Here is a 72,089-nt window from a genome sequence, read left to right on the forward strand (position 1 = left end):
ATCTCCTGTCTGTCGGGGAAAGCGCTCGAGTGGGCCAACGCTGAATGGGGAAGTATAGACGCGGCATCGCTGCGCTATGAAGATTTCACCCGCCGTTTCCAGGTGGTATTTGATCATCCACCGGAGGGGAGAGTGGCGGGGGAACGGTTGTTCCAACTCAGACAGGGGAAGAGGAGTGCACAGGACTTCGCACTGGACTTCAGGACCTTGGCAGCCAGCGCGGGATGGAATGAGAGGGCCCTGATCGACCATTACCGATGCAGCCTACGGGAGGACATTCGTCGGGAGCTGGCCTGCAGGGACACCACCCTTAACCTGGACCAGCTGGTGGATTTATCGATACGACTGGATAACCTGTTGGCCACCCGCGGACGTCCGGATCAGGGACATCGAGGGGGCACCGGCGTACTCGGTCCGTTCCATCCTGGACTCGAGGCGTCGGGTGGGGGGCCTGCAGTATCTCGTGGAGTGGGAGGGGTACGGTCCGGAGGAACGGTGCTGGGTTCCTAGGAGGGACATCCTCGATCCCTCCCTGTTGAGGGATTTCCACCGTCGTCATCCGACTCGCCCTGCTCCGCGTCCTCCTGGCCGTCCCCGAGGCCGGTGTCGGCGCGGGGGGGGGAGGGGATACTGTCACGAATTCAGCCGAGGCTGCTCCTCCTCCTTGCTCGGGCAGGCTTCGGCGTTCGTCGTCACCGGAGTACTAGCTGCCACCGATCTATGTTTCTGTGTTCTACTTGGTTCCAATGTACGTTAATTTGTTTCCCTATGTTACCCTCTGGTTCTCTCATGGTGTTGTGCGTGATTGTTTGTTGTCTTGTTGTCATTTGCTTTATGAGTCTGTATTTTCTTCCCTGCGTGGAGAATATGTTTATTAACTTGTGATAAGTAAAGTACGTCGTTGACCAAGTTCTGTGTCCTGCGCCTGACTCCGTCCTACCGCTACACACTGACGCATGACATTTAAAATGATAAACTTGGATTAGCAAACACAACGTGCCATTGGAACACAGGACTGATGGTTGCTGATAATGGGCCTCTGTACGCCTATGTAGATATTCCATTAAAAATCAGCAGTTTCCAGCTACAATAGCCATTTACAACATTAACAATGTCTACACTGTATTTCTAATCAATTTGATGTTATTTTAATGGACAAAAAAATTGCTTTTCTTTCGAAAACAAGGACATTTCTAAGTGACCCCAAACTTTTGAACGGTAGTGTATACAGTGAGGGAAAAAAGTATTTGATCCCCTGCTGATTTTGTACATTTGCCCACTGACAAAGAAATGATCAGTCTATAATTTTTATTTGAACAGTGAGAGACAGAATTTAAAAAAAATAAAAAATATATAAATTGATTTGCATTTTAATGAGGGAAATAAGTATTTGACCCCCTCTCAATCAGAAAGATTTCTGGCTCCCAGGTGTCTTTTATACAGATAACGAGCTGAGATCAGGAGCACACTCTTAAAGGGAGTGCTCCTAATCTCAGCTTGTTACCTGTATAAAAGACACCTGTCCACAGAAGCAATCAATCAATCAGATTCCAAACTCTCCACCATGGCCAAGATCAAAGAGCTCTCCAAGAATGTCAGGGACAAGATTGTAGACCTACACAAGGCTGGAATGGGCTACAAGACCATCGCCAAACAGCTTTGTGAGAAGGTGACAACAGTTGGTGTGTTTATTCGCAAATGGAAGAAACACAAAATAACTGGAAATCTCCCTCGGCCTGGGGCTCCATGCAAAATCTCACCTCGTGGAGTTGCAATGATCATGAGAACGGTGAGGAATTAGCCCAGAACTACACGGGAGGATCTTGTCAATGATCTCAAGGCAGCTGGGACCATAGTCACCAAGAAAACAATTGGTAACACACTACGCCGTGAAGAACTGAAATCCTGCAGCGCCCGCAAGGTCCCCCTGCTCAAGAAAGCACATATACAGGGCCGTCTGAAGTTTGCCAATGAACATCTGAATGATTCAGAGGAGAACTGGGTGAAAGTGTTGTGGTCAGATGAGACCAAAATGGAGCTCTTTGGCATCAATTCAACTCGCCGTGTTTGGAGGAGGAGGAATGCTGCCTATGACCCCAAGAACACCATCCCCACCGTCAAACGTGGAGGTGGAAACATTATGCTTTGGGGGTGTTTTTCTGCTAAGGAGACAGGACAACTTCACCGCATCAAAGGGACGATGGATGGGGCCATGTACCGTCAAATATTGGGTGAGAACCTCCTTCCCTCAGCCAGGGCGTTGAAAATGGGTCGTGGATGGGTATTCCAGCATGACAATGACCCAAAACACATGGCCAAGGCAACAAAGTCCCTCCTGAGATGTGCGCAAACCTGGTGGCCAACTACAAGAAACATCTGACCTCTGTGATTGCCAACAAGGGTTTTGCCACCAAGTACTAAGTCATGTTTTGCAGAGGGGTCAAATACTTATTTCCCTCATTAAAATTTTAATCAATTTATAACATTTTTGACATGCGTTTTTCTGGATTTTTTTGTTGTTATTCTGTCTCTCACTGTTCAAATAAACCTACCATTATAATTATAGACTGATCATGTCTTTGTCAGTGGGCAAACGTACAAAATCAGCAGGGGATCAAATACTTTTTTCCCTCACTGTATATATTTGCGCTAAAAAAATAACATATGGGGGATTGGAAGTGATGCAGACAATTACATTGATGGAAGATACAATCTATCTGCAATATTAAAGCTGATCTACCCCCCACATAAATAATAAAATATAAATAGAAGACTTGAGGCTGTAATCGCTGCCAAAGGTGTTTCAACAAAGTACTGAGTAAGGGGTCTGAATACTTATGTAAATGTGATATATCCGTTTTTTCTTTTTACTAAATTATAAAAACCTGTTTTTGCTTTGTCATTATGGGGTAATGTGTGTAGATTGATGAAGGATTAAAAAGTATAGATATTTTAGAATAAGGCTGTAATGTGGAAAAAGTCAAGGGGTCTGAATACTTTCCGAATGCACTGTGTCCACACATTTCCTTAAAGTATAATTTTTAGAGACTACTAATGTTACTGTCCCCACTACAACAACAAAATACTTCAATACATGTAATTTTGTGTTGAAATATTTAATTGAAATACTGTAATCGTGGTCCCGTGTGGTTAACTTGGTAGAGCATGGTGCTTGCAACACAAGGGTTTTAGGTTTGATTTCCATGGAGGACCAGTATGAAAATGTATGCACTCACTACTGTAAGTGATGTTTGCTAAATGACTAAAATGTAAAATGTCTGTAGAATTTTATTCATTCCTTTGGAGGACTGCTCCTACTGGGGAGTGTCAATACGGCCGAGTGGTGCTTTCAAAGCCTCTCAATGGCCAATACATAGCATCAGCAACCCAGGGTTTATATACATTATTGTTTGCAACCTGTGTGAGCTTGACCTGGATCTGTGTTGTTGAACAGATAAAAAGATGGTGGTCAAATCCCAAGTAGGCTACATGAAAGTAAAAAACAAAATACTAACAAAAACGTTTCTGATAGAATGACATTGAAAATAAACAGGGGCCTGAAAGCCCCACAATAAAGTAGCAAACTTTATAAATTGTTGTGATATATTATCAATGTACACTAGTTGTTACTTGGAGAATAGGCTACTGGGGGACAAGATTATGAATGCTTTTACAGAGAAGACACAAACAACTCTATAATAATAAACACACACACACCATGTTCATCCTGCCATAATAACTCCTTGGTCTGTTCTTGCTGCAATGGCAATTCCTCTAGAAAGGTGGCTGTGTCTTGCCATTCAACTGTCCATTGATGAGTGCATTTATTATCAAACTTAGCTTTATGTTCATAGTATGCTGTCTTTCCAAATGTCTGTGGCAGTGGCCACACTCTTCCATTGGCCAAGTCCTGGGTTTGAGATCATCTGCCTTGCGCTTTGACATGATAGTGAGTCTAAATCTATTTTTACAGTGAATCGTCAACAAATAATATGTTAGGCATAGATATTCTATGTAGAATTACGATAGTCTTTTGGATCTGTACACCTAGAGCTAAACATGGTGGATAAATGAAGACGTCTTACTCAGGCCGTTTACCATTGAGAAAATGGTCACAGTTCCGGGCTACTTAAGGGGTGGCTCGCCCATAGACACCAATGCGATAGCAGCTGGGTCTGGTCTATTCGTCCCAGCCATCTTTCGGGTGTCCTGATCTGGCCCCTAATACCATCATGGTCACCTAATCATCCCCAGGTCATCCCCAGGTCTTTCGGGTGTCCTGATCTGGCCCCTAATAACATCATGGTCACCTAATCATCCCCAGCTTCCAATTGGCTCATTCATTCCCCCTCCTCTCCCCTGTAAATATTCCCCAGGTCGTTGCTGTAAATGAGAACGTGTTCGCAGTCAACTTACCTGGTAAAATAAAACTAAAAAAAAAAAAAGACCTGGAAAAAAATTGTTAGTGAGATTTCTCGCTCTCTTACGTCTATGCTGGAGCGACACACTTGTATCACAGAGTTTCTGTTTTGATGGAACAGGAAGTGTAGTTTCATGAAACAACAGATTATCCATTATATTGACCAGATACTCAAGTGGCCGCTCTAACAATAGAAGGAAATGTCTTAAAAATTTGAAGAAGAAAAGTCAGGTGAGACCATTCTAGCCAATGAGAAGGCAGAGACATGCGTGAACAACAGGCACAACTCTGATATGAAGTGTTTTTTCTCAAAGTTGCCGGGATGTCACGTGTCATACTTACCAGTACACTCGTAAAAACCTAAGCACTATGGAACTTCTATTAGATCAAATAAGACACACGTAGCAAATAAGCCATTAAATTTTTCTGTTGACCAAATTCGACACTCTCTCATTGACCTCCATACAAAAACGTACCTTAAAGGTACCTTTATTAAAATTAAAACCCTGCATATTACTTATAAGTAAGTAGATGCATTCATTTGACACTTCTCAATATAACAACTTGCCACGTACTGTACCTATATACTGCAGCCAATTTAACATACAGTTGAAGTCAGAAGTTAACATACACCTTAGCCAAATACATTTAAACTCAGTTTTTGACAATCCCTGAAATTCCATGTCTTAGGTCAGTTAGGATCACCACTTTATTTTAAGAATGTGAAATGTCAGAATAATAGTAGAGAGAATGATTTATTTCAGCTTTTATTTCTTTCATCACAATCCCAGTGGGTCAGAAGTTTACATACAGTGAGAGAAAAAAGTATTTGATCCCCTGCTGATTTTGTACGTTTGCCCACTGACAAAGAAATGATCAGTCTATAATTTTAATGGTAGGTTTATTTGAACAGTGAGAGACAGAATAACAACAAAAAAAATCTGAAAAACGCATGTCAAAAATGTTATAAATTGATTTCCATTTTAATGAGGGAAATAAGTATTTGACCCCCTCTCAATCAGAAAGATTTCTGTCTCCCAGGTGTCTTTTATACAGGTAACTAGCTGAGATTAGGCGCACACTCTTAAAGGGAGTGCTCCTAATCTCAGTTTGTTACCTGTATAAAAGACACCTGTCCACAGAAGCAATAAATCAATCAGATTCCAAACTCTCCACCATGGCCAAGACCAAAGAGCTCTCCAAGGATGTCAGGGACAAGATTGTAGACCTACACAAGGCTGGAATGGGCTACAAGACCATCGCCCAGCAGCTTGGCGATTATTCGCAAATGGAAGAAACACAAAATAACTGTCAATCTCCCTCGGCCTGGGGCTCCATGCAAGATCTCACCTCGTGGAGTTGCAATGATCATGAGAACAGTGAGGAATCAGCCCAGAACTACACGGGAGGATCTTGTCAATGATCTCAAGGCAGCTGGGACCATAGTCACCAAGAAAAAATTTGGTAACACACTACGCCGTGAAGGACTGAAATCCTGCATCGCCCGCAAGGTCCCCCTGCTCAAGAAAGCACATATACAGGGCCGTCTGAAGTTTGCCAATGAACATCTGAATGAAACATTATGCTTTTGGGGGTGTTTTTCTGCTAAGGGGACAGGACAACTTCACCGTATCAAAGAATGGGGCCATGTACTGTCAAATCTTGGGTGAGAACCTCCTTCCCTCAGCCAGGGCATTGAAAATGGGTCGTGGATGGGTATTCCAGCATGACAATGACCCAAAACACACGGCCAAGGCAACAAAGGAGTGGCTCAAGAAGAAGCACATTAAGGTCCTGGAGTGGCCTAGCCAGTCTCCAGACCTTAATCCAATAGAAAATCTGTGGAGGGAGCTGAAGGTTCGAGTTGCCAAACGTCAGCCTCGAAACCTTAATAACTTATAGAAGATCTGCAAAGAGGAGTGGGACAAAATCCCTCCTGAGATGTGTGCAAACCTGGTAGCCAACTACAAGAAACGTCTGACCTCTGTGATTGCCAACAAGGGTTTTGCCACCAAGTACTAAGTCATGTTTTGCAGAGGGGTCAAATACTTATTTCCCTCATTAAAAAGCAAATCAATTTATAACATTTTTGACATTCGTTTTTCTGGATTTTGTTGTTGTTATTCTGTCTCTCACTGTTCAAATAAACCTACCATTAAAATGATAGACTGATAATGTCTTTGTCAGGGGGCAAACGTACAAAATCAGCAGGGGATCAAATACTTTTTTTCTTCACTGTACACTCAATTAGTATTTGGTAGCGTTGACTTTAAATTGTTTAAGTTGGGTCAAACTTTTCGGGTAGCCTTCCACAAGCTTCCCACAATAAGTTGGGTGAATTTTGGCCCATTCTTCCTGACAGAGCTGGTGTAACTGAGTCAGGTTTGTAGGCCTCCTTGCTCGCACATGCTTTTTCTGTTGTACTCACACATTTTCAATAGCATTGAGGTCAGGGCTTTGTGATGGCCACTCCAATACCTTGACTTTGTTGTCCTTAAGCCATTTTTCCACAACTTTGGAAATATGTTTGGGGTCATTGTCCATTTGGAAGACCAATTTGCAACCAAGCTTTAACTTCCTGACTGATGTCTTGAGATGTTGCTTCAATATATCCACATAATTTTCCTTCCTCATGTTGCCATCTATTTTGTGAAGTGCACCAGTCCCTCCTGCAGCAAAGCACCCCCACAGCATGATGCTGCCACCCCCGTGCTTCACGGTTGGGAGGGTGTTCTTCGGCTTGCAAGCTTCCCCCTTTTTCCTCCAAACATAACGATGGTCATTATTGCCAAACAGTTCTATTTTTGTTTCATCAGACCAGAGGACATTTCTCCAAAATGTACGATCTTTGTCCCCATATGCAGTTGCAAACCTTAGTTATGGCGGTTTTGGAGAAGTGGCTTCTTCCTTGCTGAGCGGCCTTTCAGGTTATGTCGATATAGGACTAGTTTTACTGTGAATATAGATACTTTTGTACCTGTTTCCTCCAGCATCTTTACAAGGTCCTTTGCTGTTGTTCTGGGATTGATTTGCACTTTTCGCACCAAAGTACGTTCATCTCTAGGAGACAGAACGCGTCTCCTTCCTGAGCGGTATGACGGCTGCGTGGTCCCATGGTGTTTATACTTGCGTACTATTGTTTGTACAGATGAACGTAGTACCTTCAGGCGTTTGAAAATTGCTCCCAAGGATGAACCAGACTTGTGGAGGTCTACAAATTTTTTTCCTGAGGTCTTTGCTGATTTCTTTAGATTTTCCCATGTTGTCAAGCAAAGAGGCACTGAGTTTGAAGGTAGGCCTTGAAATATATCCACAGGTACACCTCTAATTGACTCAAATTATGTCAATTAGCCTATCAGAAGCTTCTAAAGCCATGACATCATTTTCTGGAATTTTCCAAGATGTTTAAAGGCACAGTCAACTTAGTGTATGTAAACTTCTGACCCACTGGAATTGTGATACAGTGAATTATAAGTGAAATAATCTGTCTGTAAGCAATTGTTGGAAAAATTACTTGTGTCATGCAGTGGAGTGGTTGAAAAACAACTCCAACATAAGTGTATGTAAACTTCCGACTTCAACTGTAATTAACCTTTGGTTTTTAGATGTAAGAACGTTTTTTTTTTACCTTCTCACCTTAGTTACATTGTAATTTCTTGGTTGTAGTGCCTTTCACCTTTCTAAATCCAGTTTTGAAAAATGCAAAATGACCTACAATCCTTGATTAAAGGTCCGACTGGATTACCAAATTCTTATCAGAATCCGGATAGGGTAAGGTTATTATCCCTCCGGCTAGGGATACGGATATGGATGGCCAAATTCTTATCCCTCTCCGGAGGATCAAAATCCCATTTCTCAGTTTTGAAAAACCCAATTCTAACATTTAATCCTATCCGATTGGGGTTATCTGATTAGATAACTTTTGAAAAAACGGCCCCTGGTTACAATACATACTGTATTTCAGATACTGTATTTCAGATACTTTCAAATACTTAGAAATATTTGTGATTTAGCTTGATTTAGTTTGGAGTATGCTCTTTTTTTCGGACAATTCCATTGGTAATTACTGTAAATCTAGAGCAGCTCAAGTATTTGACCCAGGTCTGGCCCCAAGAAACATCAAAAAGTTGAATAATCTGATAGATGTTTAGTATTGACCCTGAGTCTTTACTGAAAATGAGAGTGAGGTGGACCACATAAAGACTTTCAGAGATCAATCTCAGAGTGCTTATGGATGCTTAATAATATCACAAGCATCTGAAGAGAGACTACCTGACCAGACAGCATAGCACACACACAAGCACGCACGCACACACACATACACACACACATACACACACACACACACACACACACACACACACACACACACACACACACACACACACACACACGCAAACCACACATATACACCATGGACCACCGGGCCAATCAATTCAATTTGATCAATATCTTTGCATCTTTTGTTCGAGCATTCATTGCGTCTAGCTGATGAAAAGCAGAGGCCTGTTACAGCTACAAAGGGAGCTGCAGATGTGGAGCGTGTGTGAGTGAAAGACCTTGTCTTTCAAACAGTCCATGAAGAATATAATCACACACACACAGCCAATAAGAAACTCCCACTGGGTACACACTGCTAGAATCAACGTTGTTTTTCACGTAATTTCAATGAAATGACATGGAACCAACTTGGAATAGACGTTGAATTGACGCATGTGCCCAGTGGGCTGTCTCTGGAACAGCAATGAAATAATCAATCAATAGGAGAATTGTGTAACACTGTTCCCTTACCATGAGACCTCAAAATGTGTTCCAAACTGGAGACATTGTGGTCATTTATTGGCCTGCTCGTTGTAACCGTTTAGTTTGTCAGACAGACTATGTGAGAAAAGGATCAACTGAAATGTGTCATGGATGGTGGATAACATAAACGATTATGCTAACAGTTCTAATTTATGTTAATAGATGTGTAATTGCTATGTATACATAAAATACAAAGCTACTCTAACGTTACATTCCTGGTCATGTCTCTGTAAAGCGATCATAGTGAAAAGTGGTTAGTAGGTGCTCTGACAGTATCTGTGTTTCTGATGTCAAAGAGGCAGACTCCATTTAGAAACCACAAAACAAACTAAACTGGTGTGACACGGTCTGGATGGACTGAATCTGATTAGGGAGAAAAAGCGGTTGATTTGAGAGGGCTGGTTTCCACAGGAGATGACGATTATGATCCACACACACGTTCATCGGTCACCAGATCTGAACAAAAGAAAAGATTCAACCCATTTCCTGTCAACCATGTTAACCATTCTAGCTGTGTGTGTGTGTGTCTATCTGCCTATCAGCTCTGCGTTCACTGATCCAGATACAATAACATCATTATCATTAGCACACTAACACACTATAATAAGTCTCTGACGCATCACCAAGCCCACACAGACTCTCTAACCCACAAAGAAATCATAGCTTTGCACATATCATGGCATCATAATTATCATAAGGTGCCATATTACATTTAAACCAAGTACTTTTCTTCATATCTAAGCATACCTCTTGAGCTGTCTGTATCTTCCTGACTGATGGTTCACATCAAAAAAAATCTGGGTAAAAGATTGAAAGGAATGTGACTCTTATTTAGTACATTTAGTAATTGCTTGTTTTTCTCAAGTCTAGCAACCTTGCCATCAGGCATGCCAGCTAAGATAGTTAGCTACTCTAAATTGATTGATAGCCTGAAATGGCTTGGTAGCTATGTATAGTTGTTATGAGGTTGGGAGATTGGGAACCTATCTAGCTGGCTAGCTAAAGTCAACTTCATAAAAATACTAGGTGGCTAGTATTACAGAGAAACAACAAAACACTTTTGTTTTCTTTATTCATCAAGAAGTACTCAATAGGCTACATAGCTTGATCAAATTAATTTACAAACATAGCTCCTGTGAGTCCTGGCCATCACCAACAGCTAAATTCAAATCAAACTCTGTGTGTGTGTCACTCTACAGTCTCTCTGTCAAGACTTCCTCCGAAGCTGCCTCCTCTCCTAGTTCGGGCAGGCTTCGGCGTTCGTCGTCACCGGTCTTCTAGCCACCGCCGCGCCTCATCTCATCATTCCATTTGTTTTGTCTTGTTTATTACACACACCTGGTTTCAATTCCCCTCATCAGTACCTGTATAAGTGTTCCCTCTGCCCCCTTATCTTTTTGTGTGATTGTTTATTGTGGAGGTTAGTTTAGCTCGGTGGAGCTCTTGTATTTTGTATCGCCGGGATATTCACCCGTGTGCCTTGTTGTTTCCAGAGCGCTGTATATTTCCGCACTGGAGTGTTTGACGCATTGCTGCGTACCGCTGCGTCAACGGAATAAATCTGTTATTCTGTGATTTACCTTCCTGCACCTGATTCCAGGATGCTAGCCAGCTTGGGAGAAGCAATGGATCTTCGACCACCCGCCCGAAGGATGAGAGGTGGGCGAGCATCTGGTCCAACTGAGGCAGGGGACGAGGACCGCGCAGGACTTCGTCCTGGAGTTTCAGACCCTAGCGGCTGGGTCCGGGTGGAAAGAGCGGGCCCTGATCGACGGATTCCGGTGCAGCCTGAGAGAGGACGTCCGAAGGGAGCTAGCCTGCCGGGATTCCATGTTAACCTTCGACTAGCTGGTGGACATGGCCATCCGGTTGGACAACCTGCTGGCTGATAGAGGACGTCCTGGGAGTGGCCTGCCCGTTTCAGCCCCCCCCCCCCCCAACTCAGATTCCGTTCCGATGGAGCTGGGTGGGGCAGCGATCCGAGAGAACTGAGGAGGACAGCTTCAGTGTCACTCTTGTGGCAGAAGAGGACATTATACTGCACTCTGTCATCAGGGTTCTTCTGGGTCTGGAGGCGGCAGGCAGGGCACTCTTGCATCACCCCAGGTAGCGCAAACCCACACTCGGTCAGAGCCCTCTGCTGCACACTGCACCATAGACGTCACCTTCCCTGACTACCCCGTAGTTTCCCAGTGTAAGGCGCTGGTCAATTCAGGCGCAGCTGGGAACTTTATGGACAAGTCGTTAGCTCTAAGTCTAGGTATTCCATTGGTTCCCCTATCCACTCCACTGCCCATCAAAGCATTTGACAGTCGACCACTAGGGTCAGGATTCGTTAGGTTAAGTTACAGCCCCAGTCACGATGGTTACCCAAAGGACCCATAGAGAGCACGTCACATTGTTTATTATTTTGTCCCCCGATTTCCCTGTTGTGTTGAGTCTTCCCTGGTTAGCACTACACAACCCCACCTTTCATGGCCGCAGAGGGTTCTCACGGGGTGGTTGCGAGAGTGTCAGGGTAGGTGCCTAGCTGTTTCGGTTGGTGCAACCACGGTGGAAAGTCCAGACACTTCCTCCACCGTGTGCATTCCCCCCAAATACCTCGATTTGGTGCATGCGTTTTCCAAAACACAGGCGACCAAATTACCACCTCATCGGGGTGGGGGGGGGGGGATTGTGCGATAAACCTACGAGTAGACGCTGTGCCTCCCAGGAGTCATGTATATCCCCTGTCGCAAGCTGAAATGGAGGCGATGGAGACATACATCTCCGAGTCCCTGCGCCAGGGGTTCATACGTCCCTCCACTTCGCCCGCCTCCTCAAGTTTCTTTTTTATGAAGAAGAAAGACGGAGGTCTGCGCCGTGCATTGTTTACCGAGCATTGAACAAAGGGACAATACGTTATAGTTATCCTCTGCCCCTTATCCCATCTGTGATCGAGTCAATGCATGGGGCGCGCTTTTTCACAGAATTAGATCTCCGGAGTGCGTTTAACTTAGTGCGTGTCCGAGAGGGTGACGAATGGAAGACAGCATTCAGCACAACCACGGGGCATTACGAATACATGGTGATGCCGCACGGTTTGATGAATGCTCCATCCGTTTGTGTCGGAGGTTTATCCGGGGCTTTGGCAAGGTCGCAGCTCCCATCACATCTCTGTGGAAGGGTGGGCTCCGCTGGTCTGCTGAGGCTGACAGGGCCTTCAGTAACCTGAGGGTTCTGTTAACCTCAGCCCTGGTATTGGCCCATACCAATCTATAACTACCGTTCGTAGTGGAGGTGGATGCGTCCGAGGTAGGGATAGGCGCTGTTCTGTCTCAATGTTTGGGCATGCCACCCAAGCGCCGCCCCTGTGCCTTCTTCTCCAAGAAGTCTAGTCAGTGTGCCCCTTCCGCAAAATAAAGCTGACAGATCTTTTCATAAATAATTATGATAAAAAATGTGGGCTTAGAAACAAACTTTAGTCATTAATTTAACATCTGAAAAATAAATAAAACATGGGGATGATGCCTTTGGTACCGACCTCTTCCTCTCATTGGAAGATAACAAAAACAGACAATTTCAAAGCTGAAGAAGATATTACACTAAAATCATTAGGATCATTACACTAAAATCATTAGGATCATTTCACCATTGCTGGTGGATGTTTGTTTGTTTGTTTGTGGGTGGATGGGGTGTTTATATGTGTTTGTGATGTTCGTTAGTGGATGCACCAATAATGAGGATGGGCCAGAGTAGTAGAATGCTTTGTGGAGCTGTGGATGCATGGATAATCTCTATAACCTGTTTTATCTCTTCTTCTCTCTTCTCTCCCTATGCTCCTCTGTTCTGTCTTTCTCTTCCTCTGTTCCCCTGTTCTCTTTCTCTCTTCCCCCTCTCTCACTCTGTTATCTCACCCCCTGATTCCTCTCCTCTCTGTGTCTGTGTAGCTGCAGGCAGGACAGGAACCATGCAGGCCTGGTCATTAAGGTCCCCTAGGCTGTAGCCCTGCATATCTGGAGCTCTGGAAGCCTGCAGCTCTGGATCCCTGCTCTGGGATGAGAGGAACTGCAGGTCCATTGAAACATCTCACGTTGATTGTATTTCAGATTACTATTTTTAGAAAATAACAAAGTTTACACACTTTGTTTGGGCAACATTTGTGCGTCTGTATATGTGTATGACTGTTTTTATGTTGTGTTTTGTGTGGACTGCAGGAAGTGTAGTTCTTGCCAATATGGATGTCAAATAAATTATTCATAGCTTTTTACTGTCAGTGTTTAAACCAAAAGCTTTTTCTGAGCATTCATGAGAAAGTTCTGGAGTCACAGCGTTATCTGGTATTATGTCATGTTTGTGTGTGTGTGTGTTACAGGCTATGTCTGTAACAGGGACAGAACATTCCAGGGGCCAAGTGAGTAAGAAGCTGGTGTCGTGACGTGACTTACTTTAATGTATAACTGTTATTTATCGAATCACCTAACTATGTTTAATTGTCACTTGATTAAATGATTCATGTAACAATTAACTCATTAGGAATTTGGGGCACCACGGAAGAAGTTGTTTAACGAGTTACCATCTCCCGAATTAAACTCTTAGAAGATATATGTTATATATATCGATAACAGTCACTTATTAAAAAATGACCTCTTATCAGTCTCATTCTGAACGTCGCATAATCCTTAAACCTGCAAGAACCCTAACCTTATTGATGAATCAGCAATACACAAATTGGCTTAATTATTTTTTGTACTAACTAACTAAATAATAACACAATACAAACACACATAGGTTATTGATTACTAACGTAATACAATGAAAACAGGTCCCTAGTGGACTGGACTAACATTAGCATGAATGCTTGGGTAGTGGAGGGGTCAGAATGGAAGGGAGGGAGAGATTCAAACTATCGTGGTTACTTTGGAGACTATGCTCACAGTAATCATAATACTTATGCACCCTAATAACGCTCATTCGGATTAGAAATGCAACATGTATTTATGTGTTTCTGTCCTCGATAGTTGAGTTGATGATGTAGGACTCTGGTTTGCCCGTAGTGGTGGTTAGAATTGATACTTCAGATATACCAGCGGTTGTCTGAGAGGGATTGTCCTCACCACTCGTGTCTTTAGTGAAAGTTCTCTAGACGACTATACATGCCAGCTGCAGACTGAAATGATAAGGAATAGTGCATTGTCTTCTTCTTCACCTTGTGTAGAGGTTGAGAGTTTGAGTTTCTCCATTTCAAACGTGTGGACTAACGTCTCACATTTTCTTGTCTTTCTAGTCTAACAATTTTGTAACGTGTAGCTTCAGCTTCATGCTTCTTGGTCTTTTAGAGTATCTACTATTTTAAGCCGTGGGGCTTAATGGTCTGGTAGAATTTCAACCATTTGCAACGTTTAGCTCACGCTTCACGTCTGCTGGTCTGAGGTGAATTTCACCACAAGGTTTTTTATGCACTCGGGGTAAAAGGGACGTTCCATCATGTTTGTGCTCATCTGGGCATGGCCACTGACTGAGAACAAATCAATATTTAAAACAATCATCTCATCTAGAATGCTAAAATCACATTGTTATCTTCACAAAAGTATTATTATTATACTTAATCATTCGTTTTATACAACAATTAGATGCAAACCTCATAACTGGGAAGTGTACCCCCCCAGAGATACAGTTATGTTGTTCCACCGTCTTTAATGACATCACAACATAGTAACGAATTTGATATGATTGTTCTTTTAGTCCCCACCAACCATTTCCCACATTCTTTTAAGTAGGAATATTGTTTCATTATCCACTTTTGGATGTTGGAGTCTTGGCGGGAAGACTTCCTTTGTTAACAAAGGGGTCCTTTCTCCCAATACTTCATGGCAAGGAAGAGAAAGTCTGCACGGTATTTACGACCGGTCATAAAACTGGCCCCCAGGAAAGGGGGTGTTCAAACCTTTACCTGGCCGGTATCTTTGATCCTCAGCCCATGATGGCAAGTCATGACACTGGTCAATTCCACTGTAACAGAGACTCAGATTTTTCACTTCCAAATGTTACCAAACAAAAACCATTAATTTAAAAGTTTAACAAACCATACAACATTATGCACAATGACAAAACAAATGTTTTCACTGACAACAATTTACAACAGAATTCCAATTTGACTTTGTAAAAATATATTTTGGTTATTGAACTACAGTAAGTGAAGTAGATTTACATACGGTAACATAATTACAGTAACATAATTACTTCATGGGTGTCTGATCTGTACTTTACAGAAATGTATAATTATGGATATGAATATCATTCTCTTCATGGTAATGTATCCTGAATGGGTACAAAAAGGTACAAATATGCAATATCCTCCTTTGCATATTTGGATATTATTCTACAAATGGACTATTATTCTAATGAGCTCCGCTCCCAAACAAGACCATATTTGCCTGATCCAGACCAGGATTTCCATTAGGAAAATGTGGCTCCGGACAACATGACTGGGAAGATTTTAATTTACTGGCCATTTGAGAAATGTACCGGACCTACAGTGGGGTAAAAAAGTATTTAGTCAGCCACCAATTGTGCAAGTTCTCCCACTTAAAAAGATGAGAGAGGCCTGTAATTTTCATCATAGGTACACGTCAACTATGACAGACAAATTGAGGAAAAAAAATCCAGGAAATCACATTGTAGGATTTTTAATGAATTTATTTGCAAATTATGGTGGAAAATAAGTATTTGGTCACCTACAAACAAGCAAGATTTCTGGCTCTCACAGACCTGTAACTTCTTCTTTAAGAGGCTCCTCTGTCCTCCACTCGTTACCTGTATTAATGGCACCTGTTTGAACTTGTTATCAGTATAAAAGACACCTGTCCACAACCTCAAACAGTCACACTCCAAACTCCACTATGGCCAAGACCAAAGAGCTGTCAAAGGACACCAGAAACAAAATTGTAGACCTGCACCAGGCTGGGAAGACTGAATCTGCAATAGGTAAGCAGCTTGGTTTGAAGAAATCAACTGTGGGAGCAATTATTAGGAAATGGAAGACATACAAGACCACTGATAATCTCCCTCGATCTGGTGCTCCACGCAAGATCTCACCCCGTGGGGTCAAAATGATCACAAGAACGGTGAGCAAAAATCCCAGAACCACACGGGGGGACCTAGTGAATGACCTGCAGAGAGCTGGGACCAAAGTAAAAAAGCCTACCATCAGTAACACACTTCGCCGCCAGGGACTCAAATCCTGCAGTGCCAGACGTGTCCCCCTGCTTAAGCCAGTACATGTCCAGGCCCGTCTGAAGTTTGCTAGAGTGCATTTGGATGATCCAGAAGAGGATTGGGAGAATGTCATATGGTCAGATGAAACCAAAATAGAACTTTTTGGTAAAAACTCAACTCGTTGTGTTTGGAGGACAAAGAATGCTGAGTTGCATCCAAAGAACACCATACCTACTGTGAAGCATGGGGGTGGAAACATCATGCTTTGGGGCTGTTTTTCTGCAAAGGGACCAGGACGACTGATCCGTGTAAAGGAAAGAATGAATGTGAGATTTTGAGTGAAAACCTCCTTCCATCAGCAAGGGCATTGAAGATGAAACGTGGCTGGGTCTTTCAGCATGACAATGATCCCAAACACACCGCCCGGGCAACGAAGGAGTGGCTTCGTAAGAAGCATTTCAAGGTCCTGGAGTGGCCTAGCCAGTCTCCAGATCTCAACCCCATAGAAAATCTTTGGAGGGAGTTGAAAGTCCGTGTTGCCCAGCGACAGCCCCAAAACATCACTGCTCTAGAGGAGATCTGCATGGAGGAATGGGCCAAAATACCAGCAACAGTGTGTGAAAACCTTGTGAAGACTTACAGAAAACGTTTGACCTGTGTCATTGCCAACAAAGGGTATATAACAAAGTATTGAGAAACTTTTGTTATTGACCAAATACTTATTTTCCACCATAATTTGCAAATAAATTCATTAAAAATCCTACAATGTGATTTTCTGGATTTTTTTTCCTCATTTTGTGTGTCATAGTTGACGTGTACCTATGATGAAAATTACAGGCCTCTCTCATCTTTTTAAGTGGGAGAATTTGCACAATTGTTGGCTGACTAAATACTTTTTTCCCCCACTGTAATGCATTGGGTGCATTACCATTAGGGTGTCCACCCACGGTGCTCAGAGTGACAGCAAGCTATGGTAATGCATCTTAACAGAACATGCAACTCATGTAATGAAGCAGCCAAAAAAACGTCATTTTCAAACATTTGCCAAAATGCAATTCGTGGGAAAACACCATTCTAAACAGCTCACCTGATAGCGGTCCCAAATGTGACAGAGATGGAAATCTCTGTTACAAACTTAGAAAGAGGGGGATTCTAAAGATGCAACAACTAGGATGGGTTGCTAATTTGACTAGGATTGTGCCTTTGGCTTCTGGACAATGAAAGAAAGTTGATATGAAAACCAATAGAACAGGAGAGAAATTGCATAGCATCGGGTCCAATAAGGAAGTAAATGGAAATCAAATTGCCAAAATTATATAATTACTTCTGTCTATACAAAAAATTATAATAATTCAAAATACTTCACCAGAAAGCATGACTTAGCCACTGAGGAATCAAGGATCATTAGCTTCTTTAAATACATGGCTATGGATTGTTTCAAATCACAAGCTCGTAGGTCTATGCCTATTTGGGAAGACCGCAATTTGGGCAGCGTGTGTGGCAATAGGCCTAGCTGATTATGGAGTTGCGCCTGTCAGTGAAAAGTGTAAGGACGGGTGTGAGGTGTGACCCAGGTGCGGTGCAGGATAGACTGTAGGCAGTAGGCAGAGATGGTGAAACAAGGATCTTTACTGGTGGTCCCGAAGCCAGGATAGGTGGAGCAAATAAGTCTCAAAAAACAGGCTGACAGCCAAAATACGAAATAGTAACTACGACTGAAATAATAAAGAAAAGAGTGAGAACACTTCTCGAGTACCTGTACATACTTCTCAGATCAGACACTGATTAGTACAGCTGAGCATAGAGAAACTAGCAGAGAAAACTGAGCAAGGGAACACAGGGAAGTGAGGGCATAAATACACAGGTGAACACGTAGACACAGGTGACACCAATAGGATGATGATTAGTCCAGACTGTGAGTAAGGAGGTGCCTAAGGTTGTTGGAGGAGGACACCATGTGGATCGCTCCAGAACTGCGATTCCCTCCTAACGGGTGAGGTAGATGGGCGGATGTGACCCTCGACTAGTGCCTCATCGATATACTCCCTCATGGCCAGTGTCTCCGTTCTGGACAGGGAAAACAATTGCCCCCGTGTGGGAATGGCGCCCAGCAGGAGATCGGTAGCGCAGTCGTATTGCCTGTAAGGAGTTAGGTCCTTGGCACACCTCTTACTAAACACCTCCCCAAGATCCCAATACTCCCGGGGAACACCTGCCAGGTCTGGGCCGGTGACGGAGTCTGTAGCCGCCATCCTCCTGGTGGCAACCGCCACTAGGGCGGTAGGCGGTTCGGAGTGCGGGAAATGGGGAAGAGGTGAGGACTGGTAGGTGGTCTGGGACGGTGGTTTGGGCTGATGAGTGGTCGGTGGAGACCGGAACAGTACAGGAGCGGATCCCCTCTCCAGGTTGAGCCGCCCCGTGGACCAGTCTATCCAGGGTTTGTGGGCGACCAGCCAGGGGTGACCGAGGACAAGGGGACACTCCGGAGAGTCCACAATGAAAAACTGGATATCCTCCCATAGCCCCCCTGCCACCCGGGTGATGAAGCCCGACCCCAACGGCCGGCCGTCCATCCCATGACCGGAACCGTCTCGGAGAGGGAGAGTAACGGAACGCTCCACCCTTCGGCCAGCCTCGCATCCATCAGGTTTCCCGTGGCCCCAGAATCCACCAGTGCATGCGCCCGATGCGTAGCGCGGGCCCACTGAACCATGACGGGGAGAAAAGTCTGGGAGTCTCTGGAGTTGGAGTTTTGGTTCCGGCTCGTTGGCACCCCTCCCGATACTAGCAAGCCCTCCCGTTTCCCGGCTTCTCCAGGCATGAGTCACAGTGGCAACTTCCCTGGCGCAGACGCCTTTGCATCTCCATTCTGGACAAGCGCGCCGCACTCAGCTGCATAGCCTCCTCCTGAGGCATCTCCTCCCTGAATTGGCTGAAAGCCTCCGGGCTAATAAGGGGACGCGGAGGCGCGCCTTACCTCATCCCTCTCTCGTGCGCCCTCTCACGACGCGATTGTCTACCAGCACCGAGAGGTCGACGAGGCCGTCCAGTCGCTCAGACAGCTCCCTGAAGGAGAGTTCGTCCTTCATCCCCTCCGATAGCCCCTGCACATAAAGGACGATCAGGGCGGCCTCCTCCCATCCTGCCTCACGAGCCCGGATCCGGAACTCCATGGAGCCGGGTGAATTGGTAGGAGTTGGAGCATGCCGGAGTTTGGCTCTCCCACTCCGCATTAGCCCAGGAAAGGGCCTGACCCGTAAACAGAGTGATGATGTAGGCCCCCCGGCCCTGCTCCGTCGGGAAGGAGGAGGGTTGTAGGCTGAATACCAGGGAACACTGGGTGTGGAATTCCCTGCAGCCCTCTGGACATCCATCATACCTCTCTGGAGGTGGTAGGCGGGGTTCCCGCGATGTCGCAGGCGAGACTGGAGGCACCGCTGCCTCAGCTTCCACTCCGCTGGCTGCAGAGGCTGGTCGGGTGTCCACCCGGCTCTGCACGGCGATCGTCAGCTGGCGGAGCTTCTCGGTGATCTGCTGCAGGCTGCGGTCGTGTTGGTTCAGCATAGCTCCCTGTGTTGCCAATGCGCTCCGATACTGTGCTGCCTCCACTGGGTCCATATTGGCTAAGATTTCTGTAAGGGTTGGTGTGAGGTGTGACCCTGGTGCGGTGCAGGATAGACAGTAGGCAGTAGGCAGAGATGGTGAAACAAGGATCTTTACTGGTGGTCCCGAAGCCAGGATACAAAACAACGGACTTAACACGATAAAAGAAAGTTGGAGCAAATAAGTCTCCAAAAACAGGCTGACAGCCAAAATATGAAATAGTAACTACGACTGAAACAAATAAAGAAACTGGGAGAACACTTCTCGTGTACATGTACATACTGAGCAAGGGAACACAGGAAAGTGAGGGCATAAATACACAGGTGAACAAGTGCGCATTCATTGTTTCATTGTGTGAATTGTTTGCCCTTTGGTAAAAAATGTTTATCAATTCCCCATTTCATATGTCACCAGTAGTAAATGTACCGTTAATTTGGTCCCCATCATTTGATTACATTTATTTATATGAATGCATTACAGTAATTTACCGTTCTCATTCTCGGAGTGGAAACGTTGTTCACAAACTGCTACACTTATGAGAAACAGGTGATTAGTCAATTTTTTCATTGTGTTTTGTTTGGAGTGCTCCATGTGAGCAATGAGCATACGTTTGGTTTCTCTGTCCTGATAATGTTGAGGGAGTGTATGCGCCTGAGTACGCATAGAAGTACCTGGCCTGCTTGCCAGAAATGTAGGAAAGTGTTGTTTTTTTTAAACTTCCACTGCGAATGATATGTTAAAACTATAGTTCCTCACAGTACAGCAATCTCCCCCTCAATAATCACCAATCCGCAGTGTTGTTGTGACTTTGACTATGGATATTCAAAATAATTTATTGATTAATTACTGGAATAATTAATTTATCTAATTTATCGTAATTAATTTAGTTATCCTATCCAAATTAATCACGTAGGGGCACCATTAAGGGTTTTGAAATAAAGAGGCATATCACGGCTCAGGCTAAGACCCAGATGCAGACACAGGAGCCGGATAGTATGAGTCTCAGAGTTTATTACAGTACAAGGGGCAGGCAATTGGTAGGTCAAGGCAGGCAAAGAGTCGTAATCCAAATCAGAGTCAGGCAGGTACAAGACGGCAGGCAGGATCAGGGTCAGGACAGGCAGAAAGGTCAGAACTGGGAAGACTAGAAAAAAAAAACTAGAGCACAGGAAACACGGGAACACGCTAGTAGGACTTGACGGGACAAGACGAACTGGCAACAGACAAACAGAAAACGCAGGTATAAATACACCTGAGGTAATGGGAGACACCTGGTGGGAGTTGGAGACAATCACAAGACAGTTGAAACAGATCAGGGTGTGACACCTGGCGTTCTACCCTGGGACATACCTGGTTGACCGGGGTGTCGACGGCGGAAGTCCGTGATGAGGGCTGGGTCCAGGATATACCTGGCGGGGACCCAACACCTCTCCTCCGATGAGACGGGGGAGAGGGGTGGGGCTGGAAACATGAGACAGAAAGGACAGCCCCCACTCTGACGTCCGAGGCGTCGACCTCCACCACGAAGGTCCAACTTGGTGAAGATGACCGCCTCCTAGAGAGGCTCGAAAGCCCAGGAGATGAGTGGTAGTGGGTAACGTTTATTAACCATAATGTCATTAAGACCCCGGTAGTTGATACATGGACGCTTGGTCTTGTCCTTCTTCTCCACAAAGAAGAACTCCAGGAGAAACCTAAGCAACGTTGACTTGCACCATCCTATTCAAACAGAAGAATCACTTGAGAGGATCCCGTATCTCTGCTGAGGCACGACGAACTACTGAGTTGTATCACTCCCAAAAGGCACCCTGTGCCTTAACAAGCGTTGTCTCTTTGGACTGAACGAATTGAGAACTGAACTGAGAAAGAACGATGAGCCTATGCATGAGCCCCGATGAGGGAGTTGCTTCTTTCGACCATAAACTCCAACACCAGGACAGGGAACCCTAGACCTTTCTTTGTCTACCACTCCGTCATAATGATAACTCAACTGAACCAGACGACACTCAGATTCATGTAAATACCTTGTTGCATTGAATATCCATTTTGTGTGATGCTTTGTCTGTGTAATAGTGGTGGCAGTAACTGATTATTGTAAGGATGTTATTCTTCGTTACATATCATGATTAATACTGTCACTGCATTGTCTACATTCGGATGCGATTGGATAGCATAGCCACTGGTGACTCTTGGTGGATGAGCCTAGAGTTTCACGGCTGTGAAAATGTACTGATGTAGCCTCTCCTTCACTCCTCCTGTTTTCACAAATAAGAATTGCGAACTCTCCAAAGTCCTGTTAAAGTGTTGTCATATCTGCAGATGAGTCCTCAAACCTGTTCAATTGATCTGTAGTGCTTCTCATGTTAATGATTGTACTGCATTACATTTGTATCGTGTCTATTAAGGCAACTGTATGTACCTAATTTTCCACCTATGTTTGTCTAGTAATACAATCTTGAAGTGAATCCTTTGTTGCATTGAAGTTCTTAAATGAGCGATTGGATTCTTGAAGTCTGAGAGCTCGACAACCTTTCAGAATGAGAGTACAGTCGTGGTCAAAAGTTTTGAGAATGACACAAGTATTGGCCTTCACAAAGTTCGCTGCTTCAGTGTTATGAGATATTTTTGTCAGATGTTACTATGGTATACTGAAGTATAATTACAAGCATTCCATAAGTGACAAAGGCTTTTATTGACAATTACATTAAGTTTATGCAAAGAGTCAATATTTGCAGTGTTGACCCTTCTTTTTCAAGACCTCTGCAATCCACCCTGGCATGCTGTCAATTAACTTCTGGGCCACCTCCTGACTGATGGCAGCCCATTCTTGCATAATCAATGCTTGGAGTTTGTCAGAATGTGTGGGTTTTTGTTTGTCCACCCGCCTCTTGGCGATCAACCACAAGTTCTCAATGGAATTAAGGTCTGGGGAGTTTCCTGGCCATGGACCCAAAATTTCGATGTTTTGTTCCCCGAGCCACTTAGTTATCACTTTTGCCTTATGGCAAGGTGCTCCATCATGCTGGAAAAGGCATTGGTCGTCACCAAACTGTTCTTGGATGGTTGGGAGAAGTTGCTCTCGGAGAATGTGTTGGTACCATTCTTTATTCATGGCTGTGTCCTTAGGCAAAATTGTGAGTGAGCCCACTCCTTTGGCTGAGAAGCAACCCCACACATGAATGGTCTCAGGATGCTTTACTGTTGGCATGACACAGGACTGATGGTAGCGCTCACCTTGTCTTCTCCGGACAGGTGTTTTCCGGATGCCCCATCAAAACTGAGGCAGCAGACTTTGTGAAAATTACTATTTGTGTCATTCTCAAAACGTTTGACCACGACTGTATATTCAAGTTATATCAACGTCATGAGTCCAACAGTTCCAATACATTGAAGAAAATGTATTTAATTGACCTTTTGCCCTCTTAGCTCCATTTTCTCATTGTTACAGAGTGGGAAGAGAAATTTGGCTCTGGCGCCCAAAGGTCTCTAATAACCCCCTGCCTTAACACGTGAGTCGTAATAGACGGCCTGTTCTTTGTCTCTTGTCCTCCTCAGTCCATTTAGAGTCGTAAAGGGAGCAGTTGATTTGTCTTGTGATAGGCTTGAAAGGCGACTGTCAAAAACAGAGCGGTAAACTCTTGGCCTGGAATGTAATATTTAAGAAACCCTGTTCTGCATCACTTACTCCACCCCCCTCGTGAGCTCTCTGCCGCAACAGTGGGAAAGAGCACTGGAAGATATAGGCCTACTGCTGCATTTGGTCTATATTTCTTTATCCACCAATGGATCATGGTGTATCAATGTGTCCATATGGCACATTATGATTAACCACATGACAATGATTTTGAATAAAAAAAAACATTATTATTAAAATAAAACTGTTCCAGGAAGGCCTCCGGAGTGGCACAGCGGTCTAAGGCACTGCATCGCAGTGTTGCGGCGTCACTACAGCCGGCCGTGACCGGGAGTCCCATAGGGCGGTGCACAATTTACCCAGTGTCGTCCGGGTTAGCGGAGGGTTTGGCCGGGGGTGCTTTACTTGGCTCATCGTGCTCTAGCAACTCCTTGTGGCTGGCCGGGCATCTGCGGTCATCAGTTGAACAGTGTTTCCTCCGACACATTGGTGCAGCTGGCTTCCGGGTTAAGCGGGCGGGTGTTAAGAAGCGCGGCTTGGCGGGTCATGTTTCGGAGGACGCATGACTCATCCTTCGCCTCTCCCGAGCCCGTTGGGGAGCTGCAGCGATGAGACAAGATCGTAATCACGAAATTGGGGAGAAAAACAGGGGGAAAATGACACATGAAAATTATAACTGGCACGGAGAATGGCAGACATAGTAGGATAAATTGTAAGCTTCCCCAAAATTGAAACTCATGCGCTGTCTATTAAGTCTTTATAAAATAATTGCCTCCAAGTTTCCATTGTTGGATTTTGCCTATAGGCTACTTCAGGAGGCTGTAAAAATTCAGCTTGGCCCCTAAGACCCTCACAAACTTTTACAGATGCAGAATTGAGAGTATCATGTCAGGCTGTATCACCGCCTGGTACGGTAACTGCACCGCCCGCAACCACAGGGCTCTCCAGAGGGTGGTGCGGTCTGCCCAACGCATCACTGGGGGCACACTGCTGCCCTCCAGGACACCTACAGCACCAGAAAAGATCATCAAGGACATCAACCACCTGAGCCACGGCCTTTTCACCCCGCTATCATCCAGAAGGCGAGGTCAGTACAGATGCATCAAAGCTGGAACCGAGAGACTGAAAAACAGCTTCTATCTCAAGGCCATCAGACTGTTAAATAGCCATCACTAGCCGGCTACCACCCGGTTACTCAACCCTGCAACTTAGAGGCTGCTGGGCTATATACATAGACATGGAATCACTGGCCACTTTAATAATGGAACACTAGTCACTTTAATAATGTTAACATACTGCTTTACTCATCTCATATGTATATACTGTGTTCTATTATACTGTATTTTAGTCAATGCCACTCCGACATTGCTTGTGCTAATATTTACATATTTGTTAATTCCATTATTTTATTTTTAGATTTGTGTATTGTTGTGATTTGTTAGATAATACTGCACTGTTTGTGCTAGGAACACAAGCATTTCGCTACACTCGCAATAACATCTGCTAAATATGTGTATGTGACCAATAACATTTGATTTGATTTGATTTGAAGCAAGGTAAGGCATGCCTTATAATTTGAAATAAAACATTCAGGTTTCAAACAATTAAGTATGTTTTCAAAATGTATACTGCCTCCAGCTCACATCAAGTGGTGGGTGACGCCCTGATAGCTTGTTGCCTGAACTTGAATAGTGAATGGGAGGCGCGCTTCAATTACCAGTTGAGAAATAAAAATAGTAGCTATCTTTAATCATGCACCAAAACAGTTTTTAACACATGATTGCATTTAGAATTGTTGCTCAATGACTGGGCTTATAAAAGCAGATGTTTTGCTCCAGCAGCAACCAGCTGAGGAGCTGCAGTAGAAATCCCCCTCAAAGTAGGTTATTTATGCTGTGTGAGTCTGATAGTTATGTTGGATAAATAAGATACATGATGACTAACGAAAATACACACAGGCCAATTTAATTCCACTAAATTATGTGACAGTAAAATGTATTTTTACCGACTGGTATTTCCATCAATGAATAAAAAGTATTATTTTGCAATGGGATTTAGTTTTATTTATCAGCTTTATCAGGAGCACAGTGTACAGTACAATACAGTACAGCACAGCACAGTACAGTAGAGCTCAGTACAGTACAGTAAAGTAGATATGTTCAGTACAGTACAGCAGAGTACAGTACAATACAATACATTTTACTGTACTCTACTGTACTGTACTCTACTTTATTGTACTGTTCTGTACTGTGCTCTACTGTACTGTACTGTACTGTGCTCTACTGTACTGTACTGTGTTGTCCAAACTTGTGAAAGATAGACATCTATGATTGGTTCAGCTTTGGTCCAGCCAGGGTGGACTGACCAAGCTACTTTTCAATGTCAATGGATGTCTGGTGTCGGTCGGTGCTCAGTGTGTGAGGATGCTTGTTACAGTAAATGGAAAGAGGAAGGTGGTAGGTGTCAGTAAGAGCCGGGAGAGGTGACATTAACTGGAGATAGAGTGAGGCGAGAAAGAGAGAGAGGCAGAGAGAGAGAGAGAGAGAGAGAGAGAGAGGCAGAGAGAGAGAGAGAGAGAGAGGGAGAGGGAGAGGGAGAGGGAGGGGTTGTCCAGACAGTTTTCACAGTCTTGCTTTGACCACCAGACGACAGAAAGAGAAAGAAAATAGTTATGAGCTGAACATAACCGTATGCCAGGGAAGGGAGGACAGTAGCAAGTGACCCAACTGTGGTTTCTGACTAATATGATATCCCATTGTAGCCAATTCAATTGCAATAATTCTGTTCCAGATTATTCAGTAATTCCTTTACCAATGTAATATTTTTTATTTTTGTCATTTAGCAGACGCTCTTATCCAGAGCAACCTTTCAACCAGACAACTAGGGCTTCGAACCAGCAATCTTTCAGTTACTGGCCCAATGCTCTTAACTGCTAGGCTACCTGCCACCCCATATTTCATAAACAAACGTGATGTCATTAAAAACACTATAACTAATTGGTAGGTCTATCTTAACTTGTTACTTTACTTCAACATTATTGTGTTTTGATATATTTCTAATACCTTTTAAGACTTTTTCTGGTAGATGTTGTCTAAGATCCCTTTTCCATCTGTTTGACCAGAAATCAAAGCCTTTGCTTGTTCCACATTTTTGGATGGAAAATGGTTGAAAAATGTATCATTCCCTTAATGTAAAATAATATAGACTCTTAGCTTTCATTTGACACCCAATTTGACATGCTTCTATGAATTTCACGTCGCTGCTCATGGGTCCTTTTACATGGAAATGCCCAGCTCACAATGGTCTCAGATAGCCTCTTCAATCCCCATGCCCTCTGCCTTTTATAAAGCTACTGTAAAAATTAATAATATCATATTGAGGTTTATGGCCACTTTCCATCAATGGGATCTAAACTTAGAGACCTTAGGGAGCACCGTTTAGTTTTCTTTCCCAAGTCTTGATGGCAATATTCCATGACAGATTAGTAAATTCAGCTGAGAAGCTTCCTTACAGTATGCTATAGGATGAAACAGCGTGTGCTTCTACAGAGTAAGAGACGAGGAGCAGTTGAAGTGAAAAGTTCAAATGAGGAGAAAAGGTGAAGACCCTTTTTTACATTTATGAATCCATCATTTATAAAAGCAGCCTTTATGTTTCTGTAATCCTAGCTTTCATCGTCATCCCCCATCTCTTCATGTTGCAAGAAGCATTGAGGTGTTATCTGACCTGATCTCCACAGTGGATGGGTTTTTATCTCCAGCCCAGTGTTGTGTGTACTCTCTTGGTATATAATTAGACACATGGCTGGGACCTGCATGGTTCATGGAGTGGTAGTGGTGTTCTTAACGTTATGAAGTCATCTTGTCTGGTCAGGCTTTTAATAGTATTTGTTCATGGTATATTATATTATAAAGATTTACCAAGATGACTGATATTCTTTATCCTGTTCCAATGACACAGCCTTCCCACTGGGCACAGATGTCAGTTCAACATCTAGTTTTGATTTTCATTTGGTTGAGTTGTCAACTAACGTGAATTCAACATGAAATCAACAACAAATGTCACCATGTCATTGGATTTAGGTTAAAAGTTGGTGAAAAAAATATGAAATGCCCTTATGTTGATGACTTTTTGCAAATCCAATTTGACGTTGATGACTTTTTGCAAATCCAAAATGTTTTATATGTTGATTCAACGTCATCACATAGATTTTTTTGGTTGAAATTACATGGAAACAATGTTGATTCAACCAGTTTTTGGGTTGTGTAAATCTCAGCACATACAACAGAACCCACTAGTGTGTGAAGGGAACGCATGTAAAAGGGAAGAGAGAAAACCAATGAGACTTTTGTCAGGTTCACCGATGAACCCAAGGGGACATCACAATCTTCCATGTGATTCTAGGAACCATGACAGAAATAAGGAGTGGGAAGTCTACATTTTAGGCTGTGACACAGTTTGTATTGGCTGCGTCTCCCATGGTGCATCAGCTTCCTCTTTGTTTTTCACTCCCCACTCTGACGTTTTCATTAGCTCGCTGGACAATGACGCTCTCCTCCCGGGTCCAATGGACGCGCTATGTTAATTGGAAGAAAAACACCCTCTTTCCATGTGGGAAGTCTTGAGTCTGGAGGTTAGCTATCTCTGCCTCAGGAAGTTGTATGTTTGTTATTAGACCATATCATAGTGGGTGTTTATTTTAGATGGGATTTATCATCCTCATCTCCCCTCTGTCATAAATTGTTATTTTGGGTTTTATTCCTTTTGAATACAGTGCATTCGGAAAGTATTCAGACCCATTCACTTTTTATGTAAATGTGATATTTCAGTGTTGTATTTGCAAACAAAATATCTAAAAACCAGTTTTTCCTTTGTCATTATGGGGTATTGTGTGTACATTGATGAGAGAAAAAACAATTTCATCAATTTCAGAATAAGGCTGTAACGTAACAAAATGTGGAAAAAGTGAAGGGGTCTGAATACTTTCTGAATGCACTGTATGTAGGGGAGACTGGGGTAAGTTGAGCCATTTTTTACATTCAGCATTACTCCGGCAAGGGAAATATAGTATTCTTGCATTATGCCTGTGAAGAAAACACTTCAATATGCTCAACTTGCCATTGGCTCAACCATTGGCTCAACTTACCCCATGGCTACTGGTTCAACTTACCCCAAGGCAAACATTTTGACTTTATTAGCCCACACAGCTACAAGGATGCATTTTCATGCTAGGTTTAGGACCTCATATTGAAGCTTATAGAGAACCCAACTGATGTATAGAACAATCTTAAAAGTATCTACTTTGGTTTAGATACAAGCGTCATGATACCTCTAATACAGTAAATTCATTTGACTTGGTGAAAATCAGTTTTTTGGACCAAACTTGCTTACCACTTCTTCCATGTGGTTTCTTCATTCACAGACTCCATAACATTATGACCTCTTCCTGAATATATGGTAAAATTTTTTAGCAGACACTCTTATCCAGAGTGACTTACAGTTAGTGCATTCATCTTAAGATAGCTAGGTGGGACAACTAAATATCACAGTCATAGTAAGTACATTTTATTAATAAAGTAGGTATAAGCAGTCAGAGCTAGTAACGGGGAAAAAAAGTCAAGTGTGAGTTTTAGTTCACGAAATTCATTATTTTGGGGGGGATTTTATGGTTTCCCAGAAACAAGGATGGCTCAACTTACCCCTTTGGCTCAACTTACCCCACTCTCCCCTATGTATCTGTGTAATAATGATCCCTTATGTCATCAGTATGAAAATGTATGCACTCACTAACTGTAAGTCGCTCTGGATAAGATCGTCTGCTAAATGACTAAAATTTAAAATTTAAATCAAGACACAAATATTATTGTATAATCCTTGTGTAGGCCTTCTCTTGGGTACTATGTTGAGAGATGTTCTTCAGTAAAGGCTAAACTTGTGATCACAAAAAGGATAAAAAATACATGGATATTGGATAATAAAAACAGAGTGACAATAGATAGTCAGATGTTTTCTCTTTTATGACAGTTAAAAGATATGGTTCTCTCCTGGATACTCCTCGATCAGTGCTCTCTTGGCCACCATTCCCATTCATTCCAGTGGGGTAGTCAACTTAATCAACACAAATACTGCTAAATACTGGTAGATATCTACATAGAAAAATAAATACATCTTCAGGAATTTAATGTATTCATGTCTTTTATGTGGTTGACTACAAATCATACATGCGTCAGATATTAACTTAGCACTCCATAAGTCCTTACTGATTTTTCAATCAAGTGTTTTCATTGAAGGCACGACATCTTGGGCAATAGCAGTAGATTGGCCAATCTATGCAATCGGATACCCTTATCAATGCCACTTCAGAAACATATTGTTTTGTGTTAGTATTGGAAATTCCACAGTAAGAGAATACAACGATACAACTCAATGCATAAGGACGACTTTTAACAATTTCCACTGAAAATATTATAAAAACACATTTTCTTGAAGAACAGTGCAGATGCAAAGTTTGGCAACAGAAGGATGGCACAAACAGCACAAACCATCATTCTGTTACCAAACTTTGCATCTGCACTGTTCTTCAAGTAAATGTGTTTTTATAATATTTTCAGTGGAAATTGTTAAAAGTCGTCATTGAGCATAGAGTTGTATGATTTAACTTAGCAATCATTGTTTTTGTTTGACATACATCTTAAAGTGAAAAATCTGAGTCTCAGCATCATTCTGTTAACGTGGAATTGTCTTATCGTTACTAAACTCTAAATTACTATACCATGTCAAGCGATTGCAAAGCATGTGATCTAAAATCTTTACATTTTAGCTTCAAGTGAAAATGTTAATTGGAGAATCAATTAATTATAATGACCATATTGTCAACTCCTGACATGCAGTGTTGTAGCAAGTTGAATTGTGTATATGGGGCAACAATAAGGACCTATAAAGATACTGAGTATTTGTGTAAAAATACTTCAATGTTATGGCTATGACAGCTGCACCCCTCAAATATATAAAAACATGCAGGTACATAATAGAAACACAGTGTACGGTATTTATATAATTGCTACATTGGACTGAGATAGCATACCACAAGAACCTTTTCATACCGATACACCTCCACCCTTTAAAACCATCTACTTTTCAGACTATGAATGGTGTGAAGGCTAGTTATTATAGTGAATGGTGAGTGATAAACATAAATGCTGAAAGCTGTATTGAAATACTTGATAAGATTAGTTAATCAATAATGGAGTGCATATATTTCTCTTTTATTAGGGTAGAAAAGTCGCTAAACTTTATGATGTTGCTATATTGGGTATGTGTCCTTTACTCATCTCCTATGCTTCATTACTATCTTTAGGTGAAATGACTGGCTGAAATTGCCTAAATTGGAATGAATGTATGCCTACTTTCAATTAGTTCACAAAAAATGAAATCTCTGGAGAAATTTCTGAGTTTCTTTCTTTTATGAGATCCACTCTTACTTGATATTCCCATCTTAGCAACTTACAATGCCACTGAACTAACTGCCTACAACTGATCCCAAGGATGGCATGAGAGCACGTTGGAGACAAATACTCACAGCTACTCAAGACACCCGGTTTCTACTATATGTCTTTTGTTCTTAGACGGTTTACTACTTGGCTGTGTGAACACTAGAGTGGCCGGTTCCAAGAAGTCCCTCACCCTTTCTCCCCCATTTAGAACATTGTATGGGTACTGGATGTGTCACTAAGAGTCTCAAGGCAGAGGTCAGATTGTCCTTCTCAGAAACTCTGAAAGCCACTTGGCTTTTTTTCCTGGGAAAGCTGTTGTACAAACATGGTCGGTCTATCTGTCTGTCTGTCTAGGATATTTTTATTTAGACTATTTATTTAGACTTTTTAGACTATGGGACAAAATCATTGGGACAAAATACTTGCGACAGATTTTGTCTGCAATAATTATGACCTTCGGTTTATCTTCCCAAGAAATGGTGAGGTTCAAATGTATTTGTTTAAATCACTGTTTATTGATTGGTGGTTTGTTTGTCTCTCAGTTGGAGTAAGCATTTAACAAATACTGTCATATTGTATGTTCCACTCTTTACTTTTTGAATTGACTTGTGACATTTTGATTGGCTACAGGTGGATAAGACAAATATAGTAATCATTTAAAATATTGAGTCAAGTTAGTTTAGAATGAGATCTATCTTTATGATTGTCCTTAGTTATCAGACCTGCAGTCTCGCTTGAGTCAATTCCATCAAATTATCCATCAAATGAAGGCCTAATTCCACTTCAAATTATATCCAATTGGTTTGGAATTTACCCTTACTCTGCAATCATCTCCTTATTTGACCAGCTCCAGGTACTGCTCGGATCTCAGAAAGCGGCCGAAAGAGTCCTTCTCCATCAGAGCATAAATTCTCTTCTGGGCCAGGTCAAAGGTTGTGGGGGAAAGGTCAACCAGGTTCCTCAAGGTCACATCCTTGGTGTAATGATCAATGTTCACCTGGAGGGAGGAAAAGTGAGAGGGATGGGCGGGAGGAGTGAGTGAGAGAGAAAGAGACAGAGAGAGACAGAGAGAGACAGAGAGAGACAGAGAGAGAAAGAGACAGGAAGGTAAGTCTGGTTTTCCACAACAAATACAACAGTAGTACACATTTACTGGCCACATTTTCTGTCACCTCTCTGGGTCCCTCGGTCTGGATGAAGTCCTCATAGATCTTTCTGGCTTTCACAGTCATCTTCATGGGAGACTTGGTCTTTTTGAAGTTCTCACAGGCCACCCAGAACTCAATGTTCTCCTCACTGAACTCAGAGCGCAGGAAGCTACGGAACATGGCCAGGCCATCTGGGAGACAGAGAGAGAGAGGAGATGGGAATGGTAAATTATCAGAGAGAGAGAGATAGGGGAGAGGGAAACAGAGAGCAGAGAGCAAAGAACAAAGATGAAGCAAAGAGAGAAAAAGTAGAGACAGAGTGAAATAGAGAGACAGTGAGTTGTTCCCCTATTTTAACACAGAGGGCATTGGGCCAATCCTCCAACATCTCCCCTGAGACCTGAATTCCAGAGACATGCTGCCACTGTGCCTCTGTTTTAAACTGTTATGATAGAATGATGATAAGCTCCGATGGCTAAGTGTTTACACAATCAGAGTTGGGGGTTGGATTCTTACATGGCCCTCTAATCCTCAATATATGTTGCTCGTGAGTAATTTTGTCCAAATGTTTCTGCTGTAGTGAGAACATTATAATGGGCCTGACTGTATATGCAGTATACTGAACAAAAATATAAACGTTCAACGTCCAACCGGCCTCACAACCACAGACCATGTGTAATCACCCCAGCCCAGGACCTTAACATTCGGCTTCTTCACCTGCGGGATCGTCTGAGACCAGCCACCCGGTCAGCTGATGAAACTGAGGAGTATTTCTGTCTGTAATAAAGCCCTTTTTGTGGGGAAAAACGTATTGGCTTATGCCCTCCGAGGCCCACCTATGGCTGTGCCCTTGCCCAGTCATGTGAAATCCATAGATTAGGGCCTAATTTATTTATTTCAATTGACTGATTTCCTTATATGAACTGTAACTCAGTAAATTCGTTGAAATTGTTGCATGTTGCGTTTCTATTTTTGTTCAGCCACTTCCCTTTACTCACAGAAAAACCACCTGACCTCTTTTTTTGAAAAATCTCTTTGCTTTCATATATCCAGGGAATCTACTATAGTGAATATTACTGTAGCAACACAAAGCCCATGGATGTGTGTCCTATTGTCTGCCTCTGATTATAATCATGTTATATCTCTCTGAATTATATGTCCCATCTGAATGGCCACTTCGGGACAAAGTTTTACACAGAGAGGCAATCAAACGCTACAATCTGAAATAAAATGAGACAAAACCCTATGGATGATCAATCGTTTTCTGGAGGAGAACATTGAATTGAACTGAAGTGAAATATTTTATTTTTCCCGGACTGAAACTTCACTTATGGCATTTAGTAGGCTATGGAAACACACTGCTACACATCAACATAATAACATTACAGAACATAGTCTTTGCGGCGAGAATGCAGTGTCTCACCAATAGTGCTCTCTCCAAATTCCCGCCATTTGAGAGCACTTTGTTTCCCCATGATACCTGTTTGTTCAGGTTTCCTAACAAACTTTATTTCCGTTAAATCTATGTTCCATATTACACTATATATAAAAACGTATAGGGACACCCCTTCAAATGAGTGGATTTGGCTATTTCAGCCACACCCCGTTGCTGACAGGTGTATAGAATCAAGCACACAGCCATGCAATCTCCATAGGAAAAAACATTGGCAGTAGAATGGCCTTACTGAGGAGCTCAGTGACTTTCAATGTGGCACCCTCATAGCAGGCCACCTTTCCAACAAGTCAGTTCGTCAAATTTCTGCACTTCTAGAGCTGCCCAGGTCAACTGTAAGTGCTGTTATTGTGAAGTGGAAATGTCTAGGAGCAACAACGGCTCAGCCGCAAAGTGGTACGCCACACAAGCTCACAGAACGGGACCGGCGAGTGCTGAAGCGCGTAGCGTGTAAAATCGTCTGTCCTCGGTTGCAAAACTCACTACAGAGTACCAAACTGCCTCTGGAAGCAACATCAGCACAATAACTGTTCGTCAGGAGCTTCATGAAATGGGTTTCCATGGCCGAGCAGCCGCACAGAAGCCTAAGATCACCATACGCAATGCCAAGCGTCGGCTGGAGTGGTGTAAAGCACGCCGCCATTGGATCCTGGAGCAGTGGAAACTCATTCTCTGGAGTGATGAATCACGCTTCACCATCTGGCAGTCCGATGGACGAATCTGGGTTTGGCGGATGCCAGGAGAACGCTACCTCCTCAAATGCATAGTGCAAACTGTAAAGTTTGGTAGATGAGGAATAATGGTCTGGGGCTGTTTTTCATGGTTTGGGCTAGGCCCCTTAGTTCCAGTGAAGGGAAATCTTAACGCTACAGCATACAATGACATTCTAGACGATTCTGCGCTTTCAACTTTGTGGCACAGTTTGGGGAAGGCCCTTTCCTGTTTCAGCATGACAATGCCCCCATGCACAAAGCGAGGTCCATTCAGAAATGGTTTGTTTAGATCGGTGTGGAAGAACTTGACTGGCCTGCACAGAGCCCTGACCTCAGCCCCATCGAACACCTTTGGGATGAATTGGAACACCAACTACGAGCCAGGCCTAATCGCCCAACATCAGTGCCCGACCTCACTAATGCTTTTGTGGCTGAATGGAAGCAACATCTAGGGGAAAGCCTTCCCAGAAGAGTGGAGGCTGTTATAGCAGCAAAGGGGGGACCCACTCAATATTAATGCCCATGATTTTGGAATGAGATGTTCAACGAGCAGGTGTCCACATACTTTTGGTCAGGTAGGTAGGTAGCCTTTAACAATTGCATTCAATTATTTCCTGGGCACCGCTCACCGATGCTAACGACAACTTCCTATTCAAAACCGTCCACTGACCTCCGACGTGGGAAAAGCGTTGCCAAACAGGTTCAAAAACAGGTCTGTAAATAACACAATGTGGATATACTATATGTAATACGGCGAGACCTGAGTTCCACTCGGTCTCGAAACTGGGCTAATCAATCATCTGAGTAGGCGCGATGTTGGAAGTGCACCTGAACATTTGCTTAACTCGCAAGGTAGAAGATAATTTTGGGTGCATACTTGCGACCATTTTCTCTGTCTCAAAATCTGCATCAGCCAATTAAAGTTGTTGATGTAGTTGCACGTGATAGAATGTGATATATTAGCTGTTCCCATTAAATAACCTGGCACATTTAGCCCTATACTAACCTGACAGCTGGCAGTGATTATTTGCTGCAACAAATTCTGCATCAGCCTATCAAAGGTCTTATACTTCATATCCACCAACCAATGGTGGCGCAGTGGTCTAAGGCACTGCATTGCAGTGCTAGCTGTGCCACTAGAGATCCTGGTTCGAATCCAGGCTCTGTCGTAGCCGGCCGTGACCGGGAGACCCATGGGGCGGCGCACAATTGGCCCAGGGTAGGGGAGGGAATGGCCGGCAGGGATGTAGCTCAGTTGGTAGAGCATGGCATTTGCAATGCCAGGGTTGTGGGTTCAATTCCCACGGGGGGACAGTATAAAAAAAAAATATATATATATATATGTACTCACTAACTGTAAGTCGCTCTGGATAAGAGCGTCTGCTAAATGACTAAATGTAAATGTAATGGCATATCTTAAAATAGATCAACTTGGCCACCAGAGGGATATTTTAAACCTCCAATTTCAAGGTTTATTTTGTTCCACTTGAAGTGTAGTGTGCCAATATTGCATGACGCATCCTTGACTTGTCTACTAGCTACTAACGTTCACCAAAATTGAAAAGCCACGTTTTCACATTTATGACAAAATCCCATGTTTTTGCTTATCCGTTTTACACACATCCATGTGCTTTTACTGGAAAAAGATAAAGGAAGTCTATACAATATTTTAGTTTATCGTACAACGTAAAAAACGTCAAAGAGCCTTATGGTCCTGTCAAATATCTGTTATGTACCTCCATAATAATCGCTACAAGGTTTGAGGCCCCTTCGCTTCAAGCTTTTTTGTCAAGGAAAAAACTATTCACTGCTGGTCATCGATGCTCGATTGAAATAGCGCATATGTGATGAAATTGATTATTCTAATAATGCATATAAAATGTTGTACATGTAAGTTTAGACTACACATCTATCTATGTAATATACAGTGGGGTCTGAAATTATTGACACCCTTGATAAAGATGAGCAAAAATGACTGTATAAAATAAATAATTCAAATACTGAACTTTATTGTATGCTCAACAAAAATTGGGAAATTATATTTTCTAGTAATACAATTGCTGAAACTTGCCTGCAAGTGGATCTTCTAGCAAGATAATAACCCCAAGCACACATCAAAATCCACAAATAAATGGTTAATTGGCCACAAAATCAACATTTTGCAATGGCCATCTCAGTTTCCGGACTTGAAACCCATTGAAAACCTGTGGTTTAAATTGAAGAGGGCAGTCCATAAGCGCAGACGAAGGATATCAAGGATCTGGAAGGGTTCTGTATGGAGGAATGGTTTAAGATCCCGCCCAAAGTTTTCTCCAACTCATAAAATGTTTTAGAAAAAGGCTCAGTGCCGTTATCCTCATAAGGTGAGGTATTGAAAGATATTGAAAACAGGGGTGTCAATAATTTTGACCCCTTCCTTTCAGAGAAAAAATGATAAATATTTGTATTTGAGCAATTGTATTACTATAAAATAATGTAATTTTCACGTTTATTTTTAGCATCAATATCACTCAGTATTTGAGTCATTTATTTTATACAGTCATCTTTGCAAATTTTTATCAAGGGTGTCAATAATTTTGGATCTCACTGTATATGTATATATATATCTATTTAAGCAATAAGGCACGAGGAGGTGTTGGTATATTGACCATATACCACAAACCCCTGAGGTGCCTCATTGCTATTATAAACTGGTTACCAACGTAATTAGAGCAGTAACAATACATTTTTGTCATACCCGTGGGATACAGTCTGATATATCACGGCTGTCAGACAATCAGCATTCAGGGCTCGAACCACCAGTTTATAAATATATATATACACACCAGTTTGTGTCAAGAACTGCAACGCTGCTGGGTTTTTCATGCTCAACAGTTTCCCGTGTGTATCAAGAATGGTCCACCACCCAAAGGACATCCACCCAACTTGGCACAACAATCAGTCAAAGGTTTGGACACACTTACTCATTCCAGGGTCTTTCTAGATTTTTACAATTTTCTACATTGTAGAATAATAGTGAAGACACAAAACTATGAAATAACACATATGGAATCATGTAGTAACCAAAAAAGTGTTCAACAAATCAAAATATTTTTTATATTTGAGATTATTCAAAGCAGCCACCCTTTGCCTTGATGACAGCTTTGCACACTCTTGGCATTCTCTCAACCAGCTTCACCTGGAATGCTTTTCCAACAGTCTTGAAGGAGTTCCCACATATGCTGAGAACTTGTTGGTTGCTTTATCTTTACTTTGCGGTCCAACTCATCCAAAACCATCTCAATTGGGTTGAGGTCGGGTGATTGTGGAGGCCAGGTCATCTGATGCAGCACTTCACCACTCTCCTTCTTGGTCAAATAGCCCTTACACATCCTGGAGGTGTGTTGGGTCATTGTCCTGTTGAAAAACAAATGATAGTCCCACTAAGCGCAAACCAGATGGGATGGCGTAGAATGCTGTGTGCCTTGAATTCTATTTTTTATTTTATTTATTTCACCTTTATTTAACCAGGTAAGCCAGTTGAGAACAAGTTCTCATTTACAACTGCGACCTGGCCAAGATAAAGCAAAGCAGTGCGATAAAAACAACAACACAGAGTTACATATGGGGTAAAAAAACATAAAGTCAAAAAATACAACAGAAAATATATATACAGTGTGTGCAAATGTAGCAAGTTATGGCGGTAAGGCAATAAATAGGCTATAGTGCAAAATAATTACAATTAGTATTAACACTGGAATGCTAGATGTGCAAGGGATTATGTGCAAATAGAGATACTGGGGTGCAAAAGAGCAAAATAAATAACAATATAGGGATGAGGTAGTTGGGTGGGCTAATTTCAGATGGGCTGTGTACAGGTGCAGTGATCGGTAAGGTGCTCTGACAACTGATGCTTAAAGTTAGTGAGGGAGATAAGAGTCTCCAGCTTCAGAGATTTTTGCAATTCGTTCCAGTCATTGGCAGCAGAGAACTGGAAGGAATGGCGGCCAAAGGAGGTGTTGGCTTTGGGGATGACCAGTGAGATATACTTGCTGGAGCGCAGACTACGGGTGGGTGCTTCTATGGTGACCAATGAGCTAAGATAAGGCAGGGATTTGCCTAGCAGTGATTTATAGATGGCCTGGAGCCAGTGGGTTTGATGACGAACATGTAGTGAGGACCAGCCAACAAGAGCGTACAGGTCACAGTGGTGGGTAGTGTATGGGGCTTTGGAGACAAAACGGATTGCACTGTGATAGACTACATCCAATTTGCTGAGTAGAGTGTTGGAGGCTATTTTGTAAATGACATCGCCGAAGTCAAGGATCGGTAGGATAGTCAGTTTTACGAGGGCATGTTTGGCAGCATGAGTGAAGGAGGCTTTGTTGCGAAATAGGAAGCCGATTCTAGATTTAACTTTGGATTGGAGATTCTTAATGTGAGTCTGGAAGGAGAGTTTACAGTCTAACCAGACACCTAGGTATTTGTAGTTGTCCACATACTCTAGGTCAGACCCGTCGAGAGTAGTGATTCTAGTCGGGTGGGCGGGTGCCAGCAGCGTTCGATTGAAGAGCATGCATTTAGTTTTACTAGTGTTTAAGAGCAGTTGGAGGCTACTGAAGGAGTGTTGTATGGCATTGAAGCTCATTTGGAGGTTTGTTAACACAGTGTCCAATGAAGGGCCAGATGTATACAAAATGGTGTCGTCTGCGTAGAGGTAGATCTGAGAGTCACCAGCAGCAAGAGTGACATCATTGATATACACGGAGAAAAGAGTCGGCCCAAGAATTGAACCCTGTGGCACCCCCATAGAGACTGCCATAGGTCAAGACAACAACTCCGATTTGACACATTGAACTCTATCTGAGAAGTAGTTGGTGAACCAGGCGAGGCAGTCATTTGAGAAACCAAGGCTATTTAGTCTGCCAATAAGAATGCGGTGGTTGACAGAGTCGAAAGCCTTGGCCAGGTCGATGAAGACGGCTGCACAGTACTGTCTATTATCGATCGCGGTTATTATATCGTTTAGGATCTTGAGCGTGGCTGAAGTGCACCCATGACCAGCTCGGAAACCGGATTGCATAGCGGAGAAGGTACGGCAGGCATCTAGCGGGCCGGGGCTAGCAGATGGAATCTTCGTGGTCGACGTCATAACGGGAAGCCTGTTGTAACCACATCTGACAATTTCATCGGCAGACCAGTCGTGTAGGATTGGCGGGGCTCCGTGTCAACACTAGGTGGTCCCGTCCGGTTGACAGAGAGGTAGATAGCCGGGAGATGGGCCTAGCTCAGGATGATTAGCCAAACCACAGCGTCCAATTTGTTGCAGCTAGCTGGTAGCGATGAATCCGGAGTTAAAGGTCCAGTGATTCAGTGATTCCGGCAGAAAAACTGATATGTTCTGGGTCGATAACGCGCTGTGCAGACAGTGCAGACTGGCCGAATAATAGTCCAGGCTAGAGCTGGCTGGTAGGTGGTGCAGGCCACGGACAATGGTGAAAAACCGCTAACGGTGGCTAATAGCAAGTAGCTAGTTAGCTGGCTACTCCCGTCCGGTAGACCGAGAGGTAGATAGCCGGGATATGGGCCTGGCTCTAGGCTAGCTCAAGGCTCACTGGTGCTTGCATCGGGGGCAGTGGTGATTAGCCAAACACAACATCCATTCGGTTGCGGCTAGCTAGTTGCGATCCGGTGATTAATGTCCAGTGATTAAATTATTCCGGCAGAAAAATCCAATGTTCTGGGTGAAATACCGCTAACTGTGGCTAATAGCAAGTAGCTAGTTAGCTGGCTAGCTAGTTTTAACTGGAGAATCTAGATAAAAGGTAAGTCAATAATACAATCCCTTCCACATTGAGTGAGGCGGGTTGCAGGAAAGTATATTTTGTAGAAGGATGAAAAGTCTGATAGGGAAATACAGTGGGGAAAAAAAGTATTTAGTCAGCCACCAATTGTGCAAGTTCTCCCACTTAAAAAGATGAGAGAGGCCTATAATTTTCATCATAGGTACACGTCAACTATGACAGACAAAATGAGAAAAAAAATCTAGAAAATCACATTGTAGGATTTTTAATGAATTTATTAGCAAATTATCGTGGAAAATAAGTATTTGGTCAATAACAAAAGTTTCTCAATACTTTGTTATATACCCTTTGTTGGCAATGACACAGGTCAAACGTTTTCTGTAAGTCTTCACAAGGTTTTCACACACTGTTGCTGGTATTTTGGCCCATTCCTCCATGCAGATCTCCTCTAGAGCAGTGATGTTTTGGGGCTGTCGCTGGGCAACATGGACTTTCAACTCCCTCCAAAGATTTTCTATGGGGTTGAGATCTGGAGACTGGCTAGGCCACTCCAGGACCTTGAAATGCTTCTTACGAAGCCACTCCTTCGTTGCCCGGGCGGTGTGTTTGGGATCATTGTCATGCTGAAAGACCCAGCCACGTTTCATCTTCAATGCCCTTGCTGATGGAAGGAGGTTTTCACTCAAAATCTCACGATACATGGCCCCATTCATTCTTTCCTTTACACGGATCAGTCGTCCTGGTCCCTTTGCAGAAAAACAGCCCCAAAGCATGATGTTTCCACCCCCATGCTTCACAGTAGGTATGGTGTTCTTTGGATGCAACTCAGCATTCTTTGTCCTCCAAACACGACGAGTTGAGTTTTTACCAAAAAGTTCTATTTTGGTTTCATCTGACCATATGACATTCTCCCAATCCTCTTCTGGATCATCCAAATGCACTCTAGCAAACTTCAGACGGGCCTGGACATGTACTGGCTTAAGCAGGGGGACACGTCTGGCACTGCAGGATTTGAGTCCCTGGCGGCGTAGTGTGTTACTGATGGTAGGCTTTGTTACTTTGGTCCCAGCTCTCTGCAGGTCATTCACTAGGTCCCCCCGTGTGGTTCTGGGATTTTTGCTCACCGTTCTTGTGATCATTTTGACCCCACGGGGTGAGATCTTGCGTGGAGCCCCAGATCGAGGGAGATTATCAGCGGTCTTGTATGTCTTCCATTTCCTAATAATTGCTCCCACAGTTGATTTCTTCAAACCAAGCTGCTTACCTATTGCAGATTCAGTCTTCCCAGCCTGGTGCAGGTCTACAATTTTGTTTCTGGTGTCCTTTGACAGCTCTTTGGTCTTGGCCATAGTGGAGTTTGGAGTGTGACTGTTTGAGGTTGTGGACAGGTGTCTTTTATACTGATAACAAGTTCAAACAGGTGCCATTAATACAGGTAACGAGTGGAGGACAGGGGAGCCTCTTAAAGAAGAAGTTACAGGTCTGTGAGAGCCAGAAATCTTGCTTGTTTGTAGGTGACCAAATACTTATTTTCCACCATAATTTGCAAATAAATTCATGAAAAATCCTACAATGTGATTTTCTGGATATTTTTTTCTCAATTTGTCTGTCATAGTTGACGTGTACCTATGATGAAAATTACAGGCCTCTCTCATCTTTCTAAGTGGGAGAACTTGCACAATTGGTGACTGACTAAATACTTTTTTTCCCCACTGTATGTGCGAAATATGTACGAAAAATACAAAAAATAACAGGGTATTTACAGGCTATTTACAGACACACGACAAAAACAGGACTGCACTACTACGCCATCTTGGTTTGCGACAAGCAAAATCACTGACAGTGTCACCAGCAAAGCACCCCCACACCATCACACCTCCTCCTCCATGCTTCACGGTGGGAACCACACATGCAGAGATCATCCGTTCACCTACTATGTGTCTCACAAAGAAACAGTGGTTGTAACCCAAAATCTAAAATGTGGACTCATCAGACCAAAGGACAGATTTCTATCGGTCTAATGTCCATTGCTCGTGTTTCTTGGCCCAAGCAAGTCTCCTCTTCTTATTGGTGTCCTTTAGTAGTGGTTTCTTTGCAGCAAGTCGAACATGAAGGCCTGGTTCACACAGTCTCCTTTGAACAGTTGATGTTGAGATGTGTCTGTTACTTGAACTCTGTGAATCATTTGTTTGGGCTGCTATCTGAGGTGCAGTTAACTCTAATTAACTTATCCTCTGCAGCAGAGGTAACTCTGGGTCTTCCTTTCCTGTGGCGGTCCTCATGAGAGCCAGTTTCATCATAGTGCTTGATGGTTTTTGCGACTGCACTTGAAGAGACTTGAAATGTTCCGTATTGACTGACCTTTATGTCTTAAAGTAATGATGGACTGTCATTTCTCTTTGCTTATTTGAGCTGTTCTTGCAAGAAGGAAAGAAATTCCACAAATGAACTTCTAACTAGGCACACCTGTTAATTGAAATGCATTCCAGGTGACTACCTCATGAAGTTGGTTGAGAGTGCCAAGAGTGTGCAAAGCTGTCATCAAGGCAAAGGGTGGCTATTTGAAAAATCTCAAATCTCAAATATATTTTGTTTTGTTTAACACTTTTTGGGTTACTACATGATTCCATATGTGTTATTTCATAGTTTTGATGTCTTCACTATTATTCTACAATGTAGAAAATAGTAAAAATAAAGAAAAACCCTGGAATGAGTAGGTGTTGTAAAACGTTTGACCGGTAGTGTATATACACAGTATATATACTGTATGTCCAAAAATGTATGTAGCAATGAAGGTTTGTCCCTTTAACAGGCAGTGCACTTCATATAGCAGAACTATGTCACCATTTGAATGTGATCCATTATCCTCACATGTGAAAAGGTGGTGTTAACATGTGAACTCTAAATGTAATAAATGTGAAAATGTGGTTTCACATGTGAAATTTAAGTTCAACATGTGAGAACAGCTATTTCACATTTGATATGTTTTTTTTGTTAGGGTAGGCTACTACCATACACTAAGATCAAAGCATGAGATCAAAGCAAGATCAAAGTACCATTACAACCCACCAGCCTAAATCATGTACTTATGTACTTAAGAAGCATTTATGTATGTAAAGTACATATCTGATCACAGATAACTATATGATTTATACATGTATGTTGTAAGTGAGGAGAGATTCCTGGCATGAAACCATTTTATCGTTTTCGGGGAAGTGATTGCATGCATTTAAGCATCATTAATGGAAGCATCCCTGAACATTATGTTATATTGCTTTATCTGTTGTGGCGGCATCAGGAATCTTATGTGTGCAGAGCAGTTTACACATATCACCCCCAGCACAACATTACTCAAACTAGTTCTTAGTAAATCTTGCTTCCCAGTGTGTGTGTGTGTGTGTGTGTGTAAGCTCATCCTCTCACCAGCCAGCTCTGAGTATATGAGGCTTCCGACGCAAACATAAACCAGAACTGTGTCTGGTCATTCACACGACCTGGACGATTATGACACACACACACACACACACACACACACACACACACACACACACACACACACACACACACACACACACACACACACACACACACACACACACACACACACACACACACACCACAGCCTTGAGGAATGCACCACGCTGGAAGATTGAGACTAGACCCTTGAAGGCCTACAGTATTTTCCAGCTGTTTAATTTTAGACCCAGGTGTCATCTATTACATAATATAGACTTTATGTTCACAGATGGATTATAAAATGTTAGTTCTCCCAGGAGATCTCTCTGCATAATGAGAATGAATACCATCAGAGTTACTGTAATTCTAGTCTGTCTGCTCAGTATTTGGCATCACTCGTAAAGTATCATATGATGGGGTGAAGAAACGTATCATTTTCTAGAAGACCTCATGGCTTTTCACAATTACTTTTTTGGTGTGTATGTGTATATATCTAGGCATACTCACAGCTGTTGGTCAGCACATGGTCGAGGGACTCACGCCACTGAGCAGCCTCCTCAGGAATGGGCCTGTTCAACACACAAACACAATATTACAGTTAAACAACACCCACATAGTCAAGCACCTTACCCTTGATTAAACATGAGACAAGCAGAAGAGCACAGTCAGCCCTTACCAATGTACGAAGAAGAACTACTCATCTCCTGGAAGGCCCAAACAATACCAGCCTTTGGTTGGAACAGAGTCAGCAGTTTGTCACCCACAGTCTCTTAATACTGCACCCTGTAAGGTCATAGAGCTTTAGAGGTCCTCGATTGCCCTCCCTATTACACACACACACACACTAGTGCAAGAGGGAGCCCTGCAGAATCTCACCTTTATTGATGGCTGTACTACTGAGCAAGTGGGGAAAATAGCCTGCAAACATAATTTATGTAAGAGGTTCCACAAATAAGTGGAAGACACAGTGAGACGATTTTTTATATAAACATCCCTGTGACACTTCTTCACAGGATGCTCTCTCTCGATTTCATTACATTTTAGTCATTTAGCAGACACTCTTATCCAGAGCAATTTACAGGTGCAATTAGGTGCCTTGCTCAAGGGCACATCAAATGATTTTTCACCTTGTCAGCTCAGGGATTCAAACCATCTACATTTCAGTTACTGGCCCAACACTCTAACCACTAGCCTACCTTTCTTCTCCTCTTGCTCTTTCTCTCTCTCAACGCTCACTTTCCGTACTCATACATACAACCATATCTTCAGAAGGTACATAAACTGTAGAGACTGAAGACATATAGGACAGTATATTACTTTTAGTGATAAACAACCCATATATTGGTATTGTCAGTGCCAGGGCATGGGATGGATATGTCTCCAAACCTTTGAACCCTCAATCTGATACAAGCAATGGTCTCTGCACATGCACTACTATCAATTATGAGGCTAACATGCATACTGACAATCCTCAGGCTCAGATACACAACCTGCTCTCAGAACATGTATTATTATTCTGTACGTACATCCGAGACACTCCATTTAGTATGATATGTTATGTTTGGTATGGTTATATAACACAGATGGTTACTTAAGGAAAAAACAAAAGAAGGGTGGTTGGCCGGTGTATAATGTGAACGTCTAGCAACCCAAAGGTTGTGAGTTCGAATCTCATCACGGACATTTTTAGCTAATTTTTCAACTTTTCAATTACTTTCTACTTTTTTAGCTACTTGGCAACTACTTAGCATGTTAGCTAACCCCTCCCCTAACCTGAACCTTAAACCTTTTAGCTAACCCTTCACCTAACCCTAAACTTATTCCTTTTAGCTAACCCTTCCCCTAACCCTAACCCTTACCGTAACACCTAACCAACAACCTCTCCCTCAATGTGAACAAGACAAAGGAGATGATCGTGGACTAAAGGAAAAGGAGGGTCGAACAGGCACCCATTAACATCGACGGGGCTGTAGTGGAGCGGGTCAAGAGCTTCAAGTTCCTTGGTGTCAACATCACCAACAAACTATCATGGACCAAACACACCAAGACAGTCGTGAAGAGGGCATGACAACACCTTTTCCCCCTCAGGAGACTGAAAATATTTGGCATGGGTCCCCAGATCCTCAAAAAGTTATTCAGCTGCACCATCGAGAGCATCCTGTCCGGCTGCATCACCGCCTGGTATGGCAACTGCTCGACATCCGACCGTAAGGCACTACAGAGGGTAGTGCGTACAGCCCAATACATCACTGGAGCCAAGCTTCCTGCCATCCAGGCTCTATATACTAGGCGGTGTCAGAGGAAGGCCCCAAAAATTGTCAAAGACCAGTCACCCAAGTCATAGACTGTTCTCTCTGCTACCACACGGCAAATGGTACCGGAGCGCCAGGTCTAGGTCCAAAAGGCTCCTTTACATCTTCTACCCCCAAGCCATAAGACTGTGATTTGTATTCTTTAATGAATTAGGAGATAGAACTGGGTTAATCACGAACATTGAGTTAGAATTGTTTGTTACTGGGCTAGGAATTTAATTGGGGCATTACACTGTGTGTGGGGGGGAGTAGAGAGGAAATCTGCCCTAGGGTCAGATTGCTTGCTCTTACTTAAATCCATGGCTGTCTTATCTGATGAGAGACTGAAACTAGCTTGTGGCCTTTTTTCTCTCTCTTCAAACACAGTGAAGGGAGCGGCATCAGGGTTGAATAGAGTTTGGGCTAGACCTTTGTCTCCTTGGTATCTTCTAGATTGATTACAGCATGAGGGGGTGAGGTTTGTGTAATTTAGGGCCTTGTCATGTTTAAACTAAACATGAGTGTGTGTGCAAGACAGGGGAGCGAGTGATTGGTTGGAGTAATAGTTCAGCCATCCTCAGGGACAAAGGAAGTGGGTGTGGAGCAATAAAAGAGTGGGAAAACTGAAGAGGACTATATCTGGATAAGAGCTGCTAAATGACGTAAATGTAAATGTAAATAAGATGGAGGGAGACCATAAGGATGTGTGCCACTCTGCAGACTGGTATCGGCTTTGTTGAAAACTTTAATAAAGTCATTTCTTAATGCAACAAAAACTCTGTAAGACCTTATTTGTAATAAAGTATAGTGGTTATTTTCCACAACAACTGCTGGACTATTTACATGTATTTTTGTTTTTACACTGCTGCAGCTCGCTGTTTATTATTTGTACAAATTACCTCGACTAACCTGTACACCCTCACATTGACTCGGTACCGGTACCCCCTGTATATAGCCTGGTTATTGTTATGTCATCTTTTTGTGTTACTTCTTTATTTATTTTTACTTTAGTTAAATATTTTCTTAACTCTATTTCTTGAACTGCATTGTTGGTTAAGGTCTTGTAAGTAAGCATTTCACGGTAAGGTCTACACCTGTTGTATTCGGCGCATGTGACAAATACAATTTGATTTGATTTGATTTGAACTCCTAGCTTAGCTAACATTAGTTAGCTAGCTAACGTTAGCCACCTAGCTAGAATTCGTAACCTATCATAAGTTTTGCACATTTTTAACATATTGTACGTTTTTGGCAAATTCGTAACATATTGTATGTTATGCAAATTCATAACATATAATACAAATTGTAATTTGTAACATATCATAAGAAATCGGTGATGGACATCCACAAAGTAATACATACCATATGAAACGTAACATATCATACTAAATAGTGTCCCGGATTTACATACAGAATAATACTACATTCTCTGAGACCAGGTTGAGAGACAAGCTCTCCCTCTCTCTCTAAGTCAGATCTGGAGAGGAAAACCAAGATTTAAATCATGGTAGTAATTTACAAATGTCCATTTGACACTGTTTGAAGCAGAGTAGGGCCTATATGTTTCCCTCCTTTGAGGAGCACAGGAATGTAACTGACGCACTCTGTAGCCATGCTGGTTTAAGGTGTGTGTGGGTGTGTGTGCGAGAGAGAGATAGTATGTGTTTGTGTTCATGTTCTTGTGTGTGAGGGCTGTCTGAGGGAAGGAGTAAGCTACAGTACTCACTTCTGAAGCTTCTCTGGCTTCTTCTCTGGTTTCTCGGGGTAGGGGATAATCAGGTCAATGCCATTCTCAGGCTTCTGGAGGAGAACCCCCAACTTAGACTTGATCTCTTTAGCCCTGAGAAAGGAAAGACATGAGGAAATAAGGCCATTAAGGAGGATGCTGTAATGTTTTAAATGGCACACATTCAGGAGTTAGAACAGTATAACGACCCTAGTAATAACTTTGGCTAATGCAGATTGTAGTCAGGAAAACCAAGTGAGACACAGATAGCTATAACCAATCAGTGAAGTTCGATACAATACCAGTTGAAAAGCAATCAGTAACAGAGCAGAAGACCTAACCTCTAAAAGGAAGGACTCATCTTAGGCTATAAATTAATTGTATGGATCCATAAGTTGGGTTAAGACCCAAGATAACACAACCCCACCTCAGATGAATCAGGCCCATTAGAGATCATGTGATGTAGCCTTTGTTTTCAATGGCACAGTGCCAGTAGTTAGAGTACACTATGATGACCTGTGTAATAATTTACATTTAAAAGGGATAAAACGTTATTTTTTTCTAACATGATTTTTCATTTTTCATTTTAATCATCAATCAACCAAGTATGTTAACCATCATTTATAATGATCAAAAGACCCACTTCTAAACCATCTCAAACTAAACTAAAAGTAAAACAAATAGAAAATATGATGGTCACAATACTTTGTTGATACAATGACACACTAACAATTTTACTTGCTATTTCCAGAAACGCAATAATCGAAATCTATTTTATACAAAGAGGACATTTTAGTGAGTAAATCAAAGAGACTTTGAATAGAATAACCAAGTTTATCATTACTTAGAGCTCACCTTTCTCATGTAAAAAACACACAAAAAAACAGCAGAGACAACGAAACAAGACAAAGTCTGATCAATAATTAATAATATGGTGAACTGCAGGTAGTTGATTCCTCTTTATTACTTTCATCTATCCCTATAGTCAGCGATCAGTAGATGGGCTCAACTAAAACAACAGCCACACATGCATACACACGTGCAGCTTCTTGTTAACAGGATAGACCTTGTTGTTCCTGACTGGGGATGTCACTCAATTAAGCGAGACAGCATGTTTCCATGGGTTTCTTCAGAATATCCATTCTAACCAGGGCTGCAATTATTAAGAGGTTGACTGGGAGTTCAGGGCTATGCCATAATAAATCAGGATAGTCCATAAAGCAGATGAAAAAAATAAAACAAAATGTGTTAAACATCTTAGTAACCTTTGGTCCAAGTAATGAAGTGTAATTTTAAGTAATGGTGTTAAATCCGCAATGAAAATAGAATATATCTTAAATCCAGGATTTTTGATCAACTGGTATCTGTTGTCTAATTGCTTTGATTGATGAGCGGTTTTCAGGGAATGCATGCTGTAAAACAGCCCTGCATTATCAGGGATTTGTTAAGAACCATTTTAGCATTATGAGTTCTATTGCTTTATTTGCCTTAACAGTTATTTATGAACTTCCTTTATCAAAAAAATACTGCTCCAAGTAATAGTTTAATTTAAGAAACTAATATGCATAACTCAATATAAAAGTTATAAGTCATGTATGCATGATACTGGTATGTATTAATCCACCCATGTGCCAGAAACAGGGCAGTGCAGTATATCATTTTATCATACTTCTTTTGGCCACATATGCATTTTAATACGTTTATCACCAGAGGATGACAAAGAGCAGATAGATACTGTACCTCTGTTTTGCTTTTAAGTTTGGCTAAATGTTCCTGTCTTGCAGGTGGAAGCTTTTGGACAAGTATTTAATCAAGTTTCCATTTATCCTACATGTTTTGCAAAATGTAGAAAAATTATACTATAGTCACAATTAACTTGATTACCATACAGCATATGTCAATGACTTCAACTATACTAAAAGAGAGCTCAGCATATTAACCCCCCAAAAAAACTATGAAGAAAGAAATCTGATTTTAATTACAGACTAAATGTTTTCTGACTAAGAAATCAACCTCAGAAACTTGTGATGTGATATCTCTGGGGTTATTTCAGGCAAGCTAGGAGAGATGATCCTTTCAGAGAGCAGAAGAGCAGAATTCTTACGGTATCTCACCTTTCCAGACATGTTTGGGGTAACGCAGCTAATCCTCTACACATTTTCTGTTTTTCTTTTTGATGTGTTGTTGAGTGAGTCCACCACTGTAAGATTCAGAGTCCCTTTTCTTTTTGACTTTGTCTTTCAGCACTCTTGGGGAGTTTATATATACAGAGACTATTGGCTCTGGGCCAAGAGCATAAGCCAATGAAATGGAGGTCTGCGACTGCAGGCAGAGGAGTCAGGGTCAGCTGGATGAGAAGTGGTCTGGTAGAACTGGGATGGCTGGAAGTAGAGGTTAGTCCCTAACCACAGATCTGGGATCTGATGCTTAAATTAACAAAGGTAAAAAAAGTTGCACTGAACTCAACCACTGATAAGGTGGTGAAAGAAAAATGTGTCAAGTAATTTACAAGGCTTCTAACAGCCTCTTAACACTCAAATCAAGATTACTTTTGATTATCTTCTCAATTAGCAAAACATGTAGGTGAATTCAACTTTAGGTATAGACTGCAAACAGGGGGTCCTAGGACTGGAATGAACTCCAGTGGAGCAGGAGAAACAGGTTTCAGATAAACATTATCTACAGTGCATTCGGAAAGTATTCAGATCCCTTCACTTTTTCTGCATTTTGTTACATTACAGCCTTATTCTAAAATTGATTAAATCGTTTTTCCCCTCATCACTCTACACACAATACCCCATAATGACAACGCGAAAACAGAAATACATTTTTTACGTAAGTATTCAGACCCTTTGCTATGAGACTCGAAATTGAATTCAGGTGCATCCTGTTTCCATTGATCATCTTTGAGATGTTTCTACAACGTGATTGGAGTCCACCTGTGGTAAATTCAATTGATTGGACATGATTTGGAAAGGCACAACCTGTCTATATAAGGTCCCACAGTTGACAGTGCATGTCAGAGTAAAAACCAAGGCATGAGGTCAAAGGAATTGTCCGTAGAGCTCCGAGACAGGATTGTGTCAAGGCACAGATCTGGGGAAGGGTACCAAAACATTTCTGCAGCATTGAAGGTCCCCAAGAACACAGTGGCCTCCATCATTCTTAAATGGAAGAAGTTTGGAACCATCAAGACTCTTCCTAGAGCTGGCCACCCGGCCAAAGTGTGCAATCGGGGGAGAAGGGCCTTGGTCAGGGAGGTGACCAAGAACCCGATGGTCACTCTGACAGAGCTCCAGAGTTCCTCTGTGGAGATGGGAGAACCTTCCAGGACAACTGTCTCTGCAGCACTCCACCAATCAGACCTTTATGGTAGAGTGGCCAGACAGAAGCCATTCCTCAGTAAAAGGGACATGACAACCCACTTGGAGTTTGCCAAAAGGCCCCTAAAGGACTCAGACCATGAGAAACAAGATTCTCTGGTCTGATGAAACCAAGGTTGAACTCTTTGGCCTAGGACCCTAAGCACACAGCCAAGAAAACACAGGAATGGCTTCAGGACAAGTCTCTGAATGTCCTTGAGTGGCCCAGCCAGAGCCCAGACTTGAACCAGATCGAACATCTCTGGAGACACCTGAAAATAGCTGTGCAGCGACGCTCCCCATCCAACCTGACAGAGCTTGAGAGGATCTGCAGAGAAGAATGGGAGAAACTCCCCAAATACAGGTGTGCCAAGCTTGTAGCGTCATACCCAAGGGTCTGAATACTTCTGTAAATGTGATATTTCTGTTTTTTTAATTCATACATTTGCCAAAATATTTGAAACCTGTTTTTGCCTTGTCATTATGGGGTGTTGTGTGTACATTGATGAGGGGAAAAAAAACAATTTTAATCCATTTTATAATAAGGCTGGAACGTGAAAAACTGTGTACAAGGTCAAGGGGTCCGAATACTTTCCGAATGCACTCTATGTGAGCAATGCATGCTTGGCTTTTTCAAGAGATCTGGACCTCATTTTAGAAGTTGCTATTAAAGTAGTTGCATGTTGAATTGTTTTCAAAATGGTGTTGATTAGCCAGTGTGACAAATGTAACTGACCATGCTGTAATCAAGAATGGTGAACAGTGATTGCATTTTCCCATTGATGAGTAATATTATGCATAGACATAGAGTGCACACCCACGCTCTCCAACTTTCTTTGGCACTAGCAAGTCTCAGTAGACTGAGGTTTGGACTTGAACCCTTAACAATGGGATGTGAAGTTCCCATTCCTATATAGCTGATCGCAATGGTTACTAATGTACAGTAACACGAAAAAGACTGGTTCATTTTGGAAGTTCACATTCCCATGCCAACTCACGCTGATTGTCATGCGAAAGTCCAGCACACTGGTAGATAATGTAGCTACACCAGCAACCCTAAATAAGGCCTACTCGTTAATGGTGGTACAGAGTAATACTTGATGTTTACCAATCATTATAAAGCAAAATCATAACTATGATAACAGTGGAACTTCTCAAAAACTGAAAACAGCTTCTATCTCAAGGCCATCAGACTGTTAAATAGCCATCACTAGGCGGCTTCCACCCGGTTACGTAACCCTGCACCTTAGAGGCTGCTGCCCCATATACATAGACTTGAAATCACTGGCCATTTTAATAATGTAACAGTATTCACTCTAATAATGTTTACATATTTTTGCTTTACTCATCTCACATGTATATACTGTATCCTATTTTACTGTATTTTGGTCTATGCCACTCTGACATTGCTCATCCTAATATTTATAATATTTATATATTCCTTAATTCAATTATTTTACTTTTAAGTTGTGTGTATTGTTGTGAATTGTTAGATATACTGCACTGTTGGAGCTAGATACACAAGCATTTTTATCTACACCCGTAATAACATCTGCTAAACATGTGTATGTGACAAATAACATTTGATTTGATTTGATCTGAAAACGTACTTGTCTGGGAGTTTGGAGGTATTTCCCATTTATCTTGGATAGATTGTGATACAAGCCTGCGTTTAATGAACTGTGTATATTCTCAGTAATCATTCATCTAAAAACACTGGTTTGAAAAGCTAATGCAATGTAACTTGTGACAACTTCTCACACAATTTCCATGGCTGACATAAGCATGATTGGTTGGATCATGGTGCTGGCATTTGAAAGGTTTAGTTGACAATATACAGTATAGTAGTAGTCAATATATGTTAAATGCTAGTTGCTTTGACATTTTTTCCATAATTCAGTAAATCAGTACCATTTACGTACCATGACATTTACTCTTCATCTGTATGTGTAAAGTACATTGAAAATGGAGTCCTTTCAGAGTCCTTTCAGAAGAACATGACATTTTTAAAAGAAACTTCAAGAACAAAATGGTGAACAAGCATGGAAAACTGCAATTACACACGACACTCAGAAAACAAGTAAACAAACGTTCCATTACAGACTGATCCTTCTACTGTGTGAAGAACACAAATAAAATAAAAATACACTTAATTTGTCTCTTTGCTGGAAAGTGAAGAGCATCTCTGAATAGGATCCAAGCCAGGAACTACACTCTTGGAAAAAAGTGGCTATCTAGAACCTAAAAGGGTTCTTCAGCTGTCCGCATAGGAGAACCCTTTGAAGAACCCTTGTTGGTTCCAAGTAGAACCATTTTGGGTTCCATGTAGAACCCTTTCCACAGAGGGTTCTACATGGAACCCCAAATAGTTCTACCTGGAACCAAAAAGGGTTATCCTATGGAGACAGCCGAAAAACCCTTTTGGAACCCTTTTGTGTAGAACAATCTCCTTCTCTGGGTGACGGAACGTGATTTACAGCCAGTAGCCATACTATACAGACCAGGCTGCTTGACAGGGACGGATATTTGGAGAGCACACAGAAAACAGAGGCATGTACCCTGGATAGGAGAAGGTGCCCATTCCTGTCCCAGACAAACCAGGACCAGACTAGTTACATAAACAAAAGGCTTAACATTGTTCTACTGAAATATCAAACTTTCTTGATAACAATGTTTTCCTTTGAGTGACATTAACAAAGGCCTTTTAATTATATATTTTGACCAGATTCATTGAGGCCTGCTAATTTGTCTCTGCTCTGTGTGAGCTGTGTTGTCTTTCGAACATATGGGCTATGGATCTAATCTATAGACCTCCATATATCATCATTGACAGTTTGGACTGTTGACATATGTTTTTAGAAGAAATGGAAACTGGAGAGAGTAACAGTGGTTCAGTATTGTTGACAACAAAATGTCATCTAGCATGTTCTCAAGTGGACCATAAAGTGGCGCCAAGCAGCATGGCTTATCTTGATGACATGGTGAACAATACTTTTTCCTGTGTGCAGTGCACCACCACCCAGCTACAGTTGAGTAGCAGCACTGTGGCAGGCAGCTGGGGAGAAGAGAAAATTAGAAAAAAAGCCATAGTTGCAGGCAAGGATAACATTTATCTTCTACTTTAGTGGCAACTCATCAAAAGCCAGCATGTTTGAAAAGTGTTTGTGTGCTTAAAGCAGCAACATCAGAAGTAACGGATCAGAGACAATACAAGCATACAAAATCACAAAATATTTGTTTTGAGGACAGACTTTACTGGAAGCCCAAGTTCACTGAGTGAAAATAAAAGTATTTGGCGGATGTGTACTTAGGCCAGAGGCAATCGTTACAATGCAGTTCAAATAAACCTGGACCAGCTGGCAGCCGGGTGGTTTGTTTGCTCCATGGACATGTGCTCTATGGTCAGCTTAGGGATGTAATGATCCAAATATGTAATCACTTTAGTTCTTTAGTTGTCATTCCACGTACAGTATGGGCTTATATGGAGGGCAATCAGACAGGATTCTGTAAAATGGTCCAGATGCTTTAGAAAGTAGTTGGTTGCAATTTCCATTAAGTGGCACTAAAAACGTTGTAATTACATCATAACTACATAATAACTACATGGTTGTTAGTTACACTAGGTCTACCCACACTCAACGAGCTGTATAAGGCCGTAAGCAAACAAGAAAATGCTCATCCAGAAGTGTCACTCCTAGTGGCCGGGACTTTAATGTAGGCTAACTTAAATCTGTTTTACCTCATTACCTGAACCAGCATGTTACATGTACAACCAGAGGAAAAAAACTCTAGACCACCTTTACTCCACACACAGAGACGCATACAAAGCTCTCCCTCGCCCTCCATTTGGCAAATCTGATCATAATTATATCCTACTGATTCCTGCTTACAATCAAAAACTCAAGCAGGAAGTACCAGTGACTCGCTCAATACAGAAGTGGTCAGATGACGTGGATGCTAAGCTAAAGGACTGTTTTTCTAGCACAGACTGGAATATGTTCCGGGATTCATCCAAGGAGTATACCACCTCAGTCACTGGCTTCATCAATAAGTGCATCGACGACGTCGCCCCCACAGTGACCGTACGTACATATCCCAACCAGAAGCCATGGATTACAGGCAACATCCGCACCGAGCTAAAGGCTAGAGCTGCCGTTTTCAAGGAGAGGGACAGTAATCCGGACGCTTATAAGAAATCCCGCTATGCCCTCAGACGAACCATCAAACAGGCAAAGCGTCAATACAGGACTAAGATTTGATCCTACTACACCGGCTCTGATGCTCATCGGATGTGGCAGGGCTTGCAAACTATTACGGACTACAAAGGGAAACCCAGCCGCGAGCTGCCCAGACTGACTAAATGCCTTTTATGCTTGCTTCGAGGCCAAGCAACACTGAAACATGCATGAGAGCACCAGCTGTTCCGGACATCTGTGTGATCATGCTCTCTGTAGCCGATTGCTCTAAACCAAGACCCTTTTCCCTTTTTTTGCATATCCCATGAGTTGGCGTTTGGGAAGAGTCTGACTTTTGGGAAATGGCAGTTAAAGACAGTTACACTGAATTTAGCTTACCAATCGCCAAATGCCTATTTTGACCCAATCACCATCTCTTCAAAGTAACTTACTACATATAGTCCAGTTTGTAACAATCTCTATGAAATGGGCTTTAAAATTATGTGTGATTAAATGTAGTGAGCTTTGAAATTATGGATGTATGTCCATTTAAAAGTGGTTAAACTGAATGCCATTTCGATAACGGTAGTATGATAAATTAAATTAATATACATTTTCATCAAGTTGTAGAAATGTTTGTTTACTTTTTGAAAATACTAATATTAATGTACCAAAATACCAAGAAATCTCAAAATTGATAAGAAGATGCAAAAATGTAATTTTTGCCTGTGGTATTTGTATTTATTAGGGATCCCCCCCCCCCATTGGTGAATGGCCTTTAACAGTAGATTAACTTTTTTAGGCCTTTCTGGTTTCCCCAAAAAATTTAACAACAGGCCACCCGTGCCAGAGTGTTTGGCCAAACAGGAAGGCGAGTTTAATCTCATGTTGACATTTCTCCAAAAATACCACAGAACACATTCTGCTGTAATCTCAGTGCTTGTTATGACTCATTGGTGTGGCTCTTAGACTGGCCCTCTGACGTTTTACTTCCTACTGAGCAAAGGTCAACAGCAGTAGGGGCTGATAAAGCAGAGTAAGATGAAGTTGTCCCAGAACAAGTGTCATTGTGGAGACTATATCATTGAAACCCAATGGAATGCCAAGGCTATTATCTCCAATGCCATATCCACACTTCTAAACTGTCCCAAACTGGACTGGACTTGACCCAGGACATGGGCTAGACAGACCAGGCCTCGATGGATTCTTATGAAGGTGTCCTGTTTCTCTAGAATGCTATCACAGGCCAGAAGAGAGAGGAAATTACATGGCTTTTCCCACAGCACCATTAATTGCTTACATAAAGGAGGTTTATTTGCAAAGGCTTTTCTGGAGAACTTGCATGCTTTAAAGTGGAAGAAAATAATTGCAGAAATTATTTGCTTTTTAATTACAATGCCTATCTCTCTTTTCTAGTATGCAACTGTAGCCGGAGCTATACACATGCCAGGGGATAAATAGATATATTAGTTATCATTCCTCTCCTTAGAGAAATAAATTAATCCTCATTGAGAGAAATTAGTTTCCACCACACATGAAATGACGGCATCAGTTTTAAGCGTTATAAGTGGGTCTATTATAAAAGCCTCTTTATTATAAGTGTTTTATAGATGCCATTAGGCACTGATTGATTTGTACCATGGATCAATTTGTCAGTAAGATATAGACTTTGTTTAACAGGTATAATGTATAAGTGTGTATATAATTACTGTATATTTAGTAGGCACTGATGCTGTTGATCGCAGTAACAATCATGAGCAAGAACCAAGCACACAACACTCTACATACATAGGGTAAGAAACAGGGATGGCCCGTCCTGATATTACCGAAGTCGGCGGTGTCCAAAGAACCTCAACCTCTTTTCAATGTGTTGCTTTCAAGGACAAAATGCACTAACGATAATCAGAAAAATGTGTCAGATGAACCCAATGTCCATCCACATCATAATGAGGATGATTATGGAAAAACATTCAATCTGGGCCTGAAGTCTCGATGTGTTTGGTCTAGCAGAAGAAGGAGGCAGATCAGATCAGATCAGACTGTGTACCCTAAGACTGTAAGAGGCGCGATAAAAAAATGGCCAAACCAAACATGACACTGAAGCAATTACGGACAATAGCTGCAGTCTGAGGTGACCACTTTTGTGATCTTGGAGATGGAGAGGTGAATGGAAGGCTGAGTGATGCTTGTGTAACAGCCCCTCTGTGGGAATTATAAATACCCTGTAGGCTATGGACCTCATTGTAATCTATAGTGTTTGGCTGGCCGACAGGGAGAAGGAGGAGGGGGTTCACACAGAGGAACGCATCTAACAGATATTTTACTAAATAAACTGTGTGTGCCAGAATTTGGCACATTACTGGACCGTATTGCATACATTATGGACTATGGTATGTCAGATGAGATCTGAAGTATTGAGCAAAATACTATTTTCACACTTTGGGCTGCGAGACCTGAAAACACTTCAGGTACTGTAGTCTCTCGTTATCAGCCCTATTATAGAGATATACTGTACTGTACCTAGCAAAGCCAGAAAGCCTTATTTTCCTCTTAACATATGGTCTTTATTACCAAGACCTCTTGTGTAGCATTCCCTGGTTGAAGTTTTTTTTGTTGCTGATCAGGCCAGACATTTCTATTTCTAAGTTCTAAATGAGTTAAGTTCAAACATGGAGCGACATGCTAAAAACTCTGAGATTGATGTCGGATAGGTGAACAACAACAAATAACCTGGCGCTGGTTTCGTGCAATCGCCCAGAAAGCATCAGTCTGTTTCTGACTTCATATTCATCACTGTGTTCCTCATCAAGGGTGCCTCCTCGATTCAGAGAAGGAACGGAATGCACTGAGGGGAGCGCAGAATCGATTTCTCACGCTGGTACAGAGTTGAGAGGAGGGGATGAATAGATTAATAGCAGAGAACATGAAAGTGGAGGCTCAATCAGAGTTAGTTGATCTTAGAGAGGAGAGGCCAAGTCAAAGCTTTGCTGAGGTCACAGCAGTCCAGGCACCTGCCACTCTTCATCTAACACTGAGCCTGGGGATTGAGATAGGGTTATCTTTCAGGTTCAAGTTAATATAGGAATTTTTATTAATATTTTTTTATTTAAACATTTTAATTATTAAATACAAAGGTTCTTGAATTCACTGAATTGACTGTTGTAGAAGGTTCTTGCATCTCAGATTTTGTGAGTAGGCGTAAATGGAACATACTGTCTCTGTGACAAACAGGCATTGGGTAGGACGTCATAAATACATATTTGAGGATATTTTTGTATTTTTGTGCCTTATGATGAGTTGAATGACCTAACAGAGATATAGCGTATGAGCTGGTCTCTCTGGGTATCTCTGTGATCCACAGTGGATAAAGCATCTAAACCCCATGGAGACCAAGGTCAGGGGATAGCACAGTTTTCCCTTTCCGCTAGGGACACGCAACAAGACATTTCCCACGCTTCGAGTGTAACATGCAGTTGCTTCTCTCTTTTTTCCTCTCTCGCTTGCAAATGCTCACTCTTTCCTCCCTCCCTAGTTGAGGTTAGATGTTGTAACCAAATTGAATCTACATTAAACCTCAGCAGTATTTAATTGGCCTTTCTTTGACAGACAGGCTGTACTGAGAGTGAGCATCTATCCTATACGTACTCAACTGACAGTTCGACCAAGGCCACAGAGGAAGAGGACAACTGTAGTTTTGTCTGAAAACAAGCCCCTAGCCTAGGTTTATTTATTTACTGGCTCTCAAGCTGAAGTAGTCCTGGTTTTTCTTTCTACCTGGTGTGAAATACTGTAAGTTGTCAGAGATCCAGGTAAGTTTGTTTCTTCCTCTGAAGAGTACAATCCTTCACCCCCCCCCCCCCCACCCCCCCCCCACCCCACCCCCACCCCCGCTCAAACAATTTTATGCGTTGGATTGGTGTAGGTTTAGGTATATGCTTTTGTTGGATGGACAGCATTTTTAAGCATTTTTCCCAAGTCCATTAGGGGGGATGTACTGTACCAGTGGACAGGAGAAGGGGAGACAAATAATTGGGCTTCTGTTTTATTTAGAAGCCTAGTACGCCCACTGGTGGTTCCCTCACATAACTACCCCCTAAGTCTGCACACCCAGTAAATCTGCAGGAGGAAGGTTGGCGACCCCTGCTCTTGAGTCAGTGAAAGGATATGCTGTATCAGTTTATCCCCATGTGGTGGCAGTACTCTCCTGTGAATGTTCTCCCAGTGGTCAGCCTCAAGAAGGGGTTTCTAGGAGGTTATATAGTTTAGCTACTGACATGTGTTAGCAATAAAAGGTTTGGCATTGACAAATCACATGTAACAGTGTTGCTTCCGTCCCTCTCCTCGCCCCTACCTGGGCTTGAACCAGGGTCCCGCTGCACACATCGACAACAGTCACTCTCGAAGCACCATTACCCGTCGCTCCACAAAAGCCGCGGCCCTTGCAGAGCAAGGGAAACAACTACTTCAAGGTCTCAGAGCGAGTGACGTCACCGATTGCAATGCTACTAGCGCGCACCGCTAACTAGCTAGCCATTTCACACCGGTTACATACAGAAGTGGAGGCTGGTGGGAGAAGCTATAGGAGGATGGGCTCATTGTAATGGCTAGAATTGAATCAATGGAATGGAGTCAAACGTGGTTTCCATACGTTTTATGTGTTTGATACCGTTCCATTTATTCCTTTCCAGCCATGACAATGAGCCCGTCCTCCTATAGCTCCTCCCACCAGCCTCCACTGATGTACAGAAGGTAGCCTATGATATATATCAACTTAAAGTATATTTTTGTCACTACATTTGTTGTTACACAATGAGGCTATAGCTATAGACAATTACTATGGTGCAAGGTAAAATGTATTTAAACCACACACTCTAAATATCTGTAAACTTGATGAATTGTACCTTTATGTTCTTGTTTATACCATCTACATTTTATAAAGACAGCAGGAGATGAATTCCAGTGTCACGACTTCCTCCGAAGCTGCCTCCTCTCCTTGTTCGGGCAGGCTTCGGCGGTCGTTGTTACCGGCCTTCTAGCCACTGGCTCTCCTCTTCTCGTCATTTCATTTGTGTGGTTGTTTCCATGTGGAGGTGTCGATAGCTCGGTGGAGCATTATGTACTTTATTGCCGGGATATTCAGCCGTGTGTTTTGTTTTTCCCAGTGCGCCGTTAAGTCGCACTGTAGTTGTTTTACACATTGCTGTGAACCGCTGTATTGGCCGAATAAACCATTATTCTGTGATTTACACCTCCTGCGCCTGACTCCATCCAAATCACCTGCTACATCCAGGGTCATTTTACATTTTTCTTTTATGAAATTACTGAGAGGAGAAGTTCAGGCAGTCGTGTCTCCTGAGTGGCGCAGTGGTCTAAGGCACTGCATCGCAGTGCTAACTGTGCCACTAGAGATCCTGGTTCGAATCCAGGCTCTGTCGCAGCCGGCCGCGACTGGGCGACGCACAATTGGCCCAGCGTCGTCCAGGGTAGGGGAGGGAATGGCCGGCAGGGATGTAGCTCAGTTGATAGAGCATGGTGTTTGCAACGCCAGGGTTGTGGGTTCGATTCCCAAGGGGGGCCAGTATAAAAAAAAAAATGTATTCACTAACTGTAAGTCGCTCTGGATAAGAGCGTCTGCTAAATGACATAAATGTAAATGTGTCAGGAAGTTGATGACACAGAGGTCTGTCTTGCTCTCTCTCCACTATCATGCAGTTGATTTAACCCTGCAGACAGATGATGAAGTGGGCTTTGCATAACAGTCCACCTCCTCCTCCACAGCTTACTGTATGAGATGGTAGACAGGATGGGGAAATAGAGAAGAGAAAGAAGAGCGGTATTTCAGTGTTGCCAGATAAAAATATCATAATCATGTTGGATTCTCTCCAAACACATAATATCATTGCAAGGTATTTAAATGGTGTAATATGATTGGAAATGTCCATTGTCATATTAATCTCAATATCAGAGTCAACACATTTAGCAAGTGGATATGTTACACCTCGCTCCCGCTGAGCTAAAAGTGGACTACAGTTGCTTGGTGATTCAGCTATCCGACAACTATTTCCGACTTGGTTTGAGTACTTAATTGACTGGGGACACTCCACATTCCTCCCTCACCACCTGTTAGCACTCTACAAACTAGTACATTTCCTCTGGGTCCGGTTGAGCTCTGTCAGATGGTCTAACACCAACACATCGGCCTACTTAAGGGCCAGATACAAAGTAAGCAATCTCACTACAGATCAACATTTTGGAAACTTTGCACAGGTGCAAAATGCTCTTAGAAGGTCTCTTCTCAAACCAGTTTTCAAGCTTCGTTTTTTTGTTGCATTTGCCTTCAAGGTCAAACAGCCGTTATCTCTGGTTTGGATGCTTGCTTTCCCAGTCAGAACATTGCCTGGTCTTCCACTAAAGGGAATTTCCAACAATGAGTTGATGCTGAAGAGGCTTCATCAAAATAGTCCTGAGTACCCATCTTCAGAGTCTCAACTGCACTGAACAGGTCTCGGCAAACAGCATATGCTTACAAAACCAGCTTTACTGACACTCATCGGCTGAGATGAATGGACATTTTGTTCCCAAGAAGATCAGATCTAGCTGAGATGAAAATTCAGCACCTCTGAGTTCCACCTGCACTAGATCCACTCCTCACTGATAACATTTAAATTCCCAAAATGGTATTACTGACTTGGACACTTATCATTAAGATATTGGCTGAATAAAATAAAACTTCAAATTTCCATGGTCATAATCAGATAATTATCCTTATCACATTAGTAGTAGAAACTTTGCAATAGTGTGTAGGGTACCAACATCGTCATTACACTGCACTTACTTGTACCATGTAATTGGGCGATTCCATGCCAGCATATACCAAAAATATGTTTTTGTATCTCAGATTGTTCTGGCAATTCTCACATAGAAACTTCATTGGGAGGAAGGATGTTTGAAATGCTTTTTACATTTGTAATGCAAACCATTTTTGAGAAAATCATGATGAAAGTGGCCATTTTGGGCTCTTTTTTAGACCTATACATGCCCCCCTCCGTGAACCTTGATGTCATTATACTCCTAATAGGCGTATTGCACGCCCCCATTCTCATCGACGGGGCTGTAGTGGAACAGGTTGAGAGCTTCAAGTTCCTTGGTGTCCACATCACCAACGAACTATCATGGTCCAAACACACCAAGACAGTCGTGAAGAGGGCACGACAAAGCCTATTCCCTCTCAGGAGACTAAAAAGATTTGGCATGGGTCCTCAGATCCTCAAAAAATTCTACAGCTGCACCATCGAGAGCATCCTGACTGGTTGCATCACCGCCTGGTATGGCAACTGCTTGGCCTCTGACCGCAAGGCACTACAGAGGGTAGTGCGTACGGCCCAGTACATCACTGGGGCAAAGCTCCCTGCCATCCAGGACCTCTATACCAGGCGGTGTCAGAGGAAGGCCCTCAAAATTGTCAAAGACTCCAGTCACCCTAGTCATAGACTGTTCTCTCTGCTACCGCACGGCAAGCGGTACCGGAGTGCCAAGTCTAGGTCCAAAAGACTTCTCAACAGCTTCTACCCCCAAGCCATAAGACTCCTGAACAGCTAATCACGGCTACCCGGACTATTTGCACTGCCCCCCCACCCCATCCTTTTTACGCTGCTGCTACTCTGTTAAGTATTTATGCATAGTCACTTTAACTCTACCCACATGTACATATTACCTCAACTACCTCAACTAGCCGGTGCCCCCGCACATTGACTCTGCAACGGTACCCCCCTGTATATATAGCCTCCCTACTGTCACTTTATTCTATTGTATATATAGCCTCCCTACTGTCACTTTATTTTTTACTTCTGCTCTTTTTTTCTCAACACTTTTTTTGTTGTTGTTTTATTCTTACTTTTTTGTTTAAAATAAATGCACTGTTGGTTAAGGGCTGTAAGTAAGCATTTCACTGTAATGTCTGCACCTGTTGTATTCGGCGCATGTGACCAATAAAATTTGATTTGATTTGATTTGATTTGATTTGCTACATTCTGAATACAATTTGACACATGACTTCATTCAACATTAAAACTATTAATATCTCAAAAGTACCCTTTTTCATTTTGTTAATTTTATACATATTGCTTTAAACAATACCATTTCCAGAGTGAGCTCTCTGCTACTTTTAAAATGATGATACATTTTATGAGCACCACCAACACAGTCAATGGGAAAATTGATTCAAATGGAACTCCCTCTGTTGGTGATTTGCTGAATGTTCACTTCTACAGGAGGGCTGTGATTGGCTAAGGACATACAGTGGGGAAAAAAAAGTATTTAGTCAGCCACCAATTGTGCAAGTTCTCCCACTTAAAAAGATGAGAGAGGCCTGTAATTTTCATCATAGGTACACGTCAACTATGACAGACAAATTGAGGAAAATAAATCCAGACAATCACATTGTAGGATTTTTAATGAATTTATTTGCAAATTATGGTGGAAAATAAGTATTTGGTCACCTACAAACAAGCAAGATTTCTGGCTCTCACAGACCTGTAACTTCTTCTTTAAGAGGCTCCTCTGTCCTCCACTCATTACCTGTATTAATGGCAACTGTTTGAACTTGTTATCAGTATAAAAGACACCTGTCCACAACCTCAAACAGTCACACTCCAAACTCCACTATGGCCAAGACCAAAGAGCTGTCAAAGGACACCAGAAACAAAATTGTAGACCTGCACCAGGCTGGGAAGACTGAATCTGCAATAGGTAAGCAGCTTGGTTTGAAGAAATCAACTGTGGGAGCAATTATTAGGAAATGGAAGACATACAAGACCACTGATAATCTCCCTCGATCTGGGGCTCCACGCAAGGGGACCTAGTGAATGACCTGCAGAGAGCTGGGACCAAAGTAACAAAGCCTACCATCAGTAACACACTACGCCGCCAGGGACTCAAATCCTGCAGTGCCATACGTGTCTCCCTGCTTAAGCCAGTACATGTCCAGGCCTGTCTGAAGTTTGCTAGAGTGCATTTGGATGATCCAGAAGAGGATTGGCAGAATGTCATATGGTCAGATGAAACCAAAATATAACTTTTGGTAAAATCTCAACTTGTCATGTTTGGAGGACAAAGAATGCTGAGTTGCATCCAAAGAACACCATACCTACTGTGAAGCATGGGGGTGGAAACAACGTTTTTCTGCAAAGGGACCAGAACGACTGATCCGTGTAAAGGAAAGAATGAATGGGGCCATGTATCGTGAGATTTTGAGTGAAAACCTCCTTCCATCAGCAAAGGCATTGAAGATGAAACGTGGCTGGGTCTTTCAGCATGACAATGATCCCAAACACACCGCCCTGGCAACGAAGGAGTGGCTTCGTAAGAAGCATTTCAAGGTCCTGGAGTGGCCTAGCCAGTCTCCAGATCTCAACCCCATAGAAAATCTTTGGAGGGAGTTGAAAGTCCGTGTTGCCCAGCAACAGCCCCAAAACATCACTGCTCTAGAGGAGATCTGCATGGAGGAATGGGCCAAAATACCAGCAACAGTGTGTGAAAACCTTGTGAAGACTTACAGAAAACATTTGACCTGTGTCATTGCCAACAAAGGGTATATAACAAAGTATTGATAAACTTTTGTTATTGACCAAATACTTATTTTCCACCATAATTTGCAAATACATTCATTAAAAATCCTACAATGTGATTTTCTGGATTTTTTTTCTTCTCATTTTGTCTGTCATAGTTGACGTGTACCTATGATGAAAATTACAGGCCTCTCTCATCTTTTTAAGTGGGAGAACTTGCACAATTGGTGGCTGACTAAATACTTTTTTCCCCCAAAAACAAATAAATACTTTTTTCCCCCAAAAAACATAATGTAGCCATACTCCATAATGTCAATTTCTATGTATAAAATCGATAATTTCTTCAAAAGTAGCAGAGAGCTCACTCTGGCAGTTTGATGTGCTTGAAGAGTATATTGTTTCAAACAACATGTCTAAAAATAAGCAAAATCAAAAAGGGTACTTTTCAGATATTAATAATTATATGTTTTAATGTTGAATAGATTAATGTGATTTAAAAAACATAATGTAGCCATACTCCATATTTTAGAGCACACTATAAGGAGTATAATGACACCAATATGTTGTCTGCACCATGTATGGTTCACCAGTCATAGGGTCTTACAGGAGGCATGTACAGATCAAAAGGGCATAAAATGGCCACTTTCATCATGAGTTTCTTTTGTGAAACATATGTAAAAAGCATGTTAAACGTCCTTCCTCCCAATGAAGTTTTTATGTGAGAATCGCTAGAACTATCTAAACAAATACCCAAATGATTGTCGGGCTATGCTGACATGTATTAGTGACAGTACAGTGACCTATGAGTATGAAACCACTGTGGATATGTTAGATGGCTGGTGTGGTTGTAGCTGCCCTGTCACAACGCTAGCTGATTTATGTCCTTTATTGCCAAAGATCGATGACTTGTGCAAACAAAAATGACTAACAAGGCTTTATGACTCTCTATTACGTAGATGCTTCACAATATCTCCCTTTTATTTCCTGTTTCCAAGAACTAGCTTCCATTTCACACCATGTGAAACGAAATATCACATAGTCTACACAATGCACATACAATGCACAATGAGACAAAAGCATTGTCCGTTAGCTGACAAGAACATTTAGTGTTCCTGATGCTTTGGAATACAGGCCAAAACAGTTGTCTTGGTGACCCAATCAGTGTATGGCGTGACACCTGCTAGTTCATCTCACTGCAGAGTGGGCTTAATGAAAGTAATCACAGGCTCATAGTCTATGAGCAAACATATTCTATCATCATCCGGAGAGAGGAAGTAGTGTTATTAAATGAATTACAAGTCATATATTGAGATGGATGTTGCCTAGCTTCCTAGGGAGAGGCTCTGTTTAGTATCCAAGGATAAAAAGTTTAAAATGAATAAATAATTCTGTATAGTCTTCATATTAATTATGCAGTGAGAATGTTAGTATTTAAAAAAAACATGTAGCCATTGTTGTACTACACTGTCAAAATCAGATACAGTTGAAGTCGGAAGTTTACATACACTTAGGTTGGAGTCATTAAAACTTGTTTTTCAACCACTCCACAGATTTCTTGTTAACAAACTATAGTTTTGGCAAGTCGGTTAGGACATCTACTTTGTGCATGACACAAGTAATCTTTCCAACAATTGTTCACAACAGATTATTTCACTTATAATTCCCTGTTTCACAATTCCAGTGGGTCAGAAGTTTACATACACTAAGTTGACTGTGCCTTGAAACAGCTTGGAAAATTCCAGAAAATGATTTCATGGCTTTAGAAGCTTCTGATAGGCTAATTGACATCATTTGAATCAATTGGAGGTGTACCTGTGGATGTATTTCAAGGCCTACCTTCAAACTCAGTGCCTCTTTGCTTGACATCATGTGAAAATCTAAAGAAATCAGCCAAGACCTCAGAACATTTATTTTAGTCCTCCACAAGTCTGGTTCATCCTTGAGCGCAATTTCCAAATGCCTGAAGGTACCACATTCATCTGTACAAACAATAGTACGCAAGTATAAACACCATGGGACCATGCAGCCGTCATACCGCTCAGGAAGGAGACGCGTTCTTTCTCCTAGAGATGAACATACTTTAGTGCGAAAAGTGCAAATCAATCCCAGAACAACAGCAAAGGACCTTGTGAAGATGCTGGAGGAAACAGATACAAAAGTATCTATATCCACAGTAAAACAAGTCCTATATCGACATAACCTGAAAGGCCACTCAGCAAGGAAGAAGCCACTGCTCCAAATCCGCCATAAAAAAGCCAGACTACGGTTTGCAACTGCACACGGGGACAAAGATCGTACTTTTTGGAGAAAAATCCTCTGGTCTGATGAAACAAAAATAGAACTGTTGGGCCATAATGACCATCGTTATGTTTGGAGGAAAAAGGGGATGGCTTGCAAGCTGAAGAACACCATCCCAACCATGAAGCACGGGGGTGGCAACATCATGCTGTGGGGGTGCTTTGCTGCAGGAGGGACTGATGCACTTCACAAAATAGATGGCATCATGAGGAAGGAAATTTATGTGGATATATTGAAGCAACATCTCAAGACATCAGTCAGGAAGTTAAAGCTTGGTCGCAAATGGGTCTTCTAAATGGACAATGACCCCAAGCATACTTCCGAAGTTGTGGCAAAATAGCTTAAGGACAACAAAGTCAAGGTATTGGAGTGGCCATCACAAAGCCCTTGACCTCAATACTATAGAACATTTATGGGGAGAACTGAAAAAGCGTGTGCGAGCAAGGAGGCCTACAAACCTGACTCAGTTACACCAGCTCTGTCAGGAGGAATGGGCCAAAATTCACCCAATTTATTGTGGGAAGCTTATGGAAGGCTACCCGAAACGTTTGACCCAAGTTAAACAATTTAAAGGCAATGCTACCAAATACTAATTGAGTGTATGTAAACTGCTGACCCACTGGGAATGTGATGAAAGAAATAAAAGCTGAAATAAATCATTCTCTCTAGTATTATTTTGACATTTCACATTCTGAAAATAAAGTGGTGATCCTAACTGGCCTAAGACTGGGAAGTTTTACTAGGATTAAATGTCAGAAATTGTGAAAAACTGAGTTTAAATGTATTTGGCTAAGATGTATGTAAACTTCCGACTTCAACTGTATCTCGACTTTGCTATTCAGTTACCTAATCAATATTGGTTGTCTGCAAATCTTCTCAAACTTTGACCGTCACTGACTCATATCAACCATTTGCGTATGAAAGTGATATAATCAATGTCGAAAGTAAGACAAAGAAACAGTTTCAATATTCAAATATTTGTTTTTTATTCAAATAACTTAGCATATTATTTCTGTCATGTAAAAAACAACAACAGTAGATATCAGACAACAGTAGAAATATATTGCACAGTTTTTTCTTCCTCTCTTTGTCTTGTTAAACACATTATTTAACACATACAGACAACAGAACCAAGTAGAAACAAATAAATACTCATGCAGGGTTGGGAGTAATTGATTACATGCAATGTTACATGTAATCTGATTACAAAAAACAAACTGTAACTGTAATCAGTTACGTTAGCAGCAAAAATATTATAATCAGATTACAGGTACTTTTTAAGAACTCGATGATTACTTCACAGATTACTTTTAAACTCAGAAAGGATGTTTGAGGAAAAATACATTGACACCTTTCTGTTTTCTCAATGACATTCAATTAAGCATTGAAAAAAGGCTAAAGTTTTAATTGTTCCACCTGAGCGAGTCTGACCACAAGTCAGACCTTTTTGTCTTCTTCTAAAGCTTCTTAAGGGGAAAGTAATCAGATTACATTGCTGAGATTGTGTAATCCAAAAGTTACATTACTGATTACAATTTTGGACAGGTAACTAGTAACTGTAATGGATTACATTTACAAAGTAACATACCCAACCCTGAAAACATGTCTAGTTACGAACACAGTTAGACATTGATGCAGTAGACTGGGACACTGTATCAGTGTGCCTTTGATTGTTAAAGTCCAACTCATTATCAATGCATCCTTTACACACTTTCTTCAGCCCACTCTGTATCTCCGTACATTCACTAATGATAGTCCACATCATGTGGTGATATTGCATCACAGTTCTTGTTAAAGTCCCAACTTCTGTCCATATGGGTATCACTCCGTTTGTGTTTTCTGTTTCTCTTTCCCTCCTTCAGAGCTGTATGGTAATTGACAGTCCTCATCTTTCAGAATAGCTGGCACCAGAATTTCCCCATCTGTCCATCTCGATCTGTAGACATTCCCATCTTAAGGCTTCACTCCTGGTCAACGCTCAACGGCGATGAGTCCCTTTTCTGTTCAAACTTTAGACGACCACACTAGGTCCACTGCTACTAGTTCACGCCTTCTTGGAGGTGGATGTGCACTTGGCACGGAGCTGGCTGATATGATCTTTGTAAGCCGGGGAACGGAGAAAGCGAGGGTAGCAGTCCTTTGCCATGAGAAGGTAGATCCTATGCTGGGCCATGTCGAAACAGGACGTAGATGGATCTTTCAGGTTGGCCCTGGTGATGTCACGAGTCTCGTGGTCAATGTTCACCTGGAGAGAGAGAATGGAGAGAGAGAGGTTAGTCACCTGCTGCAGTCTGAATGAAGATTTTTTTATTTGTTATTTATAGATGTAATAAAGTTGTAATTTCTAGTTGTAATAAAGATGATTGAAAGTGGGATGCCATAGAAATTTCATAGGTGAGGGAGAATAAAGCAAGCTGTTGAGGGATGCATACCTCTCGGGGTGCGTCAGTGCAGATGAACTCATCATAGATTCTCTGGGCTTTGGCGGCCAGCTTGGCAGCAGACTTAGTGCTCCTGAAGTCCTCACAGGCAAAGTAGAACGCAATGTTTTCCTCACTGAACTCTGACACCAGGAAATCTGTGAAGGCTATCAGTCCATCTGATGAAGAGAAAGAGAAAGTGAGAGAGAGATTAATATCGGTACAGTTCAATAACAATGATGCTATGTCGTAGGCTATCCTAGCATCTGTGTCCTTGCATTACCTACTGTGTGGGAATGTGTGTGCGTAGATGAGTGTGTGTGTACATGTGTGTGTGTGTCTACGTGTGTACACATGTGTATGCATGTGTCTGTATCTTGTGGAAAAACCCCCAGCACAGTGCCAGCATGTGTATTCTACAGCAGCGACTGTGTGATGTTGTGATGATCAAATCTCTTATCTTCGTAATTAGCAAGCTCCCAGTAATACACTATAAGCATCTAGGGATAAAATGGGACAAAATATCCTACTCTAACCTTAAAGGATTATTTTCATTGCATCTCTGCAGAACTAATTGTGTGTGTGTGTGTATGTGTGTACATGTGTTTGTGCAGTGAAGAGTAAGGTTTACTTACGTTTATTGGACAGCAGCTTTTCGAAAGACTCTTTCCACCTCATGCATTCTTCCAGAGTAGGTCTAGTTTTGCCTATTTTGCAGCTTGATAGACTCCAGTTGGGTTTTTGCAGAAAGCTGACCATCCTTGCTTTCAGTTCCTTGGCCCTAAGGAGAGAGAATAATATCATAGGTGAGATAAATAATGCACGTCCTTGAATTGAGTCCTTGTTCAGTACAATATTTTGCTACGTCTCCTCGCTGAAAGGTCTAAATGTAGAATCCCCTAAAACCGCCTTCACTTTCACCATTACAGAAGCTAGAAAGCCAAATAATTATCCCCTTTAATCCTTTAATCCAAATGCCAGCGACAGCAACAGTGAAGAGTTGTATGTACCTTTCTAGGCAGGTGGTAGACAGAGCTAGTCCTTTGCACATAGTTGTTGTGGATGGCAGAGAGCGGTACGTAGTGTAGGTAAGTAAATCCTTTGAGTTGAGGCGAGCAATTGGACTGAGATCAACAGAGTGTCTGCAGTGAGGGAGCAGCGAGCTTTTATCCTCCAGCCTGCGACTTGTCATCAGCCTACTCAGCCAATGACACGGCCTCAAGACTGTGTGTGTGTGTGTGTGTGTGTGTTTGTCTGTGCGTGTGTGTGTGAGAGAGAGAGAGATACAGAGAGAGAGATTGGGAAGGAGGACGAGAAATAGGAAGGGAGGGAGGGAGGGAGGGAGGGAGGGAGGGAGGGAGGGAGGGAGGGAGGGAGGGAGGGAGCGAGGGAGGGAGCGAGAGAGAGAGAGAGAGAAAGAGAGGGATATAGAGGAGAGAGCGGGAGAGAGATGGAGGGAGGTGAAGCTGGGAAATGACTGTGACCTAAAGATAAAAGCTTCTGATATTTTTTTAGATATTATTTTCAACATCGCTGAAATCAAACATGTCCTTTGTGTTGTTTATTTTCTTTCTGATCTCTGAAAACATGTTATTGTCTGATTGGACAAAATGTATCTCCCACTTACATGGGCCAGCGGGTGTTTGTGTGTGTGTGTGTCCATGTCAGTGTGTGTGTGCATGCATGGATGTGTTTGTATGCATATGTTAGTGTGTGTATGTGTGGCAGTGTTTACTAACCATAAGGTGTCAACATGTGCATTGTTATATCTACCACCTGTTGGATGTCAGCTCCACAAGGATGCTCTTCCTTTGTCTGTTGTTAATGGTCACTGCTTGGACACACACACACACACACACACACACACACACACACACACACACACACACACACAGGAGATAACAGGGGAGATCAAATAAGAATACAGTAATAATACAACATCCTACAACTGTAGGAATGACCCCTCAACAAAGATGATCTCATAGATACAAAAAGTAAATCATGCATAGGCACAAATCTGTGCGTAAACCATACAAATAGTGAGATTCATCAATATGAACGTTTCCTTTAGAGTGTGCGTAAATGTAAGCACAGCCATGACCATGAGTACACACTCACTAACTGTAAGTCGCTCTGGATAAGCGCGTCTGCTAAATAACTACAAATGTAAATGTAAATACACACTGTTCCAAGTGGTGGAATAAGGGAACTGCTTGTCAAGTGTAGAATAGGGAAAATATATGTTGAACATTTGTGAAATTGTGAGTCATAATTCAATAATTGTTCTATTTAATTGTATTTCTATTGTGAATTCATGCAACATATCTTGACAGGCTATTTATAATTTGACCACATCAGTGCATTTGTAATGATAAGAATCTATATAAAGTACAGTAATTTGTTAAATTAGAGGCACGTGTGAAAGTCAAACCATTGTTGAAATACTATAATGGAAAATCGAATGAGAGATGGCTGATTTTGCTCTGTTGGAAGATTTGGCACACGCTGCATTTCGCAGAGAGCGTGTACAGATTGGTTATCAGATATA

General features: G+C 42.1%; 2 protein-coding genes across 2 annotated transcripts; both read right to left on the minus strand.

The window, feature by feature from the left end:
- Positions 1–29,820: 29,820 nt before the first annotated feature.
- LOC311149284 (regulator of G-protein signaling 5-like) lies at positions 29,821–49,958 on the minus strand. Its single transcript, XM_084186411.1, has 5 exons — positions 49,835–49,958; positions 47,721–47,834; positions 44,211–44,272; positions 32,323–32,489; positions 29,821–32,147 (listed from the first exon to the last, which is right to left on the minus strand). The coding sequence occupies exons 1-5, from the start codon at positions 49,876–49,878 to the stop codon at positions 31,986–31,988; spliced, it is 549 nt and encodes a 182-aa protein (XP_084042537.1). The 5' UTR covers positions 49,879–49,958; the 3' UTR covers positions 29,821–31,985.
- A 19,112-nt stretch (positions 49,959–69,070) lies between these two features.
- On the minus strand, positions 69,071–70,651 carry LOC311149283 (regulator of G-protein signaling 5-like). The gene is made up of 4 exons (XM_084186410.1): positions 70,552–70,651; positions 70,177–70,322; positions 69,554–69,720; positions 69,071–69,366 (listed from the first exon to the last, which is right to left on the minus strand). Exons 1-4 carry the CDS (start codon positions 70,590–70,592, stop codon positions 69,166–69,168), a joined length of 555 nt encoding a protein of 184 aa, XP_084042536.1. The 5' UTR covers positions 70,593–70,651; the 3' UTR covers positions 69,071–69,165.
- Between the last annotated feature and the right edge of the window lie 1,438 nt (positions 70,652–72,089).

Source organism: Coregonus lavaretus (genome assembly GCF_964263955.1).
Source record: "Coregonus lavaretus genome assembly, chromosome: 21".
NCBI lineage: Eukaryota > Metazoa > Chordata > Actinopteri > Salmoniformes > Salmonidae > Coregonus > Coregonus lavaretus.

Coding starts and splice junctions, on each gene's coding strand:
- LOC311149284 (XM_084186411.1), bottom strand. CDS start 49,878: ATGTGTAGAGGATTAGCTGCGTTACCCCAAACATGTCTGGAAAG. Junction 44,273..47,720: donor AAGCCAGAGAAGCTTCAGAA/GTGAGTACTGTA, acceptor TGTGTTGAACAG/GCCCATTCCTGAGGAGGCTG. Junction 32,490..44,210: donor CCATGTGCTGACCAACAGCT/GTGAGTATGCCT, acceptor TCTGTCTCCCAG/ATGGCCTGGCCATGTTCCGT.
- LOC311149283 (XM_084186410.1), bottom strand. CDS start 70,592: ATGTGCAAAGGACTAGCTCTGTCTACCACCTGCCTAGAAAG. Junction 69,721..70,176: donor AAAGCTGCTGTCCAATAAAC/GTAAGTAAACCT, acceptor TCTCTTCATCAG/ATGGACTGATAGCCTTCACA. Junction 69,367..69,553: donor GCACTGACGCACCCCGAGAG/GTATGCATCCCT, acceptor CTCTCTCTCCAG/GTGAACATTGACCACGAGAC.